Source organism: Lactuca sativa, chromosome 3, assembly GCF_002870075.4.
Source record: "Lactuca sativa cultivar Salinas chromosome 3, Lsat_Salinas_v11, whole genome shotgun sequence".
NCBI classification, from domain to species: domain Eukaryota; kingdom Viridiplantae; phylum Streptophyta; class Magnoliopsida; order Asterales; family Asteraceae; genus Lactuca; species Lactuca sativa.
In genome coordinates, this window is record NC_056625.2 from 308285662 (window position 1) to 308357750 (window position 72089).

At 40.2% G+C, this 72089-nt stretch overlaps 2 protein-coding genes and 1 long non-coding RNA gene across 6 annotated transcripts in view; 1 reads left to right on the top strand and 2 right to left on the bottom strand.

The window, feature by feature from the left end:
• Positions 1–19312: 19312 nt before the first annotated feature.
• Positions 19313–23563, bottom strand: LOC111880944 (UDP-galactose/UDP-glucose transporter 2). The gene is made up of 7 exons (XM_023877361.3): positions 23172–23563; positions 22552–22580; positions 22261–22462; positions 21584–21826; positions 21377–21478; positions 20494–20601; positions 19313–19686 (listed from the first exon to the last, which is right to left on the bottom strand). Exons 1-7 carry the CDS (start codon positions 23298–23300, stop codon positions 19441–19443), a joined length of 1059 nt encoding a protein of 352 aa, XP_023733129.1. The 5' UTR covers positions 23301–23563; the 3' UTR covers positions 19313–19440.
• Positions 23564–64258: 40695 nt separating this feature from the next.
• LOC111880807 (flap endonuclease GEN-like 1) lies at positions 64259–68499 on the top strand. 2 transcript variants are annotated; one of them, XM_023877246.3, is made up of 8 exons: positions 64259–64603; positions 64854–65027; positions 65306–65476; positions 65726–65907; positions 66232–66472; positions 66785–66920; positions 67414–67880; positions 68108–68499. In XM_023877246.3, the coding sequence occupies exons 1-8, from the start codon at positions 64409–64411 to the stop codon at positions 68342–68344; spliced, it is 1803 nt and encodes a 600-aa protein (XP_023733014.1). In that variant the 5' UTR covers positions 64259–64408; the 3' UTR covers positions 68345–68499. The 2 variants fall into 2 exon arrangements, with proteins under 2 accessions (XP_023733014.1, XP_023733007.1); XM_023877239.3 differs by having other exon boundaries at positions 64261–64603; positions 67408–67880.
• A 2325-nt stretch (positions 68500–70824) lies between these two features.
• LOC111880835 (uncharacterized) overlaps positions 70825–72089 on the bottom strand; it is a 2461-nt gene continuing 1196 nt past the window's right edge. Inside the window, exons 2-4 of one of the 3 annotated variants that reach the window (XR_006189961.2) lie at positions 71927–72055; positions 71726–71786; positions 70825–71012 (exon numbers count right to left, since the gene is read on the bottom strand). This is a non-coding gene — a long non-coding RNA (uncharacterized LOC111880835). Of the gene's footprint in view, positions 71013–71725; positions 71787–71921; positions 72056–72089 lie in introns of all 3 variants that reach the window. The other 2 variants (XR_006189959.2, XR_006189960.2) reach the window with 2 other exon arrangements.

Here is a 72089-nt window from a genome sequence, read left to right on the forward strand (position 1 = left end):
TGAAGACTTTGTATGTGTTAGTGAATCTGTATGCGTAGAATGGGTGATTATGTCGCCATGAAATGGTAATTGATATGGTCTGGCCCCAAGTATTGATCATGATGATGGACTTCGCTGGAGGCTGTGCGTGGGCCTTGTTAGTTATGTGATCAGATTCGGGGTATATGGGAGTTCGAGAAAAGCAGTTGCTCTACATGGATAGTGTAGAGTGGAGTTAACTCAGTGACACTTATAGGTGTGGTAAGGGTTGTTGAGTAGACTTCCTGAAAAGGAAGGTATACAGCTCTGGACAGAGTGTGGGTCCTCTGAAAGGAAGGCGTTAGAGTAAATGGATGATCGAAAGTGCTTCAGTTATTGGTAGTAAGCACTAGGATTGTACCAGATATATGGAAGCACCTACGGGTTGGATACCCGTTGAGGTTGTGGCAGTGTTGGACGATGCGCAGGCATGTTTTCAGTCTCCTTGGAAGAGGAGGAGGATAGTGGTTCCAAATTGGTGATTTGGACAGAGGAAAGTGAGACAGCAGGTTAACAGACTCGGGAGTACCCTAGACCGACGAGGAGGACTGTATAAGGATGTTACAATTGGAGGTCGAGGACCTAAAGATTGTGACGAGGAGGAGTGAGTGGGTTACACTCAGTTCTACCAAACCGAAGGGTTCGAGGGTGATACAAGGACAAGATCCTTGGTTTCGAGTGCGGTTGTAGGCTTGAGTTATGTATAGGTATTCCAATCTGGGGTATTCCATCATGAAGATGACCGGACCCTATGATTGATTGGACCTGGTGTGTTTGGCATTCCAACCCGAGGGATGATTGGGCCGAACATACATGAAGATGTGAGGGTATACCATCCTAGGGATGACCGGACCCGTTATAAGCATGCCTGGTATTCCAACCCGAGGCTAATTGGGCCAGGTGCGAGTGGTTACGCGATATGGTTGGTTGATGGGTTATGGGTGCTGAAGGATGCAGCATCCTGTCAGCGCGTAAGGGATAGAACCAGAGGGTGGAACAGGATTCGTTCCAGGTTGCAAGTTATCAGGGTTATCGCCAATTTTTGGGCGTAGTAAGATGGACCAGTGTCTTGGCGGAGCTCAGTGGGTGTTTGTGGTATCCAGCGTTCGCATGGCGTAAAGGTGTGTTCCTGATTTGAAGGGATGGTATCATCGGGTGATACGTGGTTAATATGTGGTGCTATTGAGTTAAAGGCCAATGGTCGGCTTGGAGTAGTGGTGAGGATGCCACGCGAGAATAAGCCATTTTATGAGAGATGCAAAAGTAGGTTTTGTAAGAAGCTGAGTTGATTGAGAAATCGGAGCCTGCAGTGCAAAGGGGTCAGTTCTGAAGCGTATGTTGTCGTAGGCTTTGAGGATGAAGCCTAATTTTAGTGGGGGAGAGTTGAAACATCCCGAAATTTCAGAAGTTCAAGGAAGGGAAAAAGTGTAAATAAAAGAAGGGACTCGACGAGTAGGTCCGCTTACTCGCCGAGTCGGAGCAGGATTATGTCGCGGTTTAAGTGGCCAACTCGCCGAGTCGGCGACTTGGACTCGACAAGTTGGTGCTGAAGAGAGAAACTCTAATTTCAGGGGTTGTGCCCTATATAAAGCACATTATAACCCACCCTCAGCCTCTTCGCTACCCTTTTGAGATCCAGAAACCCTAGAATCTAGTGAGCCTCCATTGATAGAGAGAATAGAGCTTTGGAGGAGAAAATATTGGAAAGGGACTTGAAGATCAAGAGGCTTGCTGCAAAGGAGTGGTGTAGATCCGGGATCTACTTCAGTTGGAGCAAATATTGGAGGTAATAATCTGTTGCTTGGGCTCTTTTGTATCTAGATCTATTATCATTTGAGATTTGGGGCATTTTGGTATAATTGAGAGCCATTTCGAGTTAGAGGCTTAGATCTGAGGTTGCCACTCCAGATCTAGGATTGTGATGGTCCATAATGTCATAAAGTTTTTGTTTAAGAGTTGTTGGTGAAGCCCCTTAGTCCTTAAACCTATCCATAGTGTGTTTTGGGCCTATATCTCCTTGGTTTCACGTAAAGTCAACTTTATGTGAGGGTTAGATTGTAGAGGGGTGGATCTATGGATTGGAGCCCCTACATGGCTCTAAAATCCACTGTATGGATTGAGAACTAGAGAGACTCCGCGAGTCACATGGGTGTACTCGACGAGTTGTATGATCATGTGCATGGACTTGGCGAGTTGTAAGAACAACTCGGTAAGTCTGTTAAAGATTGCCTTGGATTCGGCGAGTCTGTTCTTGGACTCGGCGATTCAGGACGCAGAACCCCAACCTCTTTTGGTTAAAGCCTTGGATTAAGTGAGTTGGTTGGCGACTCAGTGAGTTGGGCAGAATGGGACTCAGAGATCGTTGGACTCGGCGAGTCTTGGGGCGACTCGGCAAGTTAAGTTGTGCTATGAGAGTTTTCTGGGTATGGGAACTTGGCGACTCGACGGGTTGACTCGGCGAGTAGAGTCAACCAGGAAGGTTGACTTTGACTTTGATTTTGACTTTGACCAAGAGTTAACCAATTTGATTTCCAAGGGTACTTTGGTAATATTGGTATTTATGGAATTGGTTCTTTGGTAGTGTTCTGTGGTAAATATCGTGTCGGTGGTCGGAGCAGCTGTTGGATAAGGTGTCTAAGTCCATAAGTTATTTGGTATATATTTGACCCGACCCGGCATGGTCCATTTGGGTTGCACTTCACCCGAACAATTTATGGATAATTTTATGAGAGTTATACACATATGTTTATTGATATATTATAAGTTATAATATATTAATATGAAGTCATGTTATTTAATTAGTCTTAGTCTTAAATTAATTATGAATTAATTTAGAGATTAAAAGGAAGACTAATTAGATTATGGGCTATTGGTTTTATATAGTGTGGGCTAACACTCATTTGTTAATGGGCTAGGCTTGTATGGAAGTCCATGGATTATCCATGGATCTTTTAACCCATGGATCCTTGGAAAAGGAAAGGTCATGGGTTATTAGGGTTTCACCCTAACCATGTACACTATATAAGCATGCTTATGTTGCATGAAATAGCCACTAGTGTGTGTGCTTGTGTGTGGCCGAAAATTACAATTGTGTATACTCTCTCAAAGTTTTCCAAGAGTTTGTGGTGATTTGTGATTCCATTTGAGGCATTCACATTATTGGTGCTTGGCCCTCAAACTCCTCAAGAATCAAACTCATCAAAAAGGTATGTAATCTCTTCTAACTCTTTTATGTTTAAAAGTACCCCATGCCATGTTAGATAGGTTATGAACCTTGGAAAATTATTATTTTGCATGTATTTAGACAAACATAGATCCAAGGTTTATTAGGGTTGCATGCACACTTAGGAAGTGTTAGATTGCTAAAAACCCAACAGTGGTATCAAAGTCTAGGCTTGCTTGTTTGATACTTGATGCAAAATAGTGAAAAAAGCTGAAATTGTTGTCGTCTAGCTGATGGACTCGCCGAGTCCATGGGGGGACTCGCCGAGTACAAGGCAAAATTTATCCTACTCGCCGAGTAGGTCCGTGCACTCGGCGAGTAGAATGATCAGAATGCAGAATTTCGACTTTTGCTGCTGGAAATGGACTAGAAACATTACCCTAAACTGTTTTGGTGTTTTAAAACTTGTTTTAGTTGGTGTAATGGTTGTTTTAATCCATTTACAATAGCATATATCAAAATTCCATGATTTTATGTGTTCATATAACTCTTGAAATTTTGATGATCATGTTCATGTTCTTATGAATTTAGAAGATGATAGGAATTATTTGCTGAATTGTTTAAAATTAATTTTTGATCATTTATATGTTTTAATGGAGTCCATAATTTGTCCTCAAGTTATGGATATCCAAAGGTCACTTTCTTTAACACACACATTTAAACACATAAGTTACATGAAAATGAAGAGTCTTCATTTTTATGATCCTTTAATTCATAAGTTATGAAATGAAAAGTTTTGGATAGTTACAAAACTTGCCCTCAAGTTTTGGAATTTGTAAAGTTTCACACACTTTAATAAACTTTAATTCCAACCCTTGGAGTTTTAATAGTTAAAATTCAACCCTTATACTATTTATAACATTAATGGTTAATTATATATATATATATATATATATATATATATATATATATATATATATATATATATATATATATATATATATATATATATATATGTATAAGAATAAGTCGTTCTACTGTTAGTAGGCCTCATTCACGAAGTCGATCTATAAGGTGGGTATAAGGTTGTTGCCTATAAAATGGCAACTTAATGGGTGTCCACTCTCACCCACCGCTTGCTTGACTGGTGGAGGGTCGTTAGCCGAACGGGTAGGACAATGACTTTAAATCCTCATTAAAAGTATAATGATTATTATAAAGTAACTAAACCTTTTTAATTCTCAATCTTAGTTATTTTAGGAAAAATGTGAACATGGTGCTAGTCCATGGAATTCACACTTTGTACCTTACCAAGTCGTTGGTGGAGCGTGTGTGGTTAACCGGCACACTAACTTGGACTAGTAAGGATCACGAAGGGTGACTTAATGTTTGTCATATATCAATGGAGCGTGTGTGGTTAACCGGCACATTGATTAGGTGATAATATTAAGGGTACCAAGTGAATTAGCATGGTTATTCACACCTTGTTTTGTGATCCTCGGCATCCCAGTCACAAAACTTGAAGGGCACAATCGAGATTGAAACATGTCATTGAAAAGTTCAATGAATCTCAAAAGAATCTAGGAGTTTCAAATCCAATTAAAACCTAATAATTCATTTTGTTTTTCATGGTGGAAATTGGTGTATCGTCATTCACCTACCTTTCAAATATATTATTACTTAGATTACGGCATCCCTCTTCTAAGTATAATATATTGTGATTGGATCCTAGCCTTAATATTACATTTGGGTGTCTTATTAAGGATTCTATATATCTAATCTAAAATTGCCTTTTTCTTTCAGATGTCTTCCAACACTAATGCTTCGGGCTCTAACCCAACTGGTTCTTTCTCTCTCATGAATCTTTGTGGGAGAGTCATCTTTGATGGTTCCAACTTCATGGATTGGATTAGGAACATCAGGATGGTTACTCGTTATGAGGACAAGGAATATGTCCTCGATAAGGAGTTAAAAGAGCTTGATGAGTCTACTGCTACTCCTGAGGAGATCGCTGAATTCAGGACTCATGAGAGAGATGCTACTAAGGTGGCATGTATCATGATGGCCACGATGACAGCCGAGCTCCAAAAGTCATATGAAGATTTCTACCCTTTTGAGATGCACCAAGACCTGATGGAAAGGTACCATCAGAGTGCTCGTCAGGAGTGGTATGAAATAATCTCCTCCATAATAACTACCCGCATGAAGGACGGTGAATCCGTCACGGCCCACATGCAAAAGATGTAAAGGTATGTGGACCGTTTGCTGAAGCTGAATGTAAACTTCCCTGAGGAGTTGGCAATTGACATCATTTTGCACTCCTTACCTTCTTGTTATGACCATTTTCGTATGACATATCATATGAACAAGGAGGAAGTTCCCCTCAGCAAGCTTCAAGGACTCTTGAAGACTGCTGAAACCGGTCTTAAGGGAAAGGCGGTTGTTACCTCTACTACTCCTACTCCAACATTTACCCCTATTTTGGCTATCGGGCAAGGCAAAGGGAAAAAGAGGAAGCGCCCTTCGAAGGTTACCAAGGGAAAGTCTCTTGAAGGCTCCTCATCAAAGACCAATAGCGGTTCTGTCACTCCTTCTGCCATTCCCAAGGATGTTGATTGCTACTATTGCCTGGACAAGGGGCACTAGAAGCGAAACTGCCCTAACTACTTGCAGGATCTAAAGGATGGGAAAGTGAAACCCACCCATGCAAGTATTTACACAATATTGTCTAATTACTCAACATATTCTAACTCTTGGGTGCTTGATACAGGATGTGGTATTCACATATGTTCTGATTTGCAGGGCCTAAGAAGAAGTGAGGATGTGGAGCACGGGAAGATAAACTTGATCATGGGGAATAGGAAGGCTTCACCTGTTTCCAAGATTGGGGTTTATACTTTGTTGCTTAATAATGGGTTAAAATTAGATTTGAATAAATGTGTGTACTCGTCTGAAATGGAAAGGAATATTATTTCTTTTCATGCTTTGTACAAACAAGGTTTTACCTTTTCGTTTGATAATGAATGTGGTGGTATTAATGCTTTCTTTAAAAATGTGTTTTATTTTAAAGCATTACCTTGTGATGGTGTGTATGAAACTGTGTCGATTGTAGACAACTTAGGAAATAATGTGTTGTATATTGATTCTTCTACTAGCCTAGATAAAGCATCATTGTGGCATTGTCGTCTTGGACATGTAAACAAGAAACGCATAGGCCAACTCCAAAAGAGTGGAGTCTTGGAGTCATTCGACCTTAAATCGGATGATAGTTGTGAATCTTGTCTACTTGGAAAGATGACAAAATCACCCTTCACTGGAACTTGTGAAAGGGGTGAGGTTTTGTTGGACCTAATACATACTGATGTATGTGGGCCATTCAAAACCGCCACAAGGGATGCTAATCGGTATTATGTGACTTTTATTGATGATTTTAGTAGATATGGGTATGTCTACTTAATCAAAAATAAGTCAGAAACCTTTGAAAGGCTTAAGGAATTCAAACAGGAAGTAGAAAATCAATTGGGCAGGAACATTAAGATGCTTCGATCCGATCGAGGTGGTGAGTATCTTAGTACCGAGTTCCTTGACTATCTTAAGGAGTGTGGGATTGTCTCACAATTGACTCCTCCCAGGACACCACAGCTGAATGGTGTAGCTGAGAGGTGTAATCGAACCTTGTTGGACATGGTTCGCTCTATGATGAGTCGAGCTTCGCTACCAATCTCTTTTTGGGGGTATGCCTTAGAGACTTCCGCCCATATCCTTAATTTAGTCCCTACAAAGAAGGTTACCAAAACACCTCATGAGATGTGGACTGGGAAGGTTCCCAATTTAGACCACATCAAGATTTGGGGTTGCGAGGCTTTCGTGAGGCGTGAAACTCATGATAAGCTCGAACCCCGAAGTAAAAGGTGTATTTTCATCGGCTACCCACAGAAATCCTTCAGTTACCTCTTCTACAGACCTAGTGAGAATGTGGTCTTTGTAGCAAGAAGAGGGGTCTTTCGTGAGAGAGAATTTATAAGCCAAGGAAACAGTGGGAGGCAAATTGATCTTGAGGAAATTCAAGAAGCAATTGGTGAAGGAACCTCAGACACTAGCAATCAACCTGAGGAGGAAACTCCTGTTGAGCAAGCTGACATGTCTGTACCTCCAAGGCGTTCCACACGGGTTAGGAACACACCTTCGTTTTATTATGGCTTTCATATTACTACGGAAGGTGATATGTTTATTAGTGATAGTACACTGGTAAATTTGGATGAACCTAGCAGTGTTAAGGAAGCCATGGCAGGCCCGAAGTCTGCTAAATGGAAGGAGGCTATGGACAGCGAGATACAGTCCATGTATGACAATCAAGTTTGGAACTTGGTTGATAATGTACCAGGCCGTAAAACAGTCGGGTGCAAATGGATCTTCAAGAAGAAGACCGACATGGAAGGAAAAGTGCATACTTATAAGGCTCGACTGGTTGCGAAGGGTTTTACTCAGACTCAAGGTATTGATTATGATGAAACCTTCTCGCCGGTAGCAAAGATTAAGTCTATTAGGGTTATGCTAGCCATTGCTGCATTTCATGATTATGAAATATGGCAAATGGATGTCAAAACCGCTTTCCTTAATGGAAAGTTGGCTGAGGATGTGTACATGAATCAGCCAGAGGGTTTTGTCAGTGCAGAGTACCCTAATAGAGTATGCAAGCTTGAGAAATCCATTTATGGATTAAAACAAGCATCTCGTAGCTGGAATCTTTGTTTCGATGAAAAGGTAAAAGAGTTTGGCTTCTCGAGAAGTGAAGATGAGTCTTGTGTGTATGTCAGAGCTAGTGGGAGTATAGTTAGCTTCTTGGTACTGTATGTGGATGACATACTACTTATAGGAAATGACATCCCAACCTTGCAGGAGGTTAAGTCCTGGCTTGGGAAGTGCTTTGCTATGAAGGACCTAGGGGAGGCTGCCTATATCCTAGGGATAAGGATATTAAGAGAAAGGAGTAAAAGACTAATTGGACTTAGTCAGAGTACCTACTTGGATAAGGTGTTGGAAAGGTTCAACATGTAGAACTCCAAGAAAGGAGATTTACCGATCCAAAGCAATGCCAAACTGAGTAAGACACAGAGTCCGAGTACAGAGGCAGAGATAGTTGAGATGAGCCAATTACCGTATGCTTCCGCTGTTGGCTCGATCATGTATGCTATGACTTGTACCCGCCCTGATGTGGCCTTTGCTTTGAGCATGGTCAGCAGGTATCAGGGGAACCCTGACAAGGCTCATTGGACCGCGGTAAAGAACATTCTCAAGTACCTGCGGAGGACTAAGGATTGGATCCTTACCCTTGGTGGGAGTGATGACTTGAGAGTATTAGGGTATAGTGATGCTAGTTTTCAGACTGATAGGGATAACTTCCACTCTCAGTCGGGCTGGGTCTTTACCCTAAATGGAGGGGCAATTTCTTGGAAGAGTTCCAAGCAGGAGACGGTGGCTGATTCGACTTGTGAATCAGAGTATATAGCAGCGAGTGAAGCAGCGAAGGAGGCGATATGGCTGAAAAACTTCATCGGAGACCTTAGAGTTGTACAAGCTATTAAGGAACCTATGGAGATTTTCTGTGACAGCAATAGTGCGGTTGCCTTAGCCAAGGAACCAAGAGATCATGGCAGATCCCGACACATTGACAGAAAATATCACTTCATAAGACACAAGATTGAAGAAGGACTCCTCGTGGCAAAGATATCGTCGGATGAGAATCCTGCGGATCCCCTTACGAAGGGATTGACGAGGGTTAAGCATTTTCAGCATGCGAGGCGCATCGGGCTGAGGGACGATATTAGTTTTAAAGATTAGATAGTTTTCCTGAAACTTGTAAAATGTAATCGACGTTTGATGATGAATAAAATTTGTGATTTATTTATGAGTAAAGTGTTACTGTCATTGTCAATTATTTACTATTGTTTCAGTTTTGCATGTTTTGACTTCCAGAATAATTAATTTATTCAAACCTCCACAATCGGTCATACGACAGAAGTAGGTATGAATCAATATTGTCATGAATTGGGTTTGTAGATGGCTAAAGGTGTTTAGACATGGCAATGGTTGCTGCAACGTTCATGAGTACTCATAAGTTATGAGTATTGGTATAAACCCCACGCTCACTTGTATCACTTCATGGAATTTATCTCGAGTGATCGTGAGACGATAATATCATATAAATCTTCAAACCTAGAGATATGAGTTGTTACCTATGAGTTGGTTGTGCATTGATTGCACGTAAACGCATCAGTAACTTGACGTTATAAAACGTGCATTTGTGTACAATTCAACAAGTAGTAGAACAAGCATATGAGTCGAAGTTTATCTGTTCCTTCTAGAAATAGAAGCAATATTTGGGCCCCTCGATGATTTTGTGTTGACCCATGTACCGGGCCCGGTCAGAACTAAACTGATGTGTTCAGTGAAGTTCTTTGTCAAACAAATCGGAAATCGAGAAACAACTGCCAGACAATAAGCAAGACATAGTTACATGTGTTTGTCCGGCTGATATCATGAGAACAGAGGATTATATGATCACTTGTCTTAAAATGGCGCTTCATAGTTCAACAGAGTTTTCAAGAGCTACGATTGTTGGTTGGTTCCTGAAGTTATATAGGCAAATACAGTTATTAGACTTATCCAAGTGGGAGTCTGTTGGATAAGGTGTCTAAGTCCATAACTTATTTGGTATATACTTGACCCGACCCGACATGGTCCATTTGGGTTGCACTTCACCCGAACAATTTATGGATAATTTTATGAGAGTTATACACATATGTTTATTAATATATTATAAGTTATAATATATTAATATGAAGTCATGTTATTTAATTAGTCTTAGTCTAAAATTAATTATGAATTAATTTAGAGATTAAAAGGAAGACTAATTAGATTGTGGGCTATTGGTTTTATATAGTGTGGGCTAACACTCATTTGTTAATGGGCTAGGCTTGTATGGAAGTCCATGGATTATCCATGGAGCTTTTAACCCATGGATCCTTGGAAAAGGAAAGGTCATGGGTTATTAAGGTTTCACCCTAACCATGTACACTATATAAGCATGCTTATGTTGCATGAAATAGCCACTAGTGTGTGTGCTTGTGTGTGGCCGAAAATTACAAGTGTGTATACTCTCTCAAAGTTTTCCAAGAGTTTGTGGTGATTTGTGATTCCATTTGAGGCATTCACATTATTGGTGCTTGGCCCTCAAACTCCTCAAGAATCAAACTCATCAAAAAGGTATGTAATCTCTTCTAACTCTTTTATGTTTAAAAGTCCCCCATGCCATGTTAGATAGGTTATGAACCTTGGAGAATTATTATTTTGCATGTATTTAGACAAACATAGATCCAAGGTTTATTAGGGTTGCATGCACACTTAGGAAGTGTTAGATTGCTCAAAACCCAACAGCAGCTTGGTCTTATCTTTTCAGTCGGCAATTGCAGGTGAGTTATCTTCACTATACTAAGGGTCTAAGGCACCAAGGCTGGCCCATTGGATATGTTATCCTAGTAGTGTTAAATGTTGAGTATGAGTTAGTGTTGCTTGCTAGTGGTTATACCAGTTAGGTAGACCTGTAGGACTACCTGTGATGTTATATGGTTATTGCATGCTCAGTAGTTATGTTACATGTTATGTGGGTTGGGTTGAGGTTGTACTGCTCCATGCGGTAGCCAACAAACCCTAGAGTATGAGCTGAGGGCTCGGTAGGCATTCCAGACTCGTACTGAGGGCTCGATGGCATTCCAGATACGAGCTGAGGGCCCGATAGGCATTCCAGACTCGTACTGAGGGCTCGGTGGCAATCCAGATGTGAGCTGAGGGCTCGGTAGGCATTCCAGACTCACACTATGGGCCTAGGGGTATTCCAGTCTATAAAGCTATGGACCCGTTACGTGTTGTTCTGTTCAGTTTTTTATGATATGTTATTGTTGACATGTGTAACATCCGAATTTCCAGGTACATTATTTATTCATTTATTTTGTAGATTTTGAGAGGGACTCGGCGAGTTGATGCTTAGACTCGCCGAGTAGAGTCGCGATTTTCCATCCGGGTTAATGACCGGACTCGACGAGTCGACTAGTGGACTCGGTGAGTCCGCACTGTTTAATGAAGCCCTAATTCCCCGGGTCTGAGCCCTATTTAAAGGGCTTTATAGCCTCCATTTGCGGCTACCTGTCCAGAGAGAGTACCCCTTTCGATCTTGAGCGTGTTGTGAGAGAATATAGCTCCTTTGTTCATTTTTGGGGTGAATTAGCTAAGGAAGAAAGGGTTTCCAACAAGAAGGGGGTAAGAGGACTTCATTCCAGAGAGCTTTCAGCTTGAATCTTCATCTTTGAGGTATAAACTCGAGTCCATTCTCGTATTTTGTTGTTATAGTTGAATTTAGGGTTTCTTCATGCTTTATTTAGCTTAGATCTAGAGAAAGAGAGGTCCTATGGTGAAATGATACATAGATCTGGACCCTAAGAGGTCCAGAGGGTCCCTTCCATTTGGCTTTATGCTTTCTCCTTGGAGTAATGAACTAGGGTTGTCATGAAATGAGGGATTCCACTTAAATGAGCATAGAGAACCTTGCATGAGTACCCAAGATTCGACCTTTACGAGATTATGATCTATATGGAAGCTAGATCTATGGATTGGAGGAGTAGATCTGACCTCAGAAGGTCAGATGAATGTCGTCATGGGAGAAAATCGCCGAGTCCATAAGTAGACTCGACGAGTCGAGTCGGGGTTGCCCCGTGATTCGTTGCCGAGTAACTCGACGAGTGAAGAGGGAACTCGTCATGTCTGAGAGGTTTAAAAGTATTCAGAGAACTCGCATGGACTCGCCGAGTTACTCGTATGAACTCGACGAGTCGGCTCAAAGTTTGACCGTTGATTTTTGTTGACTTTTAGGGTTTGGTCAACAATGGGGCCTTTGTGTCAAGAGAGGGGTAAAATGGTCTTTTACCCTTCTGAGGGTGCCAAGAGAGGGTTGAGTCTAGTCTCGAGGATTATATTTATGAGAGTATTTACTTTATGTGATTAGGCGGAGGCTAGACCATATTTCTACCGAGTCAGAGATTTACCGAGACATCCGATGTGAGTCTTCTCACTATACGTTACCTAGAGTGGTATTATGAGTTGACTGGAGGGTCTTATGTGCTATTTATGAGATTATGTGCTATGAATGAGTTTATGTGCTATGTGATATATGTATGTTATATGATTGTATAGACCAGGCCGGAGGGTCCAACGATACAGACCGGTCCGAAGGGTCCAACGATACAGACCGGACTGGAGGGTCCAACGATTCAGACCGGGCCAGAGGGCCCAACGAGCTATGACCAGACCAGAGGGTCCAACGAGCTACGGGACTGGAGGGTCCCGCTGAGACACATCGACCGGAGGGTCGTGCTATAGCCTCGAGTGGCGTATGTGTTGTATGCGGTATTTTGAGGAACTCACTAAGCATTTATGCTTACAGTTGTTGTGTTATGTGTTTCAGGTACTAGCGAGGACTGTGGGAAGGCACCGACGTGAACCGTACACACAGAGTGGATATTTGTCTATGATCTTGGGAATATGTTTTGAGTAATAACAATTGTGAAATAATCTTTTGAGAATGTTTTTAAATGTAATTTTGGTTGTTGAAAAATGAAAATTTTGTTTTGAAAATTACGTTGTTACAACATGGTTGTGTGGACTGTATGTATATCGGTATTTTGGCGGTAACTCACTATGCTTTCGGGCTTACAGTTCAGTGTTTTGTTTCAGGTACTTCAGGAGATCGTGGCAAGGCAAAGGTGTGATCGTACCGCTCCTCATGTTTTATGATTTATGTGATATGGTTCTGGGAAAAACTCTGATGTTTAAACTATTTTGAAAACAAATATATGAACTTAATGGTTTTTGAATGAATTAAAATGTTTTAATTTGGCTCAAATTTTATGGTCGTTACACAAATTCTCATCTATCAACTCTAAGATACCCTCCTTGATCGAACCAAAGATCACCGGAGTCTGCTCAAGTATGATGCGGGTAACCTCTGAAGTGAAAAACTCCCTAGTCTGCTCATCCAACTGCTCGGCCCCCGATCCTGATCCTGATCCCTCCCCAGCACTTGAACTGCTGCTTGCTGGTCTAGGGCGTAAAACCACCATTCTGAAAACACATTATGATAAACGTCAGAAACGCTGATATATCTCGAGGGATCACTACTACTACAGGTTTCCCGGTCTCATCTCCGCCTTGCTTGATTCGAGTACAAATCCTATGCTTCCAGTAGTATGGGCCCCTACTACCTTCCACATCTATCTGTACCTTCCTCAATAACTGCCTCGACTCCACCAAGTCACTACTACTGCTACTGATCTCTGCTACTCTCATCCTAGGCTTGCCCTAGGAAAATCTCAGACTCAACCAAAACCAGTCCTCAGCCACCGAAGGCCTCCTTGTAATGCCAATTAGTCATCACCTGAATACCATCACATGTGACGAGGCTCGGATAATCCTTCGAGTAAAAGACTGATCCCTACAACGGTTAGACTCAAACAAGAGCTGCGTAGTAGGGCCAAATCTAGCACTCTGATATTATTCAACCTTGATCACATGCGATATGACGTATTCACCTAATGGCTAACTCCCATTATTCGGAGTCCCACAAAGCACAAAGCAAGCAGCATTCGGACACAGGAAACTACTCTAGCAATTCTATCCTCATAATGAGGAACTGTACTAGCATACAATGCTAAGCTCATACTATCAGGCATAACCTAAACAGGCTATCCTACTGCTGTCTACTCAATACTAGCATGCAATTCTAATAAAGCTGAAACACATATAGCAGACACATAAGGCATCTTCCTAGATCCTTAGTCCTATTCTAGCATGTTGTTCTACTGAAACTGAAACATATAATCATAATATAAACTTGTATGGGTAATTTGGGAGTACTTACTTGAGCTCGGCTGATCGCATGCACCACACCTTTTTTATGTTTTCAAAACTCTTTTCCTTTTTAAATCTCTTTCTCAAAAATTCTTTTGAAAACATTTCTCTTTCGAAAATCTTTTTACTATTTCCATAGTTTGAGTTCAGTCACACCCGTAAGTGTGCCGGAATCCCTCAAACCAAGGCTCTGATACCAACTTGTAACGACCCAAAAATTTTTGTTTTAATATTACTAAAAACCATATCATCGGATATCATAAATAATAAATCCATAAAATGAGTAACTCAAATGTCATAGTGACTGTGTCTAGACAAAAACTGTATCAATCATAACATTATCCAAATAAAACTCCCAGGATAAAACTAAGGTTGTGGTGTGTGCGATGCCATCATCCCGAGCTCTTCCCTTTGCTTGCGGAAGTACCTGAAACCAAAAATGAAATTGTAAGCACAAAGCTTAGTGAGCTCCCACATACTACCACATACCATACAATAACATACAAAGCACATAATGGGCCTTGCCCACTGCATCGGACTGAAGTTCGGAAACTGTATCGGACCGAAGTCCAGAAACAAACCACGACCTTGCCCTCTGCATCGGACCGAAGTCCGGAACTGATTGAACATAGCATAGCATAAACACATATTAACTAGCATAAACATATATACCGCATACTGCATCGGATCGAAGTCCAGAACACATAACACATAGACATGCTTGAATCACAAAGACACCAAGCACCCTTAACTACTGCATCGGACTGAAGTTCGGAACTGACTGCAAACTAGACAGGCCGACATTGTAGCCGTAGACCCGTTCCAACTGAAAGGAAAACTCACCTCGTAGTGTTGGCTGCTGAGATGCTAACTCTAAAAGTGGCTGACTGCTACTCTGGAACTGTCCAGCTACAAATTCCAAAAACACTAGATCAGTTACTTGTAAATGCTCTCAAGGTAAAATGACTATTTTACCCCTAATCAAGGTCAACTCCCTAGTCAAAGTCAACTCTCAAGTCAACTCTCTGGTCAAAGTCAACTTCCAGTTGACCGGACTCGCCGAGTCAGGGCGTAGACTCGTCGAGTCCCTCCTTTACTAACTATGACTTTAACTCGCTAAGTCCCTTTCCCACTCACTGATTCACCCTGAACTCACAACTCGAAGAAAAACGGGGACTCGCGACTCGACTCGTCGAGTCCTATCGCAGATTCCATACAATCGAATTCTAATCCATTCCAGAGCATCTAACTCGTAGATCTGAGTCCTTGGGACCATCTGAACACGTAAAGTTGCTAACTTTACGTGTAACTAAGAAGGAATGAAGCTATTTCACTTAAACACCACTTTTCTCGGGAAAACTCATCCGACTCGCCGAGTTGTTCAAGCAACTCATCGAGTCTAAGGCAATCTTCATCGGACTCGCCGAGTTGCTCATCCAACTCGTCGAGTCCACGGCTATCTTCATATGACTCGCCGAGTCAAGCTTGCGACTCGCCGAGTCCATTCAGTCCTTTTTCCATACAGACCTGATTTGAGCCATGGAGCGGCTCCAAATCACACATCCAAGCTTCTAGGGCATTCTTATCATGTAAAGTTGCAAACTTTACGTGCATGCATGGCTTTAAAGGCTTCAAATGCCAAAATTAAGCTCTTAATGGGGTTTTAAGCTCAAGGGGGACCTCAATCACGATCATGACTGAAACTTTACACTTCTAGAATGCAATGAGGGTCCAGATCTGAATGAAAAAAAGATGCAAGCTAGCTCCTGGATCTTCCTTCTCTTGTATGGAGCTTCTTTCCTTCCCAAAGCTTCCAAGCACACTCAAACTCAACAATGGGGGCTAGGGTTTACAGGGGAAATGTTCTGAGAGTGATAGAGGCGAGGTTGGGGCGTATAAGTGTGTTTAAATAGGGTGCAAACCCTTAAAATTAGGGCTTCATCCAGACAGGCGAACTCGCCGAGTCTAGCGTATGGACTTGTCGAGTCGCCAGCTTAAATCGCGAGATCATCCCGTCTCTAGTCGACAAATCGGGCCACAGACTCGTCGAGTACCCCTCAAGAAATGAAAAAAAAAACTTTATTTAAATCACATACCAGAAATGGGGCCTTACAGTCCAACCATCCAAACAAGTTAAAACACTATCAAAGCACACTGCCACCTGACACGGCGGCCGGTGGCGGTAAGAGGCGGCAGCCACCACCTCACGGTGGTGGTTTTTAGTTTTCCTTTCGTTCTTCAATTTGTAATCTACACTTTACAATGTTGAAACTCAAAATAAACACACACACACACACACTTAACAACATAAACACACACAGCCACCCTATGGTGCCCGGTGGTGGTAGAAGGTGGCGGTGGCTTTTTCGGGAACCTCGGCTAAACAGAGCACACATGCAATCTCATAACAACCAGAAACAGTAATAACACATGAACACACACCCATAAATACATCCACAGCCACCTCTCACGGTGGCTAGTCACAGCGGAATAAGTAGAAACAGCAGCCACGACGGCGAAGCGGCAGAAAATAGCAGCGACAGCGAGATAACGACCACACACACACACACCATTCTCAAGATCCAGAGGCAGCCACCCACCTGGTGGTGCTCATCAAACGGAAAAACCCCCAACAACAGGGATGACGGCTAGGGCTTGGGATCCCGACTGACGAACGACAGCAACAGTACATCGTGTTCCCCTACAACCCCGATGTCCAGAAACAGCCCCCATCTTCAATGGATTGAGTGTATGGTGGTCCTCAGCTTGACATCGGCAGTAGAGCGGCGACACCCTTGATGAAACAGTCGCATGGCGGACGATACAACACCGAGACCCAACCACAGCCCTTCGATCGGTCCTTCCCAAGAGCAGCGTCGTTCTTAGCATGTCTCAGATTCATCGGTACTCGTCAGGGAACATTTTTGGTGGCTCACGACTTCGACTAGTCTACGAGAGTGGCACTATTGTGGTGTTTGGACGGCGAAGGAGCGGCAACAACGACTATCCTCACTGATCGGAGCAATGAACGAATGGAGGGGCGACTGACTCCACACATGGCGGCTGAACTCTCTCGTTAGGGTTAGGGTTCCCGTAAACGTTATATACCCAGTAACCCTCTAAACTCCTTTCCATAATGACATAATCGGGCCTTCCTTCCCTCTTTTCTTTTAAAATAAGTTCATATTTTACACTTTTAACCCTGCCTTCAGAAATCTTTACAAACTGAATCCAAAACTTACATTTTAAACCCTGATCCCATAAATTTCTTTCATAATAGATCCCTAAATTACCAATAAACCCTTCAGCCTTCAAATCTTTTCAATTTAAGTCCATAAATTACCAAACGTACCCTGACCTCCGAAATTCTATTCAATTTAATCCCAAACTTACTCCTTTAACCCCCGACTTCTAAAACTCTTCACAAATTAGTCTGGGACTCACATTTTACTAATTTATTTAAATAAACGGGGTGTTACATGTATCATGGAACTCGACGAGTTGGTGGACCAACTCGGCGAGTTGACCGAAAGTTGACTTTGACCAGGGTGATTGACTTTGACTTTGACTTTGACCTAAGCTGACCATGAAATAGTAACTAAGGAAGATGATTATGTGTAGGATTTGAGAGGAGTTGATCCCAACAGTGCGGACAGTTCAGACACTTCATGATACTGAGGTAAGTTACCTTCCAGTAGAAGTGGGTCGAAGGCACCAATGTCGGCCCACTAGTAGTTGATTATAGATGAGATAATTGTCTGGTTTGCCACTATTTGTTATGTTTTATGTGCTAGTATGATATGATGCTATTTGTTAGTGGAAGTAGGGGGAATAGTCCCCGTATCCGGTCGATAGAGCCAAGGGGTAGGTTAGGCACCCCGGTATGCCTGACGGTATGATTATGTTATGCTTTTATGTGGAAGTAGTAGGGGGTGAAATAGTCCCCGTAACCGGTTGAGATAAACCGAAGGGGGTAGGTCGGACACCTCGGTATGTCTAACAAGGGTAGGTTAGGCACCCCGATATGCCTTGCAGGGGTAGGTTGAGCACCCCGATATGCTCAGCAGTGTAGGTCGGGCACCCAGATATGCCTGGCAGTATGTGTTATGTATGATATGTGGTATGATGGGGGAACTCACTAAGCTTCGTGCTTACAGTTTTCAGTTTTGTTTCAGGTACCTCTTCAGCAACGGGGAAGGAGCCGGCGTGGTAGCTGCACATCACACGTACACCAAATTTTCGCATTATGAGATTCTTGGGATTGTACTACGACATTATTATTATTCCACGGCATGTTTTATGGTATTTAACTTATGGGATTATGATCGATATAATATTGATGATGTTTTTCAGTAAACTGTTTTACAAGTAACATAATTAAAACAAAATTTTTGACCTTGAAAATTAGGATGTTACAGATGGTTACCTTTTATGTAAATAGGATATAAATTTTAATTTTTACTTTTATACAAGTGCTTTTGAATAAAGATTGGCTTGTTTTTGGGTATCCATTTTCAGACAAGGCAAGAACTGAATCTTATCCGACAGTGATTTATAATTACCTATCATTTGTGTTTAAAAAAAGTACTATTAGATTTTTCTGAGTTTTGTGTTTTTTTATGACAGTGATTTATAATTTCCTATCATTTGTGTTTAAAAAAAGTACTATTAGATTTTTATGAGTTTTGTGTTTTTTTATTACATCACTGTGTATGGGAGTTGTTTAGAATTACCTATTATTTATGTTTAAAAACCTTTTTACTCCTATATTTGTTGGTTTTAAAATGTAGATGTATGTTTTAAAAAATATTCTGTGTTGAATCTTATCCGTCTTGTAGCCGTCGGAAATCCATTACAATCAATTATCGACAAGAATATACTAACAGATTTTGGTCTATTATAATTCCGTCGGTAAAGAGTATAATGATGGTTTTGGCCGTCCGTAATACTCTTTTTTGTAGTAGTGTTGTACTTTGCACATTATTGGTTTGAACTTTAAAAGAACCATTATTCTTTGTAAAAATTGAAACAAAATTTTCATGTTTTGTAAGTACATTTTTTTTTAAATCTTCGAAAACACAATGCCACAACGATCCTTCTTCGATCTTCACAAGTTTTTATTTTTGTTATGTTATTTAAATAATTATTGTGAAACGTTTTCTCATGAATATGCATTAAAAGTTATACCTCTGAACATTTCTACCAAAAAAACAAAGATAATCCTTTAATACATTCATCTGTATTGTCCATACCCACAAAGCAAACAATGATCATATACCCTAAGAAAAATCTATCAATGTTCAAACCAAAGGCCTTTGTTCTTCCTCATTATTTTCCGTTCTAGTTCTTGTGTTCTCTTCACCTGATAAAGAAGAAAGTTCCTTAATCTTTGATGCCCATATTTGCATAGGTTTATTTTCAGGCACCATCTTCAACACAATCCCCATAGACATCAAGATCAAACCAGTGCAATGTTGTTCTGTTAATGGCTTTGTGAATATCAAGTATGAAAGAAGCAAAGTTACCGCCTTTCTAGCTGTTGTGACCTGTCCATAAAGTACAAGTTCAGAAGCACAAAGTACAAGAAATATAGCCCTCAACGGCGTATCACAATTGGTTCTAGGTGGTATACATGTAGATGTTGTGTACCTAATTTATATTTTACATAATCCTTATACTTATAGGACAAAAAAGCGTGAGCCACTTCGGATTCCTAGAAGAATGACCCTTTTGCTTCTATTTTATGATATGCACTAGGCGCAACATATATCTATTTTTTATTTTCTTAAAATTACTACAGCAAAAGTTCTTTAAGATAGGCAAAATAAGTATTTTTTTTACCATATAATCGATTTAACCACTTAAATATTTTTTACTGAGGTTAAACCATTATACTTTTTGACCTGTTAAAAAATACATTTTTCATGCTTATCCTGTCCTAATATCAGGGTAAAATACATAAGACCACAACATACGTCTGCAATATTATTGGTTTAGCCACTAAACTTGTACATTTCATCGATTTAGCCATGAAATTTTTATTATAAAAATAAAAGAAAATAATTTTCAATGGTTAAATCGATAAAATAGTGAAGGTACGGTTTTTTTTTTTTTTTTGTATTTCAACTTTTTTAAAAACCGAGTGACCGGAAAAATGGTTTTAAAAAAAGTATAATATTTAGTTGCTAAAAAAGATAGTCAATTGACTTGATCAATAAAATGCTGAAACTACGTTGTGCTTTTTTGCATTTTTACCCTTCAACATCTAGTAAAAAATATATCATGTTAACCCTAAATAGAAATTACAAAACACCCCTCTCTTTAATTTATGAAGTTGAAGAGAAGCTTGTTACCATTGCAGTGGTGGCTGCTCCAAAGATGGCAATGAGTGAAAGAACCGAAACTTGACCTATAAATGTTGCCATTGCTTCAAAGACCAACACACCATAGACATAAGGATGCTATACACACAAAAAGAAAATATTACAAAAAGTTAGATATGTGATCGGATGTGGAGGTAAAATGAGAGATTCGTTTGGCTTTTTATGTCAAACTAATTAAGATTTGCATTCAATATCGATGACAAATATTGAAAATTACTTTGAATGTTGGATATAATGGTGACTACTTTTTCATATAATATACGTAAACTACATGCAAAAAATTACAACGTACTTTCATTTATTTGTGTATTACTGCATTTTACTTTCATTTTTTTATTATCAAGGCATTGTACAGTATGATAAATTAAACCAATTACAGCATTGTATTTTCTCTTTTTCTTATTGGATACTATACTTAAAAAAAAATTACCCAATTATAGCAGTAAAGATTGCTTTTTATATTGATGGCGTTGCTATAATTGGGTAGAATTTTCGATAAACAATGTTGTAATAGGGAGGATGTGAATGCGATAATAAACAAATCAATACAAGAATATTGGTATAGCTTGCATTTACCTTAATAAACTAAGGATTTGGAGTATAATATGATTAAACTCAACATCCAAGAAAAGTTCGACTTTGAGGTCAACTAATTATATTCAAGTTAAAAAACAAATATGAAATCTTCGAATTAACAAGGAATACCTAATAACCATGTCAAAATATCATAACAAATATTACTAGCAAAAAAAGATTAAGTTGAATTTGTCACTAAAAAACACACAGATTATGAATTCAAAAAATAAAAGGAATAACCTTAAAAATCAAAATCCACAATTCTTTCCAATTTTACCTTAGAACAAGAACTCCAAGCTTTGAACAATTCCCCAGTCAAAATCATTGGTGGAATCAAGAATGGCAATCCGACAACCGTTGAGCAAAAGAGCATCTCCATCTATACAAGAATCCAAGATGAAAAAATGCTTTTTTAAAATTATTAATTTATTAATAATTAATATATGATGAAATATTTTTTTTAATAAATAGACGTTTAAGTCACCTGAGTTGTATCTGGATTCATGGTAAAAATGGCTTCTTGAAAGTTTCCAAGAAATGAGTCCATAACTAAGGCACCAGATACCATCAGAACTCCAATGATGCTAAAATTAGGTGAAGTATTTGCATCGGCTAGAGTGAATAGGATTAGTCCTACTACTAGAAGAAATGCTGAGATATATTCATGAGGAGGGTATTTTCGTCTTAAACCCGGAATAAATGCGCCCATTATCATCACCGGAAGAACCTAAAAATCTCAAGATATCAAGAAATCGAATTTTGAGTTTTGGTAGGGTGGAATACAAATTATCACAAAGTACTTTCATTATTTTATCATTTAGCCACTTAACTATTGTTAAACCATTACACTTTTTTTTACCACTTAATGAAACCATTTTACCTTTTTTTGCATTAAAAAATACTAGAAAAGTACAATGTACTTTCACCATTTTATCAATTTTATTGTTGAACTATTATTTTTTTATGAGATGTAGAAAACAATAGTTTAGTGGCTAAATCAATAAAGTAGTGAAAGTACAGATTTGTTTGTTAAGAAAAGTGTAATGATTTGATCACTAAAAAGAATCATAGTGGCTAAAACATTACAAAATGGTGAAAGTAAAGTGTTATCTTTTTCCTATATTTTGCCCTTTATATACAAGCAAACAATAAACATTGTACCTTGGTAGATTTAAACATAATTTGAGCTGGATAATTAAGGAAAGCCAAAGACCCTTTGGTTAGCCCATGTGAGCCCATAAGAACAACCGAAAGCTTGACATAAGTCTTCCATGGGTTCACAATTTGCTTAATGGTGAACCCTTGCAAGTAAATTAAACCAAGATAAACCCATCCTTGAACGAATGTAAAGTACCACCCATAACTACAATAAACCATTTGCTAATATCAACACTTTGAAAGCTAAATTCAAAAAAAGTTGAGAATTTTTTTAATGAAAAACGAAAAACTTACCTGAATTGAAGCCGATTATATACATATTCCTGGAAAATATCAAGCGTCATACACTGAATCATCATTTTTTGAATGCGCAAAGGTTTTGAGAAGATAATTTATTGAAATTACGTAATATTAATATCAAAATTTTCATATCCATACATGATGCATCCTGCTATTAGATAACTCTTTAGTATTAGAATTATTTTGGTTTATAAAATGGGATTATTGAAATTCACAAATAAACATCGATGATTAAATCTTAATATTTTTTTAGGAGAAAATTAATAAACAAAATGAAATTTTGGGAGGTCTGAAGAAACAGTCAGCAAAACCTAACAGACACTAGAATTTCGCCAGAAAATTGCCAAACTCTTGCATGCAAATGCAAGTCTTAAACATTGTCAGAAACAGTCTTTAATTAAATATTGTTAAATTTTTCCTTTTTTTATTTTTTATTTTTCTTAGGGATTTTGTTCATCTTCAATCAAGATACACGAACTGAAATTAAACAAACATATGAACACCACATTTCTTTGATTTCTTGAACTATTACCTAGAAAGGAGTGAAAGTGTTCAATTAAGTGAAATAAAACCGAAATTCTTCGATTTCATTGCAGGGTTTTTGAAGAAATTACCTCGCAGACGCCATTAACGAGGTACCCGAAGAAAAATCCAGAAGAACAAAGGAGAAATTGTTGCCATTTGGGTCTGGTTGAAAGAGAAACACCAAGCAGAGATCGAGCTTGTTCTTCGTTGTTCTTCATTTTCTCCTCCCTGTTTCTCTGTACTCTGTTTTCTTCGGGAAAAAGGTCGATGATTTTATGATGAATGCACGGATTTCTTCTGAAAAATGGAATCGAACGCTTAATCGATCAGCTGCGTGTTTTGCATTTAAACATTAGAGAGAACGAGATTGATTAAAGAGAGCGTGTGGATGTTCGATCACGTTTACCATGTATCAAGAACACATGAAGAAGGGTTTAAGTATAGCCAGGCTGAGAGGAAAAAAGACAGAGAATTGCGTGCAAGATTTTATATAAAAATGCATTTTGTATTTTAACTTCTTTAAGACAGTATATTGCATGTTTTTAACAAAATAGCAACATATATTAAACCCTTTTATCAATAATAAATTTTATATCTGATTAATATGATATAGCATAACTTGATTGACGATTTATTCATGTTGCTCTCTTACACGACTATTGACAAAATTTGGTTTTAAATCAATAGTTAAAATTATTCATTCTAAAATAACCGGTGATTATTAGTTGATTTCAGCAATATTTTACCAAAATAAACCAAATGGAATTGATTTAAAGATATGATTATGATTCAAATATGCTAAACAAGTTAAGTTTTTTTTTGAACTGCAGGAATTATATTAAACAAAAAAACTAGCCAGGGGCTAGAGATTACAATTGTTTGACAGACAAAAGAGAAGTAAATCAAAATAGGATAGGAAATAGAAATACAAATACAAGAATTATGTAGATTACAGTGGCAATCTAATATTGGGTCGAGCACCTGGATTTCTCCTTTCCTCTTCCGTGCATTTATCCATAATTGGGACAACCTATACTCCAGCAACCAACCCCGATTTAGATGATGACTTTGTTTTTGGTCCGTGAGCCATATCCTTCCATTACGTTTGTACCTCTCTCTCAAGATCCGAATCCATCTTTAGTCCACTGCTTTGTCTATTGGGGTGATAAATCAATTATTTGATAATGTTGCTCTTCCTCTTCAGTTTAGATCATCTAGTACAACAGAAGGTGAGTGAAATGAATTGTCGATCCCACCAAATCAGGGGCAAAATTGTCCAATTTGTCCAATTTGTCCAGAAACCATCCAGAATTTTAGATGCAAGCTTAGCTTTTGACTAGAACTTGCAATAAAAGCATGATCTTGTTGTCTTTGCCGGCTCCAAACAGCAACACATATGTTGTCTTGATCCAATTTCCTTCAATACCTGCAAATTAGGATGCAACACAGAAAAGGAGAAGAAAAAAACGCACACCAAGAATTATTATAATGTCCCCCAACACGCAGCCCTGATTTCACACGAAAGAAACCACCATGAAAAAGAACCTAATCACAGCCATTTCCAGATCACCCACATGTATATCAACATAATTGCTTCCTGAATTTGATGAAGGTTACCCCTGCTCAGCGCTAAGTTTCTACAGTGTAGCATTTCGTTCAATGAGTCAAAAGATGATGGGAACATATACCACCATTTCTGTATACAGCTCCAAACTTCTTGTGAGATAGAGCATTCAGTTAGTAAATGAGATTCGGATTCCTCAGCTATATTGCATAGTGGGCAGGTAGTCACAAGTACAATACCCCTTTTATTTAGATTTACCCTGGTGGGAAGCCGGCTATGACAAATTCGCCACGCTAGGATATTCACTTTACCAGGGACCAGGTTGTTCCATTCCCAAGAACTAGCTGGTGCTTTTGGTAAAGTTGTTTCGTCGATGAATCTCCTGAGGGAGGCCACCGTATATATCCCTCAGGGTTCTAGGTTCCAGGTCATGTTGTTTTCTTGCCTGGCTGTCGATATTGAGAAAAGATTACAGAGGTTCAGATTATCTTTGGACAAGAGGTTATGGAGGTTCACAATGTTTCCCCAGCAGTATCCTTTCCTCTTAGCTCTGGAAGGGGCATTAAATCCCCCATCATTCCCATATATTGATTTTATGACATCTTTCCAGAGCTCATGTTTTTTGGAATAAAAACGCCACCACCATTTACCTAATAGTGCTAGGTTGTGAGCCTTCAGACTGCCTATGTCAAGTCCTCCATATTTTTTCATTGTCAAAATTTTATCCCATGCGATCCATGTTATCCTTTTTTTCTTGGATGACCCGCCCCAGAAGAAGCGGCATCTCAATTTCTCAAGTGTTTTTAATACCTTAACTGGAGCTTTGTAGAGCGAGAATAGGAATGAGCCAAGGCTCCCCAACACTGATTTGCATAATGTTAATCTGCCCCCAAATGACAAATTTTTGGCTTTCCATTTTGACAATTTTGCTTGGAATTTAGATATGAGGGGATTCCAATGAACCACTCTAGACATACTTGCACCCACAGGCATTCCTAGATATATGAAGGGGAGGTTCCCAATTGAGCAGTTAACGCTTCTTGATAGATATTCTAGTTCCACCTCTCTAACTCCAATCTCAAAGAGCTTGCTTTTGGTTATGTTGACTTTCAGACCTGAGGATAATTCAAAGCACCTCAGAATTCTGACTAAATTTTTTGCGTTTTGTATTGACCAGGAACCAAGGAAGATTGCGTCGTCGGCGTATTGAAGATGTGATATGTTAGGTCCATTGTTTGGTAATTGAACTCCTTTAAATATGCCCTATTCTTTGGCCTCTTCCAGCGCTGTGTTAAGACCCTCTGCAGCCAAAATGAATAGAAATGGAGACAGGGGGTCACCCTGTCTTACTCCCCGCCTAAGTGGAAATTCTTTGGAGGCGGATCCGTTAATGATTACCGAAGCACGAGCTGAGGAGAGACAGCCGAAGATCCACTTACGCCATTTCTGGCCAAAGTTCATTTGAGCCATTACCGAATCGAGATATTTCCAATTGAGGCAATCGAATGCCTTCTCGAAATCGACTTTAAAAAGAAACGCCTTCGATTTACTCTTCCGGAGCCAAGATATCACTTCGTTTATAATCAGCGGGCCATCAAGAATATTGCGGTCTTTGATGAACGTCGTTTGTGTATGACTAACAACTTGTGGGATATATCTTTTCAGTCTTTCCGCTAAGACTTTGGCTATGATTTTATATAAACATCCAATTAGACTGATCGGGCGGTATTCATCGAGGGAAATCGGGTCGGATGTTTTGGGGACAAGAATGATGAATGAGGAGTTGCATCCCCTATCAATTACACCTGTAGACTCGAAGTCTTTGATTGCTAGGTATATGTCACCTTCCATTGTGTCCCAATGTTTCTTAATGAAAGCAAAGGTGAATCCATCAGGTCCAGGGGCTCTATCATTTCCGCATAGCCACACCGCCGATTTGATTTCTTCCACTGTAATTGGGTCTTCTAAGCTTTGAGTTTGAATAGGGCTGAGCTTTTTGAATTTTTGACTGTGGAATTGAGGTATGTTGCTGATTTGTTCAGTGAACTTTTTGGAGAAAAATTCAAACGCTTCTTTTTTGATTGTTTCTGGGTTGGATGTCCAGAAACCATTGATGTTAATGCCAAATAATTTTTGAGATCGATAATTTTTATTGATCAGCCCATGGAAAAACGCCGAGTTTTCATCACCTTCTAGAGCCCATTTACAGCGGGATTTCTGTTTTAGGTCAAGTATGCGTTTGGCTTCAAGATCCATCAATTCTCTGTGTAGATTTTTTCTGAGTTCGATCTTCGAATCATCTACTGGATACAGTTCTGCGTTAATATCTATTGAGTCGATTTCCTTTGTTAACTCTTCCACTCTTTTATGTTCCTTCACATTTTTATAGTTCCTCCATTCCTTGATTTTCTCTTTGGTATTTTTTAGTTTGCCAGCCACCACTTGTAACGGGACGAGGGAAGTAAAGGCTCCTATGGCTGTGTTACATACCCATCCTTGTTTAACAACTCCTTCCAGTTCATCATCTAATAGCCAGGAATTGAAGAATCTAAATGGGGGTGCCCCAAAGTCACTATCTGATGATGAGAGGATTAGTGGACAGTGATCAGAGTGAAGTCTCGGAAGGACCGTAACTATCAATTGAGGCCAATCATTAGAGCAGTTATGTGAAATTAGGAATCGGTCAAGTTTGCTATGTTTGGAGCAGTCTGAGCTCATATACGTGAATTTCCGCCCACCGATAGGAAGATCAATTAACCCCGCAGAGGCTATGAATTTATTGAAGTGATATGCAGTGGAAGAGCAAAATGAGGACCCAATTCTCTCTTCCGCTGATCTGACTGCATTGAAGTCTCCGAACACCACCCATCGAGTGTTATCCTCTGCGCATATGACTCTTTCCAGGTTTGACCATAGCATTTTCCTTCGAGATGGGTCATTTGGGGCATAAACGTTTATAAATCCATATGATGACTTCGAGGCGATCCAAGATCCTTTCACTGCTAAGAAATTGTCCCCTTTTATGGTTACAGAGCATTGAAATGTTGATGGATCCCATAGTGTGGCTATCCCCCCTGACAGTCCGATCGAGTCAATTGTTTCGCACAAGAATGATGATGAGCCCCAGATTGCCTTATCTAATTTGCCTTTAAATTCTGAGGTTTTTGTTTCTTGAATTCCAAGTAGCGATATATGATTTTTACTTTTAAGGGTTTTGATCCATTCTCGTTTTACCTTACACCCGACACCTCTGCTGTTGATGGAGAGAATCTTCATTGATTAATAATGGTGACACTCCTTTTCTTGATGATGTTTCTTATTTCCTCTTGAAATTCGTTGATTTGAAATCCAATCCTCTCTCCAGTGGCTATAGTCTGTTCTATTTCCTCATTTGTATTTAGAGAGGTTTCTCTTCTATTCGACTCCATTGTATGGTGGTTTGGGGATTTTGATTTATCGTGTGATTCTGTGGTTTTTGATCTTACTGGAGATAAGTTGAGGTCTATGTATTTATTTATTTGTGCTGTCGGATGGAGGATATGGTGATGTTGGGATTGGGGATTGGTTTGTGATCCGTTAGTATCGGTTGGGATTTGGGATTGGGCTCCATTAAGCTGTTCGGATATGTTGTGTTGGGCTACCGAGTTATAAGATTGGGCTTGCCTGGGGTGGTTTTTATCTTGAGGTGGATTTGGGGATAAAGGGCGAGAAATGTGATTAGCATTAGGTTGCGCCGATTCCAGTATATTGTTTGATCCCCTAGGCGATGGTGAATCGTCGCTTGCTTGGTTATGAGTCGGTGACCTCGGGATCTGTAGTCTTTGTGGTTTACGAGGATGGATAGTGTTTGGGAGTGACTCTTCCACTACCGTTTGTGGCGATAGAGGTATCGATTCCCCTTCTGCCTGGTAAGCATTGAGTTCCGGCGAAGCCGCCGGAATGGGTATACCGTCAATCTCTCCATCCTCGTCGATTTCATAGTCTCCGATATCGTCGATATCTTCGCCGACGGATCCTAAATCATCATCATTAACGTTCCATAGAGTGCTAGGATAGAATTCGAAGTCGTTTCTAGCCAGAACTGGACTTAGTCTGGAAGATTCGAATATGTCCTCCATGATTGTGATTCGGTACGGGAGATTGTCAACTACTATGGTGATGTTCTTATTGATGAGTCCTGGGTGGGATGTAAGGATACCTACTCGTCCAAATGCCATGTTTGGGCAGTCCGTTTGGCATTCATCTGGGATTACCACCGTGCCCCAATTCTTGGCTATTGCTGAAAATGCTTCTTCACACCATGCATGTTGAGGTACCCCAGAGATCATGATGGAAGCAATTCTCTCAATGAAGTTTTCTTCCGGTTTCCAGTGGTATAAATTTTTGAACCATGGTCTCCATATATGTTCTCCTTCTGTTAACATTTTGTTCTTCTCTGCCTCACTCTCAAATTCAACCAGCATCTTAAGGCCCCCTAGATATCTCATAACAATGTTTGGGCATCCTTCGACATCATTGAAAGCTTTCACGTTCATTAGGGCTTGAAAGTTTTCGGTTTCACCTACGAGTGCTCTCTTCAGAAATTCCCTGGTTTCCGGGGTGGATGACATTTTGACCATTGGCACTTTGTTCTGTGGCGCTTCTGGATGGTTTGTGGTAGGTGGTGAGGGTGGGTTGGGAGGGATTCCTTGGACTGCTTCGGCATAGGTTTTGTAAGGTGGAGGATGTTGGTTGGAGTGATTGATTCCTCTGTGGTTTTTTGATATATGGTGGAACGGTTCTGATTGATGATGGTTGTGTTTTTCTTGTCTGACAGCGTTGATAGGGTAGGGTCGTTCTGGGTAGTCATGGGGTTGGTGTCGGGGTGGCGGTTTCCTACGTTGGAATCTTGCTAAGTTTATGTGAAGCTTATGTTGCCCAATCCAAATATCGTTGAGTTTCCTTTCAAAGCCTGTAGGGTCATTTACCCTGATGAATCTTACGAATCCAAACCTCTTGTTTTGGATGTTCTTTTTCTTTGCGATGTATACATCTACTACTAGTCCGTATTCTTGAAAGATCCTCCATAAATCTCTTTCTTCCAACTGATACGGAAAATTCTGGAAGAAATAGGATATTGCTACTCTGTTTATGTCTTCATTGTCTTCTTTTCTCCTCCGACGCCGGACTTCCTGCCACGCTCCTGTTTCTCTCATATCCCTCTCCACACCAGATAAACGTTAAAAAAGTGCTGATGCACTCCCTACAGCTTAAATGTCGTTTAAAGTGTATTCATTACTTCAAGTACCAAGACCAATTCAATGTTTTATTCAATAAAATTATATTACTATTTCAAAATATAATTTAGAAATTATATTTAAAATTATTTATTTAACATTTTAAAAACTATAAAAAACAATTATAAGTGATACAACCCCATTAAATTTCACAAAAAGAAAACTTAATATAACGGCCCAAAATTCATAAGTAACAATTTCATTTTTCAGTTCATCAACCTAAAAAACATATGTCTCGAAAATATCCAAAACACAACTTATCACAAATACAAGAGTAACATAGATCATAAAAGGCAGAAATCATGAGGAAGATGGTGTGCCATCAAGTCGGGCTATTCCCTTTTGTACTGGAAGTACCTGAAACCAAAAATATATCTGTAAGCATAATACTTATTGAGCTTCCCCAAAATATCACATACGCAATACTCATAAAATAACAACACGTGGTTGTGTCAGGTCCGTAACAACCCTTGGATTTGTATCAACCCTATGCAACAACAAATGGTGTGTCAGGTCCGTATCAACCCCGAGTTCATATAACTCCGAGCCCAAATTGGCTTCATGCATATATCATACAGTCTCAAAAATAATAATCGCATAATGGTACACATCCTACACATACAAATCAGTGGTTCGACCTTGGTGCCTTTAACTCACTAGTGTGGTAAGAAGGCTCACCTCTAATTGAAGATAACATAATCACACACTCGAGCTGTTGCTAGCATGTAACACCCTGTTTTCAAATCGTTTCATTATTCGAGATCATGACCTAAAGATTAGTTATCATAGGGTTTCGGGCCTTGAGGGAAAGAGATGTTTAGATCCCTTTGGATGTGGGTAATGTAGAGTAAGGTGATTCGAGAGTTCGGTTTGTGCTTTGGAGCCCAAGGGTATGATAGTAAAGTGGTGGTTCGGTCCTTTCATGAATTCAGGATTTAAGTTCGCAAATTTTAAGTAAAATTATAATTAATAGGATTTTAGAGCTTGTCATTACCTTTCCATAAATATAAGGATCGTCAGAATCAGAGTTAGAACGAAGAAGTTATGGCCTTCGGAAGTTAGGAGGATTTTGGGCTAAGCCGGGTACGTTGGGCATACCAGGCAGGGATGATCGGGGTGTGCCATTGAGTACATTGGGTGTACCTGGAGTACGTTGGGCATACTCAAGTCTGGTTCAAACCCTAATTTAGGGTCTTGGACCCTATTTAAAGTCTTTAACTCATTCTCAAAACCTCTTATCTTCAGCCTTCATCCCATTTAACCCTAGGTTCGAAACTCTAGCCTCTCTTGTGTAAATTACAATACTTGGTGTGATTTTTGGTGTGTCGTGGAGGAGAAGAAGAACTTGTTAGAAGCATTGCTTGGCTTGGAGATTGTGGACCCAAGCTTTAATCATCTTCATCAACTTCCAAGAGGTATAAAGCTTCTAACTTGATGACTTTATGTGTTAGATCTATCCTAGGGCTTGTTTTGGGATTATTATGGTCCCTTAAGTCATCCTTGTGTGTGACAACCCGAAATTTCCATTCTGAACAAACCAATTGAAGCCAATAGAAGTAGAACAGTTACAGTGAAAACTCAGATTTCGAGTATAAGTTTGGCAGTTTTCAGGATTTTACACTTAAGGAGATATTAGGAGAGTGGATGCACTAGGGTTTTGTGCAACACTGTTATTCCAATACTCTAGGATATTAGAGTTCATTCCGAGAATAGAAATATTTTCTGCCAAAAATCCCAGGACTATATATAGAAAACTGAACCAAATAGTTCATTAGTTGAATTCCAGTTAGAGAAAAGCCAAAATTCTCTCTCACGGATCTTCGGGTTTTTATCCCAAATTGTGAGTACTTCGATCTAGTTATGTTATATAGATTAGATTGTGTTTAGAAACACCAATTTCATAACAAAATGACTAGACTCGGGAGTTTACCGCCCAAGAACGTTCTTGGGGAGTAAACTCCAATATGTGGCTTAAATGCTACTTAGTCCTTTCCCCGTGATTTGTAACTACCTTAGACTTGTATGCTAGTGTGTATATGACTAGAAAACATCAAAATCGGATTAAGACCCCAAGATTTGGGAGTTTACCGCCCAAGAACACTTGGGGAGTAAACTCCATTTTAAGGTCCTAAAGGGTTCCAATGACCCTCAAAGCTTTAGAACTCGAACTAGAACCCACCATTGCATGCTTAGGACACCAAAAGCTATTAGAATCATTGATGAAAGTGAGTTCACGGCCAAGGAGCTTCTTGGGCCGTGAACTCCATGTTTAAGGGTCAAAATGCCTTGAAAACCTTCCTTAAGCCAAGAGACAAATTAGGACAAGTACCCTAGTGTGTTTGGGGCTAGCAAACACCACTAAAACACCAAGAAAAGGGAGTTTACGGCCCAAGATATTTTAGGGCCGTGAACTCCAATATATGGTGCCAAATGGTGCCATAATTCCTCCTAAAGCCTTGAACAATTGCCTAGAACATATCCTATGTGAGTATGGGACTTGAAAGCATCATAAACACCCTCCCAAGGGAGTTTACGGCCGTAAACTCCAAGGGTATATGGTCCCTGGGCCGTAAACTCCTTAAAGGAGTTAATATGACACCCAGACACTTGATTTAGCCTTGAAACAATTCACCACATGAGCTGTATAATTGTTAGACTTCATTTAGGGGCTTTGTTGAGAGTTTACGGACAGGAGTTTACTCCCCTGGGCCGTAAACTCCAAGACATATGGTCATTTGACCATAAACTTCCATTAGAGGCATTGCACTCCTTTGTTGCAACCCATTAGCCTCCTAGCACTTGACCAAAAGTGTTTTCCTCGCGTTTAAATGTTTATACTTATATAATTAGTGTTTTAATCACTAATTATTTATATACATATGTCTTCATATGTAATTAGGATCATTGTGTGTGTCTAAAGTCTCCACTTGACACCAAGCACTTGTCTGATCCTTCCTTACGATAACAGTCCGTTCAATTCCAGTCACCTACTGCAGGTGAGTTCATACCCCTTAACTAATGTTTTAAACTATTTTTAAATGTTTTATGGGGGGATACAAGTAGAATCATGCTAGTTATTATATCAATCACATGTGATTAATATACAGCATTCAAATGATTTGGCTACTCATTAGCCGTTTTACCAAACAGTTTCCTTCAAATGATTTTTATAAACATTTTATATGTTTCAAACTCCTTATTACACTGTACATTTTACTCTATATATCACATTTCCAACTTATTTACAATTGTGTTTCAAACAAATGTTTCTTTATACTAAACTGTTTTATCAAACCCATGCCTTCAAACTGTTTTATAGATTGACATCAAGTCGATCTTTTCTTAAGATAATATTTATGTTCAAATGTTTTACAAAACTTATTTATGCTTTTATATTATAAATTGCATGCCTCTATATGTATAGTTATATAAGAAATGTTTAAAAGACTTAGGAAGGCTATCCACCCTATTTCCTTTTCGCGCTTGAGATGTGGTCTGGTGGGATATCGGGTACTCATCCGAAGGTCGTTTAAATATTAGTTATATATCATGTGTACATATATAGTCATAAAAGGTCCTTCCAGTTCATCCCATGCCCTTGGGTAGCAAGGGTATACATCCATGTCCATACGTACCAGTTAGATTACTAGTAAACTACCATATGGGTAGTTTAGGAAGATACTAGAACAATTACTAGAACGCGATATCATACAATGAGTCAGTTCATTCATGAGTCAATACTTTCTAGAACATTATAGTACATCACATATACAACTATACTAGGAAAAGAACATATACAACGATACTAGAACGAGTACATTACTATACTTGCTAGATAGAGAGAGAACACACATTACAGCTAGCACACGTCGAACATTTCCGTACATTACACTTACATTAATATGTTCATAAAATTGTGATCCACTATATCGGAGCATGCCTTAAATGTCATGGCCCGAGTTGTAGCCAGAGTCTCTTGAAGGGAGAGCGTGAGTTTGCATATAGATCTATACTGGACTGACTATCCTACACCTTGTTGCTAGCTACAGCGGGACTTGCAGGTCTGCGGGTGCCAAACGTTATACCTTTTTACGACTATACCTTGTCGTTGTTACCAGTCGATAGTATGGTGCAATTAATCACATGATGCCTTAATATAAATCCGGTTTAAGGTAGTTAGTACAGCAGTAGTTCTTATAGCGCTACGTTTTAGTACTACATTAATTTTCCCTGTACACATATTTAGTGATCTTTTCACTTAAACGATAAATGTAAAAACTATATTTTGTTAATAAAGTTACACTTGGGAAAATTACACACTTTTACATGACACGAACATTTAGAACAGTTAAGTCTTGGTAGAAGACTACATTGAGAACAGTTAGGTCTTGGTAGAAGACACCCTTATATAATAGTAGGAAATCATAGGGATTTCTAGAGTTTTTCAAACGTTTACAGTTGTTTTACAAACATTTTCATACTTACAGTTCATATACAAATTCTTACATACAAATACTTACATACAAATTAAGACACTAAAATACTTATGATCTCAACAGCTCCAAAGCTGATACTCGCTTTCAAAATTACTTGTATCCTCAGGTCATCATAGACAGGTACCGATGCAAGGAGAAAGGAAGATGGAGCTTGTTCAAGACTCATCTTTCATTTTGATTTATGCTTTAGTGTTTATCAAAATTTGACAGAACACATTTGTATAATAATTATATTATTAATGCAATGGATGATGTTGTTGCTTGTTTACTACTTTACATTGTTGTGATATTATACATGACGTCCTTCGCCCCAGAAAGTTTCCGCCGTTCTTGGTTTTGGGGTGTGACATTGTGAGTATAAGCTACTCCAGGAGCTTAAAATGTTAGATCTTAGCATTTTATGAGGTTGTGGGTGCATAAAAATGCCATCTTGATGGGTTTTGGTGAATCATGTTATAGTTGGTTTCGGGACCCAAAAATATGTTGGATTAGGTGTCTAAGCCCATAACTATAATTTATATGTATTTGACCTGATAGTAGCATGTCCTTTTGGGTTGCCTTCACCATAGCAATTTAATATGATGAATTATGGAGATTAAGGTTAATTGTGAATTATTAATATATTATAAGAATGATATATTAATTGAGAAATCATATTATTTAATTAGTATTGATCAGAAATTAATTTGGTGATCAAAAGAGACTGGTTAAATTACGGGGACTGGTATTGCAATTATGTGATAGTTGCAAGTTGGGCTTATGGATCCCTAGGAAGGGATGGACGAAATTCTATGTGTAGCCCAAAGTGATTTCATCCTAAGGAAGCTTCTGGAAGGATCTAATAGGTTGCTTAAGGCCTAAGCAGAGAATTAGAGTTCCAGTCAGAAACCTTAGAAGCTCAACTGTATAAGAAACCCCTAGGATCCCTAAAATCGACCACTGCATCCTAAGAGGAAGCCCTAGCAGATTTTTAGAGCCTTCCCACCTCTTTCATATTCTTCTGATTGCTACTTGGTGTTTGTGACTCACTAGAGGTGCAACAATTGAGGCACTAAGCTCTTGAAGGTCAAAATCTACAAGCTACAAGGAAAATGTATTCTTCCAACTATGTTTTATGTTACAAATCTCTAAAATTGTATGCTAGTTAGGATTCATGCTTCAGATGATTAGATGAGTACAAATCATACCACTCTTGCCTAGTACGCCCATCGTACCCCCAAGTATGCCTGTAACAGCCTGGAATTCCAGGTATCTTTATTGTTTTGATTTTTGGTGTTTTGAGAGGGGACTCGGCGAGTTGGAGCTCAGACTCGCCGAGTAGGGTCGCGATTCTGGACGCGGGATTCGTCTGGACTCGGCGAGTCCAGGATATGGACTCGGCGAGTCCGTGCTGTTTAATGAAACCCTAATTTCTCGGGTTTGGGACCTATTTAAAGGGGCCTTATGGCCGTCATTTGTACCCAACAGTCCATAGAGAGAAACCCTAGAGTGCTTTAGCAATTTGAGAGAGAAAGGAAGCATTTCTTGACCTTTGTGTGTTGTTTAGCAAAGAAGAGGGAGGTTCTAGCCAAGAGGAGGCAAAGGAGGTTGCTATTCTGTGGATTTGAAGCTTAGATCTTCGATCTAAAGGTATGATTTCGGCTCATCTTCTGTTTTGTGAAGTATATTTGGTTTTAGGGTTTCTTGTGACCTTTGTTGGGTTGATTGGATGGCCAAATAGTCCCTTGCTAGTGATGAGGCTTTGGATCTGGATCCATAGAGGTCCAGAGAGCCTCATTCATCAAGCTTTATGGAGAGCAATGGAGGTTATGACCTTGAGTAGTGATATTTGTTGATAATCCTTCATATATGGTCATATAGAGGTTGTATGTGCACCAAGTTTGGGGCTTTACGTGGTGAATCAGTCTAGGAAGGCCAGATCTATGAATTGTTGGAACAGATCTGACCTTAGAAGCGAGTTTGAGTGATTGCATGGCATGGACTCGCCGAGTCCGATGAGCAGACTCGACGAGTAGCTTGAAGATTGCCTTGGACCGGCCAGTGAGTGATCCAGTCGAGTCATGGGTTGACTCAGTGAGTCAGGGCGAGTTAGAGAGGGTTGACAGGTGGACTGAGTCGAGCTGGGATTCGCCGAGTTGTTCTTGAGACTCGGCGAGTTGAGTCGGGTGGCCCCGCAATTCTCCCAGGTGGAACTCGTCGAGTCAGGGGAAGTACTCGACGTGTAAGAAGGGAATCCTAGAGAGTTGGTGAAAACGTCTAGACTCGCCGAGTCGCCCTTGTGCACTCGTCGAGTCCGGTCAAAGTTGACCGTTGACCAGAGTTGACCTGTGTTTGACTTCTTAGGGATAGTCAAACTTAGAAGATAAAAGTGTTAATAAGAGATGTATGATATTATAGGGAGATTGTAGCTCGGAGGATCGAGCACGAGTGATTTCGGGATTTGATAGCTATCGATATTCGCGAGGTGAGTCTTCTCACTATACTGTACCCGGAAGGGTTTGATTGTGTGACCGGAAGGTCGGATATGATATGAGACATATGTGCTAAATGTGATATGTTAATTGTTATACGTGCCATGTATGATATGCTTAATGTGGCCGGAAGGCATTATGTTATGGGCCGGAAGGCGATTATATTATGGGCCGGAAGGCGTTGTAATGTGGACCGAAGGGTCGGCTGGGTAGGACCGGAAGGTTTACCCAGCAGGGACGGAAGTCCCCTGAGACACATGGACCGGAAGGTCAGGGCCTGGAAAGGCGTATGTGCGGAAGTTGTATTTTGGAGAACTCACTAAGCATTTATGCTTACAGTTGTTGTGTATGTGTTTCAGGTACTAGCGAGGACCATGGGAAGGCGTCGGCGTGATCTGTACACACTGATAGATGATTTATGATCTTGGGATTCATATGATTTGTATTATGATATGACACGTTGAATGTTTATGCCTTGTTTTGGATGAAAACACTTTATTTTGAAATGAAAAATTTGTTTAAAAATTTCCGTTGTTACAAATTGGTATCAGAGCCTTGGTTTGAGGGATTCGGGTGCACCTTCGGGCGTAACTGAACTCAAACCGAGGATTTGAGGAGAACTTTTAAAATAAAGGCATAAAATTTTATAATGATTTTGTGGTAAACAAGAACGAAGCAGTGTGTACGATCAGCCAGCGCCCGAACGGTGAAGATCCCCAAAATACCTTACAATGTTATGTTAAGAGATATGATATGATATGAATTGTTATGCATGCTAGGAGACTAGGTATTCATGATAGGACTAGAGTGGCCTGATTTGTGATGCCTTAGTCTAGGGAAGTCTGTTGTTATGAGATGCTTTGATAGCGAGCGGGTAGTTAGTGCATAACAAGAATAAAGTACTCACGATCCGGGGTTCGGGGAGGAAGACTTGGGATGAATGCTGATGCGGTGTGGTCGGTAGTATTGGGCCCGTACTACCGAAGACACCGGGTCAGTGGGAAACCCAAGTAAGAATCCCTAGATATCGGAGACTGAGTGGGGTTGCGTTATCGAGTACGATTATACTCGATAGAGTCTCTGATAGTTCTATGTTGTATTTCAGAGGCATCATGGTTGGACCACGCCACAGACCGAGTACGAGCAGTGTGAGTGACGAGGAGATTCGTCAGATGATTCATGAGGAGGTGGCTGCGGCGATCCGGGACGAGATTCCAGAGATGTTTGGGTCTATTAAGACCACTTTGATGGAGACTTTTGATGAGCGGTACGCCGTGTTGACTGAGGCTGCAGCCGTTGCAGCTACCGCAGCTGTGGCCGCTGCCAGGCCACAGGGAGGTGACTCGTTGTTGTTTCGGGAGTTCAGCAACACGAAGCCACCTGAGTTTGACGGGACATAGGATCCGATTGCTGCAATGAGGTGGATCACTGATATCGAGGGGTGCTTCTACACTTGTTCATGTACGGAGCATCTGAGAGTACGGTTCGCTTTGAACCAGCTCCGTCTGGGAGCGAAGGACTGGTGGAAGTTCGTGACGGCGAACTTCACTTTGGCAGAGATTTCAGCTGTGACGTGGGAGAGGTTTACCTCTATGTTCAGAGACGAGTACGTTCCCCCGGTGGAGAGGGAACGGTTGGTTCAGGAGTTCTTGACCCTCAAGCAGGGTACTGATTCGGTTACGGTGATCACGCGGAAGTTTCATGAGAGGGCGATGTTCTGCCCCGAGCAGGTGTCCACAGAGCAGGCTCGGATGAGCCGGTATTTGGGTGTGTTGAGGAGGGATATCCGGGTGTTCGTGTCGAACTCCACATATCATACCTTTTCTGAGCTTCAGGCGAATGCCAGGAAGCGTGAGATCAAGTTGGAGACCCAAGCTAGGGAGGAGGCTGAGTCTCAACGGGTGGATCGGCGGCCGGCTCAGTCTCAGCCGGCAGCCAAGCGGACTAAGTCCGCCGATTCGAGGACGGGAGGTCCGAAGGGCCGCACTTGCGGAAAGTGCGGCAAGGGTCACGAGGGGACATGTCGATCTGGTGCTTGCTACAAGTGTGGCAAGGAGGGGCACATCGCTAGGGATTGCCCCAAGGGGTTTATGGTTTGCTTTCATTGCAACCAGACCGGCCATCGTAAGGCCGAGTGCCCTCAGCTTCTTCAGGGATCTGCACCTGCTGCCAGGGATACTGAGACTCGACCAGTGAAGGCCGAGGCCCCGAGGGCTCGTGGGAGAGCCTTTCAGCTGACTGCGGAGGAGGTCCGCGTTGCGCCCGATGTTGTGGCAGGTATGCTTTATTTCATGTATTTATTTTGATGTTGAGATGTTATGCTTATGATATGATATGTGTAGGTACTTTCCTTGTGAACTCTGTACCTGCTTTAGTGTTATTTGACTCGGGTGTGAGTCGGTCTTTTGTATCTTTGGCCTTTAGTCAGCAGATCAGTGTTAGTCATGAGTCGTTGAGTCGGCCTCTGAGAGTTTCTATAGCTGATGAGAGAGTGATTTGTGCCACGGAGGTTCTCCGGGGATGTGTGTTAGAGATTTTCGGGGTCGAGTTTCCGATTGATTTGTTTCCTATTGCGATGGGTGATGTCTGTGTCATTGTGGGCATGGACTGGTTGAGCCGTTTCGGCGCGGTTATCGACTGTGAGCGTCAGCTGGTGACTATACGAGACCCTAGTGGGGGAGTTCTTTCAGTGTACGGCGAGGGTACCCGTTCAGGATCAGCTTTTTGTTCGGCCGCTAGGGCGAGACAGTGTCTACAGCAGGGCTGTAAGGGTTTTGTGGCGTATGTGATGGATACGCGGGTGGCTTCCGAGAGACCGAGTTCAGTTGAGGAGGTTCCAGTGGTGCGTGAGTTTCCAGATGTGTTTCCCGAGGAGCTGTCGGGTATACCTCCTGTGAGGCAAGTGGAGTTTGGTATTGATTTGGTTCCGGGGGCCGTGCCTATCGCTAAGGTGCCTTATCGTCTTGCACCTCCAGAGATGCAAGAGTTATCCTCGCAGCTTCAGGAGTTGCTGGGGAAGGGATTCATTCGGACGAGTAGCTCGTCGTGGGGAGCACCTATTCTGTTCGTCAAGAAGAAGGATGGTTCACATCGGATGGGCATTGATTACCGGGAGTTGAACAAGCTGACGGTCAAGAACCGTTACCCGTTACCGAGGATCGACGATTTATTCGATCAGTTGCAGGGAGCATCTTGGTTTTCCAAGATCGATTTGAGGTCGGGATATCATCAGGTGAGAGTGCGGGATGAGGACGTCCAGAAGACAGCGTTCAGGATGCGATATGGGCATTATGAGTTTGTGGTGATGCCTTTTGGGCTCACCAATGCCCCGGCTGTGTTCATGGATCTCATGAACAGGGTATGCAGGCCGATGTTGGATCGGTCGGTGATTGTATTTATCGATGATATTCTGGTGTATTCGAGATCTAGAGAGCAGCATGAGGAGCATTTGAGGGAGGTCCTTGGGGTTTTGAGATCGGAGAAGCTTTATGCAAAGTTCTCCAAGTGTGATTTCTGGTTGCGGGAGGTCCAGTTCCTAGGACATCTCGTTAATCAGGAAGGGATTCTGGTCGATCCGGCCAAGGTTGAGGCGGTGATGAGTTGGGAGGTGCCGAAGTCACCATCTGAGATCAGGAGCTTCCTTGGGTTGGCAGGGTATTATTGGAGATTTATCAAGGATTTCTCCAAGATCGCAGTGCCGCTCACCAGATTGACCCAGAAGGGTGTCGCATTCTCATAGGGTCCCGAGCAGCAGACCTCCTTTGAGACACTTCGCCAAAGGTTGTGCGAAGCCCCGGTATTAGCCCTCCCGGAAGGGATGGAGGATTTTGTGGTATATTGTGATGCATCGATTTTGGGGCTGGGTGCGGTGTTGATGCAGAGGGGTCATGTGATAGCATATGCATCGAGGCAGCTGAAGCCTCATGAGACGAGATATCCCACGCATGATCTAGAGTTGGGGGTAGTAGTGTTCGCTCTCAAGATTTGGCGTCACTACTTGTATGGGGTTCGATGTACGATATACATGGACCATAAGAGTTTGAAGTACTTGATGGATCAGCCCAACCTAAATATGCGTCAGAGGAGGTGGTTGGATGTGGTCAAGGATTATGATTGTGAGATCCTGTACCACCCAGGCAAGGCTAATGTGGTAGCCGATGCGTTGAGCTGCAGGGCGGAGAGCACTCCACTGTGAGATGTATGTTTGAGATTGACCGTGGTAGCTCCGGTATTGGATGCCATTCGTGGGGCACAGGCCGAGGCTGTGCGACCAGAGATGCAGAAGAGGGAACGGGTCGTTGGTTTGGTTTCAGAGTTCGTTACGGATGGTCGAGGGCTTATGACTTTTCAGGGTCGGATTTGGGTACCGTTTGTGGGCGGTACGCGTACTACTTTGATGGAGGAGGCTCATCGGTCGAAATTTTCGATCCATCCGGGGGCCACGAAGATGTATTTGGATTTGAGGAGAGAGTATTGGTGGCCCTGTATGAAGAGGGACGTAGCCTGGTTTGTTGAGAGGTGTTTGACCTGCCGCAGGGTTAAGGCCGAGCACCAGAGACCGCATGGCAAGTTGCAGCCATTGGAGGTTCCCGAATGGAAGTGGGAACAGATCACTATGGATTTCATCACCAAATTGCCGAGGACTGCCAGAGGAGTTGATGCAATTTGGGTGATTGTGGACAGGTTGACGAAGAGCGCTCACTTCCTTGCCATCAGTGAGAGTTCTTTAGCGGAGAAGTTGGCGGAGATATATGTGAGGGAAGTGGTATCTCGGCATGGGGTGCCGATCTCGATTGTTTCAGACCGTGATGTGCTTTCACTTCCAGATCCTGGAAGAAATTTCATGAGGAGTTGGGTACTAGATTGCATTTTAGTACCGCATATCATCCCCAGACAGACGGCCAGAGCGAGCGGACGATTCAGACGCTTGAGGACATGCTTCGAGCATGTGTGTTAGATTTCGGGGGTAGCCGGGATGCGTATTTACCCTTGGCAGAGTTTTCCTACAACAACAGCCATCATTCGAGCATTGGTATGCCACCCTTTGAGTTGTTGTATGATAGGAGGTGTCGGACCCCCATTTGTTGGGGAGAGGTTGGGCAGAGAGTGATGGGCAGTACAGAGATCGTGCTTCAGACGACAGAGCAGATTCAGCAGGTCAGACAGAGGTTATTGACCGCCCAGAGCCGACAGAAGAGTTACGCAGACAGACGCCGGTCCGAGCTTGAGTTTCAGGTCGGCGACTTCGTTCTCCTGAAGGTCTCTCCTTGGAAAGGAGTGATTCGATTCAGGAAGAGGGGCAAGTTGGGATCCCGGTATATTGGGCCATTTCGTGTGATTGCAAGGGTAGGTCGGGTAGCCTATCGTTTGGAGTTGCCAGCAGAGTTGGGGCAGATCCACGACACTTTTCATGTGTCGCAATTGAGGAAGTGTATAGCCGATGAGTCGGCAGTGGTTCCATTAGAGGATATTCAGGTGGATGCGAGCCTGAATTATGCCGAGAGGCTAGTGGCCATCAGGGATCGGAAGATCAAGGTTCTGAGGAACAAGGAGGTACCTCTGGTGTTGGTTCAGTGGCAACACCGGAAGGGATCGGAGATGACCGGGGAGCCGGAGCGCGAGATGCGGGAGCAGCATCCGGAGCTATTTTCAGAGCGAGACTTCGAGGGCGAAGTCTAGTTCTAGTGGGGGAGAATTGTAACAGCCCGGAATTCCAGGTATCTTTATTGTTTTGATTTTTGGTGTTTTGAGAGGGGAATCGGCGAGTTGGAGCTCAGACTCGCCGAGTAGGGTCGCGATTCTGGACGCGGGATTCGTCTGGACTCGGCGAGTCCAGGATATGGACTCGGCGAGTCCGCGCTGTTTAATGAAACCCTAATTTCTCGGGTTTGGGACCTATTTAAAGGGGCCTTATGGCCGTCATTTGTACCCAACAGTCCATAGAGAGAAACCCTAGAGTGCTTTAGCGATTTAAGAGAGAAAGGAAGCATTTCTTGACCTTTGTGTGTTGTTTAGCAAAGAAGAGGGAGGTTCTAGCCAAGAGGAGGCAAAGGAGGTTGCTATTCTGTGGATTTGAAGCTTAGATCTTCGATCTAAAGGTATGATTTCGGCTCATCTTCTGTTTTGTGAAGTATATTTGGTTTTAGGGTTTCTTGTGACCTTTGTTGGGTTGATTGGATGGCCAAATAGTCCCTTGCTAGTGATGAGGCTTTGGATCTGGATCCATAGAGGTCCAGAGAGCCTCATTCATCAAGCTTTATGGAGAGCAATGGAGGTTATGACCTTGAGTAGTGATATTTGTTGATAATCCTTCATATATGGTCATATAGAGGTTGTATGTGCACCAAGTTTGGGGCTTTACGTGGTGAATCAGTCTAGGAAGGCCAGATCTATGAATTGTTGGAACAGATCTGACCTTAGAAGCGAGTTTGAGTGATTGCATGGCATGGACTCGCCGAGTCCGATGAGCAGACTCGGCGAGTAGCTTGAAGATTGCCTTGGACCGGCCAGTGAGTAATCCAGTCGAGTCATGGGTTGACTCAGTGAGTCAGGGCGAGTTAGAGAGGGTTGACAGGTGGACTGAGTCGAGCTGGGATTCGCCGAGTTGTTCTTGAGACTCGGCGAGTTGAGTCGGGTGGCCCCGCAATTCTCCCAGGTGGAACTCGTCGAGTCAGGGGAAGTACTCGACGTGTAAGAAGGGAATCCTAGAGAGTTGGTGAAAACGTCTAGACTCGCCGAGTCGCCCTTGTGCACTCGCCGAGTCCGGTCAAAGTTGACCGTTGACCAGAGTTGACCTGTGTTTGACTTCTTAGGGATAGTCAAACTTAGAAGATAAAAGTGTTAATAAGAGATGTATGATATTATAGGGAGATTGTAGCTCGGAGGATCGAGCACGAGTGATTTCGGGATTTGATAGCTATCGATATTCGCGAGGTGAGTCTTCTCACTATACTGTACCCGGAAGGGTTTGATTGTGTGACCGGAAGGTCGGATATGATATGAGACATATGTGCTAAATGTGATATGTTAATTGTTATACGTGCCATGTATGATATGCTTAATGTGGCCGGAAGGCATTATGTTATGGGCCGGAAGGCGATTATATTATGGGCCGGAAGGCGTTGTAATGTGGACCGAAGGGTCGGCTGGGTAGGACCGGAAGGTTTACCCAGCAGGGACGGAAGTCCCCTGAGACACATGGACCGGAAGGTCAGGGCCTGGAAAGGCGTATGTGCGGAAGTTGTATTTTGGAGAACTCACTAAGCATTTATGCTTACAGTTGTTGTGTATGTGTTTCAGGTACTAGCGAGGACCATGGGAAGGCGTCGGCGTGATCTGTACACACTGATAGATGATTTATGATCTTGGGATTCATATGATTTGTATTATGATATGACACGTTGAATGTTTATGCCTTGTTTTGGATGAAAACACTTTATTTTGAAATGAAAAATTTGTTTAAAAATTTCCGTTGTTACAAATTGGTATCAGAGCCTTGGTTTGAGGGATTCGGGTGCACCTTCGGGCGTAACTGAACTCAAACCGAGGATTTGAGGAGAACTTTTAAAATAAAGGCATAAAATTTTATAATGATTTTGTGGTAAACAAGAACGAAGCAGTGTGTACGATCAGCCAGCGCCCGAACGGTGAAGATCCCCAAAATACCTTACAATGTTATGTTAAGAGATATGATATGATATGAATTGTTATGCATGCTAGGAGACTAGGTATTCATGATAGGACTAGAGTGGCCTGATTTGTGATGCCTTAGTCTAGGGAAGTCTGTTGTTATGAGATGCTTTGATAGCGAGCGGGTAGTTAGTGCATAACAAGAATAAAGTACTCACGATCCGGGGTTCGGGGAGGAAGACTTGGGATGAATGCTGATGCGGTGTGGTCGGTAGTATTGGGCCCGTACTACCGAAGACACCGGGTCAGTGGGAAACCCAAGTAAGAATCCCTAGATATCGGAGACTGAGTGGGGTTGCGTTATCGAGTACGATTATACTCGATAGAGTCTCTGATAGTTCTATGTTGTATTTCAGAGGCATCATGGTTGGACCACGCCACAGACCGAGTACGAGCAGTGTGAGTGACGAGGAGATTCGTCAGATGATTCATGAGGAGGTGGCTGCGGCGATCCGGGACGAGATTCCAGAGATGTTTGGGTCTATTAAGACCACTTTGATGGAGACTTTTGATGAGCGGTACGCCGTGTTGACTGAGGCTGCAGCCGTTGCAGCTACCGCAGCTGTGGCCGCTGCCAGGCCACAGGGAGGTGACTCGTTGTTGTTTCGGGAGTTCAGCAACACGAAGCCACCTGAGTTTGACGGGACATAGGATCCGATTGCTGCAATGAGGTGGATCACTGATATCGAGGGGTGCTTCTACACTTGTTCATGTCCGGAGCATCTGAGAGTACGGTTCGCTTTGAACCAGCTCCGTCTGGGAGCGAAGGACTGGTGGAAGTTCGTGACGGCGAACTTCACTTTGGCAGAGATTTCAGCTGTGACGTGGGAGAGGTTTACCTCTATGTTCAGAGACGAGTACGTTCCCCCGGTGGAGAGGGAACGGTTGGTTCAGGAGTTCTTGACCCTCAAGCAGGGTACTGATTCGGTTACGGTGATCACGCGGAAGTTTCATGAGAGGGCGATGTTCTGCCCCGAGCAGGTGTCCACAGAGCAGGCTCGGATGAGCCGGTATTTGGGTGTGTTGAGGAGGGATATCCGGGTGTTCGTGTCGAACTCCACATATCATACCTTTTCTGAGCTTCAGGCGAATGCCAGGAAGCGTGAGATCAAGTTGGAGACCCAAGCTAGGGAGGAGGCTGAGTCTCAACGGGTGGATCGGCGGCCGGCTCAGTCTCAGCCGGCAGCCAAGCGGACTAAGTCCGCCGATTCGAGGACGGGAGGTCCGAAGGGCCGCACTTGCGGAAAGTGCGGCAAGGGTCACGAGGGGACATGTCGATCTGGTGCTTGCTACAAGTGTGGCAAGGAGGGGCACATCGCTAGGGATTGCCCCAAGGGGTTTATGGTTTGCTTTCATTGCAACCAGACCGGCCATCGTAAGGCCGAGTGCCCTCAGCTTCTTCAGGGATCTGCACCTGCTGCCAGGGATACTGAGACTCGACCAGTGAAGGCCGAGGCCCCGAGGGCTCGTGGGAGAGCCTTTCAGCTGACTGCGGAGGAGGTCCGCGCTGCGCCCGATGTTGTGGCAGGTATGCTTTATTTCATGTATTTATTTTGATGTTGAGATGTTATGCTTATGATATGATATGTGTAGGTACTTTCCTTGTGAACTCTGTACCTGCTTTAGTGTTATTTGACTCGGGTGTGAGTCGGTCTTTTGTATCTTTGGCCTTTAGTCAGCAGATCAGTGTTAGTCATGAGTCGTTGAGTCGGCCTCTGAGAGTTTCTATAGCTGATGAGAGAGTGATTTGTGCCACGGAGGTTCTCCGGGGATGTGTGTTAGAGATTTTCGGGGTCGAGTTTCCGATTGATTTGTTTCCTATTGCGATGGGTGATGTCTGTGTCATTGTGGGCATGGACTGGTTGAGCCGTTTCGGCGCGGTTATCGACTGTGAGCGTCAGCTGGTGACTATACGAGACCCTAGTGGGGGAGTTCTTTCAGTGTACGGCGAGGGTACCCGTTCAGGATCAGCTTTTTGTTCGGCCGCTAGGGCGAGACAGTGTCTACAGCAGGGCTGTAAGGGTTTTGTGGCGTATGTGATGGATACGCGGGTGGCTTCCGAGAGACCGAGTTCAGTTGAGGAGGTTCCAGTGGTGCGTGAGTTTCCAGATGTGTTTCCCGAGGAGCTGTCGGGTATACCTCCTGTGAGGCAAGTGGAGTTTGGTATTGATTTGGTTCCGGGGGCCGTGCCTATCGCTAAGGTGCCTTATCGTCTTGCACCTCCAGAGATGCAAGAGTTATCCTCGCAGCTTCAGGAGTTGCTGGGGAAGGGATTCATTCGGCCGAGTAGCTCGCCGTGGGGAGCACCTATTCTGTTCGTCAAGAAGAAGGATGGTTCACATCGGATGGGCATTGATTACCGGGAGTTGAACAAGCTGACGGTCAAGAACCGTTACCCGTTACCGAGGATCGACGATTTATTCGATCAGTTGCAGGGAGCATCTTGGTTTTCCAAGATCGATTTGAGGTCGGGATATCATCAGGTGAGAGTGCGGGATGAGGACGTCTAGAAGACAGCGTTCAGGATGCGATATGGGCATTATGAGTTTGTGGTGATGCCTTTTGGGCTCACCAATGCCCCGGCTGTGTTCATGGATCTCATGAACAGGGTATGCAGGCCGATGTTGGATCGGTCGGTGATTGTATTTATCGATGATATTCTGGTGTATTCGAGATCTAGAGAGCAGCATGAGGAGCATTTGAGGGAGGTCCTTGGGGTTTTGAGATCGGAGAAGCTTTATGCAAAGTTCTCCAAGTGTGATTTCTGGTTGCGGGAGGTCCAGTTCCTAGGACATCTCGTTAATCAGGAAGGGATTCTGGTCGATCCGGCCAAGGTTGAGGCGGTGATGAGTTGGGAGGTGCCGAAGTCACCATCTGAGATCAGGAGCTTCCTTGGGTTGGCAGGGTATTATTGGAGATTTATCAAGGATTTCTCCAAGATCGCAGTGCCGCTCACCAGATTGACCCAGAAGGGTGTCGCATTCTCATAGGGTCCCGAGCAGCAGACCTCCTTTGAGACACTTCGCCAAAGGTTGTGCGAAGCCCCGGTATTAGCCCTCCCGGAAGGGATGGAGGATTTTGTGGTATATTGTGATGCATCGATTTTGGGGCTGGGTGCGGTGTTGATGCAGAGGGGTCATGTGATAGCATATGCATCGAGGCAGCTGAAGCCTCATGAGACGAGATATCCCACGCATGATCTAGAGTTGGGGGTAGTAGTGTTCGCTCTCAAGATTTGGCGTCACTACTTGTATGGGGTTCGATGTACGATATACATGGACCATAAGAGTTTGAAGTACTTGATGGATCAGCCCAACCTAAATATGCGTCAGAGGAGGTGGTTGGATGTGGTCAAGGATTATGATTGTGAGATCCTGTACCACCCAGGCAAGGCTAATGTGGTAGCCGATGCGTTGAGCTGCAGGGCGGAGAGCACTCCACTGTGAGATGTATGTTTGAGATTGACCGTGGTAGCTCCGGTATTGGATGCCATTCGTGGGGCACAGGCCGAGGCTGTGCGACCAGAGATGCAGAAGAGGGAACGGGTCGTTGGTTTGGTTTCAGAGTTCGTTACGGATGGTCGAGGGCTTATGACTTTTCAGGGTCGGATTTGGGTACCGTTTGTGGGCGGTACGCGTACTACTTTGATGGAGGAGGCTCATCGGTCGAAATTTTCGATCCATCCGGGGGCCACGAAGATGTATTTGGATTTGAGGAGAGAGTATTGGTGGCCCTGTATGAAGAGGGACGTAGCCTGGTTTGTTGAGAGGTGTTTGACCTGCCGCAGGGTTAAGGCCGAGCACCAGAGACCGCATGGCAAGTTGCAGCCATTGGAGGTTCCCGAATGGAAGTGGGAACAGATCACTATGGATTTCATCACCAAATTGCCGAGGACTGCCAGAGGAGTTGATGCAATTTGGGTGATTGTGGACAGGTTGACGAAGAGCGCTCACTTCCTTGCCATCAGTGAGAGTTCTTTAGCGGAGAAGTTGGCGGAGATATATGTGAGGGAAGTGGTATCTCGGCATGGGGTGCCGATCTCGATTGTTTCAGACCGTGATGTGCTTTCACTTCCAGATCCTGGAAGAAATTTCATGAGGAGTTGGGTACTAGATTGCATTTTAGTACCGCATATCATCCCCAGACAGACGGCCAGAGCGAGCGGACGATTCAGACGCTTGAGGACATGCTTCGAGCATGTGTGTTAGATTTCGGGGGTAGCCGGGATGCGTATTTACCCTTGGCAGAGTTTTCCTACAACAACAGCCATCATTCGAGCATTGGTATGCCACCCTTTGAGTTGTTGTATGATAGGAGGTGTCGGACCCCCATTTGTTGGGGAGAGGTTGGGCAGAGAGTGATGGGCAGTACAGAGATCGTGCTTCAGACGACAGAGCAGATTCAGCAGGTCAGACAGAGGTTATTGACCGCCCAGAGCCGACAGAAGAGTTACGCAGACAGACGCCGGTCCGAGCTTGAGTTTCAGGTCGGCGACTTCGTTCTCCTGAAGGTCTCTCCTTGGAAAGGAGTGATTCGATTCAGGAAGAGGGGCAAGTTGGGATCCCGGTATATTGGGCCATTTCGTGTGATTGCAAGGGTAGGTCGGGTAGCCTATCGTTTGGAGTTGCCAGCAGAGTTGGGGCAGATCCACGACACTTTTCATGTGTCGCAATTGAGGAAGTGTATAGCCGATGAGTCGGCAGTGGTTCCATTAGAGGATATTCAGGTGGATGCGAGCCTGAATTATGCCGAGAGGCTAGTGGCCATCAGGGATCGGAAGATCAAGGTTCTGAGGAACAAGGAGGTACCTCTGGTGTTGGTTCAGTGGCAACACCGGAAGGGATCGGAGATGACCGGGGAGCCGGAGCGCGAGATGCGGGAGCAGCATCCGGAGCTATTTTCAGAGCGAGACTTCGAGGGCGAAGTCTAGTTCTAGTGGGGGAGAATTGTAACAGCCCGGAATTCCAGGTATCTTTATTGTTTTGATTTTTGGTGTTTTGAGAGGGGAATCGGCGAGTTGGAGCTCAGACTCGCCGAGTAGGGTCGCGATTCTGGACGCGGGATTCGTCTGGACTCGGCGAGTCCAGGATATGGACTCGGCGAGTCCGCGCTGTTTAATGAAACCCTAATTTCTCGGGTTTGGGACCTATTTAAAGGGGCCTTATGGCCGTCATTTGTACCCAACAGTCCATAGAGAGAAACCCTAGAGTGCTTTAGCGATTTAAGAGAGAAAGGAAGCATTTCTTGACCTTTGTGTGTTGTTTAGCAAAGAAGAGGGAGGTTCTAGCCAAGAGGAGGCAAAGGAGGTTGCTATTCTGTGGATTTGAAGCTTAGATCTTCGATCTAAAGGTATGATTTCGGCTCATCTTCTGTTTTGTGAAGTATATTTGGTTTTAGGGTTTCTTGTGACCTTTGTTGGGTTGATTGGATGGCCAAATAGTCCCTTGCTAGTGATGAGGCTTTGGATCTGGATCCATAGAGGTCCAGAGAGCCTCATTCATCAAGCTTTATGGAGAGCAATGGAGGTTATGACCTTGAGTAGTGATATTTGTTGATAATCCTTCATATATGGTCATATAGAGGTTGTATGTGCACCAAGTTTGGGGCTTTACGTGGTGAATCAGTCTAGGAAGGCCAGATCTATGAATTGTTGGAACAGATCTGACCTTAGAAGCGAGTTTGAGTGATTGCATGGCATGGACTCGCCGAGTCCGATGAGCAGACTCGGCGAGTAGCTTGAAGATTGCCTTGGACCGGCCAGTGAGTGATCCAGTCGAGTCATGGGTTGACTCAGTGAGTCAGGGCGAGTTAGAGAGGGTTGACAGGTGGACTGAGTCGAGCTGGGATTCGCCGAGTTGTTCTTGAGACTCGGCGAGTTGAGTCGGGTGGCCCCGCAATTCTCCCAGGTGGAACTCGTCGAGTCAGGGGAAGTACTCGACGTGTAAGAAGGGAATCCTAGAGAGTTGGTGAAAACGTCTAGACTCGCCGAGTCGCCCTTGTGCACTCGTCGAGTCCGGTCAAAGTTGACCGTTGACCAGAGTTGACCTGTGTTTGACTTCTTAGGGATAGTCAAACTTAGAAGATAAAAGTGTTAATAAGAGATGTATGATATTATAGGGAGATTGTAGCTCGGAGGATCGAGCACGAGTGATTTCGGGATTTGATAGCTATCGATATTCGCGAGGTGAGTCTTCTCACTATACTGTACCCGGAAGGGTTTGATTGTGTGACCGGAAGGTCGGATATGATATGAGACATATGTGCTAAATGTGATATGTTAATTGTTATACGTGCCATGTATGATATGCTTAATGTGGCCGGAAGGCATTATGTTATGGGCCGGAAGGCGATTATATTATGGGCCGGAAGGCGTTGTAATGTGGACCGAAGGGTCGGCTGGGTAGGACCGGAAGGTTTACCCAGCAGGGACGGAAGTCCCCTGAGACACATGGACCGGAAGGTCAGGGCCTGGAAAGGCGTATGTGCGGAAGTTGTATTTTGGAGAACTCACTAAGCATTTATGCTTACAGTTGTTGTGTATGTGTTTCAGGTACTAGCGAGGACCATGGGAAGGCGTCGGCGTGATCTGTACACACTGATAGATGATTTATGATCTTGGGATTCATATGATTTGTATTATGATATGACACGTTGAATGTTTATGCCTTGTTTTGGATGAAAACACTTTATTTTGAAATGAAAAATTTGTTTAAAAATTTCCGTTGTTACAATGCCCCACGTACTAGGTTGGCTCTTAATCCTTCAAACTTCCAAATAACATATTTTCTTCATTTTAAATCCGATTTTGACGATCCTTATATCCACAGAAAGGTAACAAGAAGTTCTACACTTCTATTAACTTATCCTTGCCTTAATACTTCCCGAACTAAAATCCAAAATCCAACAAAATCCCGGACTGACACTTTACTGATATACCCCTTGGCTCCAAAACACAAACCGAATTTTCGGATCATATAAAATACATTACCCACACCCAAATAGGTATAAATCTCTCTTTCCCAAAGGCCCTAAGCCTTATGATAACCGATATTCGAATCACAGCCCCGAATCAGGAAATGATTTGGAACATTACAAAGTGATTCCCAGAATACCCATACATGTTGATATGCTATATGATGTGAATGTTTACATGCTAGGATTAGGCTAGGGATACTTTCAGGAATTGCATGATAGACTGTCATTCTTTGTGATGCCTTGTAGCCTAGGAAGCATTAGATGCTATGCTAGATTGGGAATATGTATTGGTATCTGTAATTACATAACACGACTCCTCACACTAACACATAACCCAATTGCAATCCTAATTAATAATCATGGTTTTAATCTAAAGTCAGTGGTCTAATTATCCTTTAACATATCAAGGGAAAAAATACCATTTTTCCCTTCCATATATCACCCATATAATCCAAGCCCAAAACTCCAAATAGCCCAATGCCCAAAAACAACCCAACGACATTCTAGGAGTATGCCAGATGTTCCCACACTACGCCCAACATACATCGTGTCCTTGCAAAGGGGTTTACTGGGTCTTAGCCCACTACGCTCAACATACGCCAGAGTACTCCTCGTGTACTGACCTGAAACCCAAACCCTCTCTTGATGACTTAATGCCTTAAGATATAATGTCTGAATTTCGGATATAAGTCTATTAAGATGTCTAAAGCCATAAAGTTGCAACCTTTATGCTTTTGCATGGCTACAACGAGCCCAACACCAAAACCCGAACTCCTTTAACCATATAAGACTCCATAACTCTTGCATGGAAGAATACCAAGGTATAAGCTTGCATTTTTATGACCTAACACACCCTAAAACGTCTAACGTACATCTTAAAAGCTCTGGAGTATTCCATACTCACAAAGATCAAGGTCTTAGGACCAAAAGAACACAAAACTAAGCTTAAACAAGATCTAACAAGGAAGGCACCAAGGTATGAACTTTATACCTTCATAAGATGCACCAAGATGAGAAGATTTTGGATCCAACAAGTTTGAGAGCAATACCACAACTCCCAGGGTCTTCCTTCACCACCAAAAACACCAAAAGTTACTCTAAAGCTTCAAACCTTCACACACAAGGATTAGGGTTCGAAATGCAGGCTAAGAGAGATGGAGGTTGAGGGGTAAGAAAGGTTAGAGGCCATAATGTTCTTTAAATAGGGTTCAAACCCTAAAAATTAGGGTTTTCCCTCTGAAGCAGTACGCCTAACGTACCTATGCATACGCCTAACGTGCGTAATGTGTGTGAAATGCACTAGTTTTAATCATATTAATTTAAACACAAATTAAACACACGAAAGACAGTGTACCTATCGATTATCAATATAGTTCAAGCAAGTAGGGTATCGAACACAAGGAACGGTAACAATTAAGATTAACTACTAGAGTTACCTAAATAGAAAGAAGTAATAAAAGATGGTTTCTCTAGTTTTGCAAGACTAGAAACTTAAATAAGAAAATAACACTTAAACAAAACAATTAACAACTAAAGAGAATAGAAGGTAACTAGATTCAATGATAAAAGAGATTTTTGTTCAGATTCAACTCATTTATTCCTATGGTTGATTTCATGGCAAGTGCAATGGATTAATATATCATTGGCTAGTGATTCCTAATGTGATTAGGTTCATGTCCACTATTACTAATCCTTAGCAACCATGTTAATTCAAACAGTGGCCAATTGATTAAACTAACAAGTGTCCTAATGTTGAGTTCGGATCAAGTAAGACTTGTAACATTAGCTAACTAAATTTGTCAATTCAGTTAATGTACTTATTTTCTAGTACTAATCCTTAGCAACCATATATCATCACTTACACATTAATATACTTATTTTCTAGTTAACCCTAGGTTCATATTCACTATACTAGGCATACAATATTGTGTTCACAAAATTATATGATTCAAGCAATTAAGAATATGTTCATGCAACTCAACAACTTGATTATTAACAAAAAATAATTAGTATCAACACATAAGGGTCTCTAACTGTAACAACGTAAATTTCCAAAACAATTTTTCATTTCTTTAAAACATAATTTCATTCAAGACAAAACCATAAAATCCAATGTAACATGGTCATTATACAAAACATATCAAATCCCAAGATCAAACATATCCAAATCCGCCTGTGTGTGTACGAGTCACGTCGGCGCCTTCCCACGGTCCTTACTAGTACCTGAAACACATTACACATAAACACTGTAAGCAAAAAGCTTAATGAGTTCCCCAATATACCACTTACACATATACGCCTTTCCAGGCCATACTCCACACGACCTTCCCGTCCATGTGTCTCAGGGGACTTCCGTCCCAACCCGGTAAACCTTCCGGTCCTACCCATGTCGACCTTCCGGTCCATAACTCCCTGACCTTCCGGTCCACATCATAATGCCTTCCGGCCCATATCAAGCATAGCATACATATCACATACATAACGCATACAATACATGCAACTCATAGCATACAATGCATATATCTCATAGCATACCAGACCTTCCGGTCACACATAGGTACCCTTCCAGGTAGGGGTGAGCAAAAACTGCACCGCAACAAAAATTAACCGCAAAAACCGCATAAACCACAACCGCAATAAAAACCGATAGTGAGGTTTACTTTTTTTCAAAAACCGCAAAAAAAAAAAACCGCACCCCACCGTATATATTATATACAATTTTTTTTATTAATTATTAACATATTAAATATTAAAAATAAGACATGTTTCATAGATGAAAGATGGATAAATACCATAAGACAAAAGTATTTTATGTTTAACTTTAAAAAATGGTGAAATTAGACAATTTTAAGATATTTATTGTTACTTACTATTGGTTTGATGTTTTTAAGATATTAGTTGTTTGTAATTTAAGTTAATTTTCTTATACCTTAAGGTTTTTTATATTATTACAAGTAATATGTTTGAACTCTTAAAACCGTTTAAGCTCTAAACTGTGGTTAAAAACCACACAAAATAACGACACCAAATTCATGCGGTTAATAACCGCAACACAAAAAAAAAACAAAACCGCACCGCAAAAATAACCGCACCATGTGGTTTTGAAAATGGATTAACCGCATTTGCGGTTAATGGTGAGGTTTTAGCTAATAACCGCACCGAACTGCACCACGCTCACCCCTACTTCCAGGTACAGTATAGTGAGAAGACTCACCTCGGGTAAATCTCGGAAATCTCGGACTCTGTGAGATAAGATCTAACCTCCGCCTAATCATAACAAACACTTCTCATTAATACATTTCCCCAAGGCTAGACTCTTTCCTTTCCTATCATTCTCAAAAGGGTAAAAGACCATTTTACCCCTCTCATGGCTCAAATACCCAAAAGTTGACCAAACCCTAAAAGTCAACAAAAGTCAACCTTCTGAGGTACGCAACGCGTACCAGATCTGTACGCTGAGCGTACTCGGAGGCTTCACAGAATCGGGGTACGCGGCCCCTTACGCCGCGCGTACTGGGATTACGCCTAGCGTAACTCCCAGCTTTCTCCTCCTTTTCATTCAGGTCTTAATCGGTTAAGACTTGCGTCCAAAATCCAGATTTGACTTCTCTAATATGACTTAATCCATAAAGTTGGTGACTTTAAGCCTTTGCATGGCTGTGGAAGTCACCAACACCCAAAACACTCCATTTCCAACCTTAAAAGGTCCATATCTCATGCATGAACAACCTTTAACAACCAAGACTGGATTTTTATCACATAGCAACACTAAATGAGCTAGTATGGGACAAATCTCGGCTTCTATGAGCTCAACCACTCAAAAAGCTATGAACTTGGGGACCAAAAACCCTAAAACTTCTCTCTACAAAGCATGAACAGAAAAGATGCAAAGCTTGAAGCTTTTTACCTTAAAATGAAACTTCTTTCACTGCTAAACTCGGATCCAAAAGCTTGAGCTCCAACCCTTCCTCTTCCAAGGCTAACACTTTGCTCCAAATGGCCAAGAACACAATACAAGGCCCTCCTAGACACTCCCTTGCTATAAGAACGAGATTTAGGGTTTTGAAATGTTAAAGCTCTGGAAAAGGTGGCCAACAAAAGGGCCTTAAGGTTGCTTTAATAGGGAGGCTCAACATATTAGGGTTTTTCTTCTGGGCCGGGTACGCCCTGCGTACCTGGCGACCCTTCCCGCTCAAGACGCGGATGAGTACGCTGAGCGTACACCCCAGTACATCATGCGTACTCGCCAACCATGCATTTCCTTAACAAGGGCCAAAAGGGCACATTGCTCAAAGATGAAGGTTCACAAGGTATACCTGATTTTTGGGATGTTACACTAACAAGCTTAACAAGACAATTCACTAAATCAAATTAATCAAATCCATAAAATCACACCATATTCATAAACTCATCTACTTTAGACAAAAGTTAAAAGTTTTTAGCTCATATCTATAACAATTAACAACCTAAACACGAAATCTAATGATTGAAACATGGTTTATGTGAAAGATTAAGAAAAAGAATAGTGTTTATTGCCTTTGATCTCTTCTAACTTGACTTCCAAGTTGAATTCTCAAAAACCAGAGCTTCAAGAACCCTTCTGATTGCCAAAAGTATACAACATCCTTTGGGTTTCTGGAATAACCGATATATATATATATATATATATATATATATATATATATATATATATATATATATATATATATATGAATTTTCAAAATTTATGCACCGACTCGTCGAGTTATTAGACTGAACTCGAGTTCTTTACTTAAAACATGTGTACAACGTGTACGGTAAGGCATTGCTAGTTCGCGAATATTCCATACTACTCGTCGAGTTGATGGCCAACTCGACGAGTTTCTCATCTTTTAAGCTTTATTTCTTCAAACTTTAATTCCCAAGCTTCCAATTGTTAGTTCTGTTTCTTTTTTCACTTGAGCATGTCTTTAAGGGTGAAAATATAATTTTAATATAATTAAGCACATTTTGTTCATAAATCGAGACAAAATAGCCAAAAAGTATTAAGATATTATATGAAATATATGATGAAATATGCACATATCAGTGCGCAAGGAATCCGTGATCATCACTTAAACACATACGCTCGACATACCTATCTCGTACCCCTAACGTAGGGACCAAATTTGCAATTTCTTTTGGAAAAGAGCCACAAATAAAAATACCTAGAACACTAGTGTTACACTTATATTATTAAATTTTCATGTGACTAATTTTTACTCATTGCCTAATTCACAAGTATTGCTTATTTTATCATCTCAAATCTCGAGGTATATAAATATTTGAGTTGAATTCGTATGATAATGTGTTTTTCGATATTTTATAACGTTAGTTTACCTATAAGACTTTGTATAACTTAAATGTATAATGATGGTTTCAAACGCCATATATTTAAGTAGTTAAATTTAAAATATATTAAATTTATAATTAGAAGATCACTTCTAATTAAACGAGAGTACTTGAGCTTGTGTATGGTCCCATTTTACCACCCACACTTTATGGTAATCGATAATTATTTCTTCTTCTTGATGATGATTATACTTGTAATATGTGGTTGTATATGCTAAAAACGAAGGATGAGGCATTCTGTCTTCAAAAAAAAAATGTTTACTTGTTGATTATTAAACAAACCTGAAACTCAAACGTTTAGATCAAATTGTGGGGCAACTCATCTCGAAGTAATTTACCACATACTATGAGGAAACGAGTCTAAATCGTTACTTCATGACACCATATTCCCAACAACAAAATGGTGTCATGAAACAAAACCATGTTTGAGATGGCAATGAGCATTTTAAAATGCATGCAGGCACCCCATAACTTAGTGACATGAAGCTACATGACATGATGTCTATATACTCAATCGATGGTCATAGAGACAAAGTGAAAAGTTCAAGACTAAGGAGCAAATTTTGTTTTTAAAGGGTACAATTGAGCTACAATGTTGAACCCGAAAGTCAACCTTCCATATCATTTGCACCCCAAGAGTGAAAGAGTGCATCTGAAGACTAAACCTAAAACTGCTCAGGTTAATTGGACTATCCAATAAACACCCCAAATTATCTTTCTACACCTATGATGACATCAAGTAGTATGATTGGTTCGAGTGTTACTTCATCAAGGTAGTTATTAACTAACGATTATGATGAGTTACTACTTTTGCAAGATGTTTGACAAAACCACATCATACTCCATGGCTACAAATAATGAAAGTTGGGTTAAGGCGATGAAAAGTAAGCTTGATACAATTGAAAGAAACCAAACCTAGATGTCACGGGACAACACAATCACCGTGTGCCACTTAGTGTAACTTCGACTAAGTCAGGCTACGACGCTTCCTTTGGATGTATAAACGACTAAGTAAGCAAGAGAATAAAGGCTTCGAAGTTTCTACAAACGAAAGAAGACTTCTATTAGAGAGCACAAGAGAATACAAGAGAACTTCCAATGGTTTGGAGCAAATGAGCTCCTCCCTATTTATACTTGTCCTTCCCCCTCTTGGGAAGTTTCTAGATATTACTACATTAGTCCTATATCCTTGACTAATCTAGAATATTCTACCAAGTTACATATATTTAAAAGTCTTCATGAAATGTTCTAAATCATTCTTTGATGTCCTAGAGAAATCTAGGGCGTTCCAGGCTCTAATGTGTTATACTTGTAAGTTCTCCCATTTTCTTGAGTACTCCGGAAGAGTCTAGAATCTTGATCGTGACACCCTCCCCCACTTAAGTTCTTGACGACCTCGTCAAGTCTTAGATATGTACTCCTCGATCTTGCTTCGAAACTGCCACAAATCTTGTTCTCATTCCCAACTGGACTCGCTATCGGGTAGTCCCTTCCATTGAACATAATATTCTGTCCAATTGGGTACGCCTCGTTTACGAACTGTTCTATCTGCTAGGATTTCATCCACCTCCTTGTCATATGAGACCACGTTTGCTACTGGGGCTCGATGTGATTTGCTCCTTGATGGATCTTCTTCATCGCGGTTGTAAGTTTTGAGAAGACTTACATGGAATACGGGATGGATCTTTAAGTAGGATGGCAATTCAAGCTTGTATGATCGGGTCCCAACCTTTTCGAGAACTTTGTATGGCCCCTCGTATCTTCGTGTTAAGCCTTTTTGTACCTTTCGGGTGGATTTGAACATCCTTTGTGGGAGTTTTACCATCACCTCGTCCCCTACTATGAACTCTCTTGGCTGCCTCTTTTCGTCCGCCCATTTCTTCATTCGCTCAGCTGCCTTGTGTAAGTAAGACTTTGCTATGTCGAGTTGCTCGTCCCATCCTTTGACGAACTTGTATGCAGGTGGGCTTGATCCTCTGTAACCGTTTGTTAGCTCTTGGGGCGTCAATGGTTGTTGGCCTGTTACAATCTCGAAAGGACTCTTCCCCGTAGCCTCACTCTGTTGTAAGTTATATGAAAATTGGGCCACATCAATTAGCTTGGCCCAATCCCGTTGGTTTGCACTGACAAAGTGCCTCAAATAAATCTCGAGCAAGTGATTCACCCTTTCAGTTTGGCCATCGGTTTGAGGGTGGAAACTAGTCGAGAAGTGGAGTTCTGATCCCATTAGCTTAAATAGCTCCCTCCAAAACTTCCCTGTAAAGAGGGGATCTCTATCACTTATAATGCTTCGAGGAAGTCCCCAATACTTCACGACATGCTTGAAGAATAGTCACCCTACTTCTTCAGTTGTGCAATCCCGAGGGGCTAAAATAAACGTTCCATATTTGGAGAATCGATCTACAATCACCATTATTGATCCGCACCCTTCGGACGTTGGTAATGCTGAAATAAAATCCATCGATATGCTTTCCCATGGTCTTTCGGGGATCGGTAGTGGTTCCAATAATCCCGCCGGTTTGGCCTGTTCGACCTTATCTTGTTGACAAATAAGGCAAGTCCTCACATAGGCATCTATGTCACTTCGCATATTGGGCCAATAATAGGATCGTTCTATAATTGCTTTCGTACGATGAGTACCTGGATGTCCAGACCATTTGGAATCATGACATTCCTTTAGGATTTCTCTTCTCAAGTTGTTCCATCTTGGGACATACATTCGATTGCCGACCGTGAATAATAATCCGCCTTCGACCCAAAATTTTCTGGTCTTGCCTTCTCTTGCCATTTCCATTAAGTTCTTCATTAACGGATCGTGATTTAGCCCTTCCTTGATCCGGTCAGCAAAATCACATGTTACTCGAGAGAGGGTTACTAGTTCGGCCTTTCGACTGAGGGCATCCGCAATTAAATTGGTTTTTCCCGGCTTATATTCCATGATATAATCGAATTTTGCTAAGAAATCTTGCCAACGAGCTTGCTTAGGACTTATCTTCTTCTGATTTTGGAAGTAACTAGTCACCACATTGTCGGTTTGGATAACGAACCGGCTCCCAAGCAAATAGTGTCTCCATACTCAAAGGCAATGTACGATTGCTGTCATTTCTTTGTCGTGTACCGGGTATCTTCGTTCTGTCTCGTTTAGTTTTCGACTTTCATACGCCATAGGGTGGTCGTCCTGTATTAATACTCCTCCAATGGAAAAGTCAGAAGCATCAGTTTGTACCTGGAATTGTTTGGAATAATCTGGTAGCTTCAAGCTTGGTTCTTCCATGACAACGTTCTTCAGATCATCGAAGGTCTTTTGGCACTTTTCCGTCCACTGCCAAGTCGCTTTTTTCTTTAGGAGCTCCGTCAGCGGTGTAGCTCTGGCCGAGTAGCTGGGTATGAACCTTCGATAATAATTAATTAAGCCTAGGAACGAGCGTAGTTCTGACACGTTCTTTGGTGCCTCCCATTCTTTGATAGCACGTACTTTATCTTTGTCCATATGGATCTTTCCACCCATAATTTTATGCCCTAGAAACGATACTTCAGTTTGGGCAAAGGAACACTTCTCTGCTTTCACATATAGTTGGTTTTCTTTAAGTACTTTGAAAACCGATCGTAGGTGTTCGACGTGTTCTTTGAGTGACTCTGAGTACACTACGATATCGTCCAAATATACCACCACAAATTTGTCCAAGAACGGGTGGAATCTTTTATTCATCAAGGTGCAAAATGTGGCAGGTGCGTTGGTTAACCCAAAGGGCATTACTAAAAACTCAAAAGAGCCATACCTCGTTACGCACGTTGTCTTTGGTTCGTCTCCTGCTGCTATACGCACTTGCCAATATCCCGATCGCAAATCCAGCTTTGAAAACCATCGTGCCTTTACCAGTCGATCAAACAGATCAGCGACCAAGGGTATAGGGTACTTGTTCTTCACCGTCACTTTATTTAGTGCTCGATAGTCGATGCACATTCTCAAGCTACCATCGTGTTTCTTTTGGAATAGTACTGGTGCACCAAACGGGGCTTTGGAAGGTCTAATGAACCCAGCGTCCAGTAACTCTTTCAACTGTCGCCTTAGTTCTTCCAACTCCGGTGGAGCCATTCTATACGGACACATTGCTGGTGGCTTGGCTCCGGGTTCAAGCTCTATTTCGTGATCTACCTCCCTTCTTGGTGGTAACTTCTTTGGCAACTCTGGTGGCATTACGTCTTTGAATTCTTCTAGTACCTTCTTGATTTCTTTAGGAACTTCTGACTTGGAGAGTTCGATTTCTTCTTTTAATGTAGCTAAGTATGTCACCTCTTTCTTCTTTAGTCCCTTGTTGAGTTGTATGGATGATAAGATCCGGGACTCTGTTTTGCTTCTTTCCACGGGTACGATGTGTATCGTTGAATCTTTGGTGATACGCATGGTTTGATTTTTGAACGAGAAAGGGCATACCTGGTCAAAGAACTCCATCCCCAAGACCATGTGATAATCATCCATGGGAACTATGGTTAGATCGATAGGGCCCTTCCATCCTCCGATCTCAACAATTATTCCATAAGCGACTCCAAGGATAGGTTCGGAAGGAGAGTTGACAACTTTCAACCAGCCTATTTCTTTTGTGTATTGAACGTTCATCTTTTCAGCTTCATTTTTAGAAAGGAAATTATGGGACGCACCTGTGTCTATTAGGGCTTTAGTGACTTGGTTGTTTATGTCAACTTTCACAAACATGAGTCCTTTTTCTTTCATCGTGCGGCCATCTTCTTTTGCCACCGAATTAAGGAGTCGCATGGAGCCTAGTTGTGCCTCGTCTCTTCCTTCCTTTTCTTCTTCGAAAACCATCGCGTTGAAACTTTTCTTTTTGGGAAAATCTCTGATTAGATGAGGGCCGTCACATAAATAGCACTTGACTTCCTTTCGAGGACCTACTTCAATCGCCTTCCCTTTGAAGGTTGTCGATCTTGCAGCGGGTTTATCGTCCTTTTGTAACGGCCTTGTCGTTGGTCTTTCTCCCCCACTAGGTTTCCTAGCCGGGGTATCTCTTCAGAAGTCCATAAGGTCTTCCGCTACTGCTATAGCTTCGTCCACGTCTTGGACATTTCTCCTCTGGAGCTCGTTATAAGCCCAAGATTGTAGTCCGTCTTGGAAATAAAATAACTTATCTTTTTCTTGTAAATCGGGCAACTCCAACATCAAGGCGGTAAATTCTGCCATGTAATCTTTAATAGACCCGACATGTTTCAATCCTCGTAGTTTCTTCATGGCCACGTCTTCAGCATTATGGGGACATAATTGTTTCTCGAGTTGTCTCTTAAACTCGTCCCACGTGTCTATGACATACAAGCCCTTTTCAATGTCACCATGCTTCCGCCTCCACCATAGTGCCGCATTTTCACTCAAGTATAGAACAACCGTGTCTATTTTGTACTTGTCTTCCTTTACTCTGAAGACATTGAAATAACATTCTAGGGACCAGAAAAATTCTTCGAGTAGTTTAGGATCACGCTTACCTCTATATTTCGAGGGCTTAGGTGCTTCTATGTGTGGCGTCATCTTCGTGACAGATCCTCCGGCTATCGCTGCTTTGCATAGCTTCACTTCATCTTCTAAAGAGCTTATCTTTTCGCGAAATTCATTCCGCAAGGTTTTGACAAGTCCAAGGACTTCTTCCTTGATGACACCGATGGTCTCCTTCAATCCATCGCTTGTGTCACTTATCTCCGCAACGAACTGATCTACGGTATCCTTCCATTCAAGGATCTCCCCGACGTTGATCTCCGTCCTTGTAAGCTTGGTTTCTAAGCTTGCCAAGGCATCTATCGATTGGTCCCTCTTCTTGGACTTTCTTCCTCTTTCTTCGACAAAAGGGGGTAGGTTTGCTACTTCGCTACTTCCTGCTTCTGTAGTCATGATCTCTTGCTTGTACGAACCTAGCTCTGATACCACGTGTCACGGGACAACACAATCACCGTGTGCCACTTAGTGTAACTTCGACTAAGTCAGGCTACGACGCTTCCTTTGGATGTATAAACGACTAAGTAAGCAAGAGAATAAAGGCTTCGAAGTTTCTACAAACGAAAGAAGACTTCTATTAGAGAGCACAAGAGAATACAAGAGAACTTCCAATGGTTTGGAGCAAATGAGCTCCTCCCTATTTATACTTGTCCTTCCCCCTCTTGGGAAGTTTCTAGATATTACTACATTAGTCCTATATCCTTGACTAATCTAGAATATTCTACCAAGTTACATATATTTACAAGTCTTCATGAAATGTTCTAAATCATTCTTTGATGTCCTAGAGAAATCTAGGACGTTCCAGGCTCTAATGTGTTATACTTGTAAGTTCTCCCATTTTCTTGAGTACTCCGGAAGAGTCTAGAATCTTGATCGTGACATAGAGCCTCGTTGATCTACAGTGAGTTGTAAACCTATTGGAATTATATGGGTTTATAAATTAAAAGGAATTCCAAACATCAAAATGACAAAGTAACTAGTAGTGAATCCTCCATAATATATAAAAATGATTTTGTCACTTGTCATATTCTAATGCATTATGAGACATGATTTTTTCTTATTATTTTTATTTTATTTTTTCCACATGTCATTTTATAGTTTTTCCATTTTATTAAATTTAATATAGTATTTTTAATGTAAAAATAAATGCATATCAATTTAACTAATGTATTTTCTTTATAATTTCAAAATTAATAAATTAAAAATCATTAGTTTTTTTTTTATTTATCTAAATTATTTGCTTAAATTTAAAAGAGAAAAAACACTTTCATTTTAACAATTCAATAGTTTTTTTTTTTAACTTTTCTTATAAATTTAAACTTTTCAAATGTTTAGAATTTCATAATTAAATTTTCTTTTAAATAAACTCATATAATGCATGAGTCTCACACCTAGTGATTATGTATATGACATCGTTGGATGCATGTTGCTACGTTGACCTTAACAAAGAAGATGACAAGGTTGAAGAAGCTCGAGGCCTGATCGAGAGGAAGAAAAAAATATTGTTTCATAGTAAAAAAATCTAGTCATGAAAAAACTGAAGAATTAATTGAGAGAAACAAGTATTATTAATTTTATCTTTATATTTATTTGTATTACTAGTCCAAAATGTTTAAAAAGTTAATAAAGATTATATATATTAAAAATACTAATTTGATGCAAGATTTGAAATAATGTGAGTATTTTTGTAAACAAGGATGTGGAAAGTTCCAAATGTGAATGCTTGTGGTCTTATATGGACTTCCGTAACCCACAACTGAAAGTCCGAAACACCCAATTGTTGGGTCCTTTAGAATGCAAATCAGCCCAGACCCTAACAAACAAAATCATCAAAGATCAAATCAAAGTGAAGAAATAGCAAAACGATTGTTTTGTTCCGTTCAATGTCTCCTCATCTGTTCTTCCTCAACTCGCTTCAAAAAACCCCCACCAAAATGTCAACTAAATCACAAATAATCTTACTTTCGTTTTGTTAATTTCAAGAAAAAATGGGTGTTGGCGGGAATTTCTGGGATATACTTAAACCCTACGCGCGAACAGAAGGGTTCGATTTTCTAAGAAACAAAAGGGTAGCCATTGATCTATCGTATTGGATTGTTCAACATGAAACAGCAATTAAAGTACACACTCGAAACCCTCATCTCAGACTCACATTCTTCCGAACTATCAATCTGCTTTCCAAGGTAATACAAGTAATCCCTCACATTCTCATTCAAGTCATTTCTTTTTTCTGAAATATTCTGATTGAAACTTAAAATTTACCGATTTGTTTGATCACATTGGTTCAAGAGGGTGTTTGAATGTGAGTTTTGGAAGTGAAAATGTGATATGAAGATGGAATGATGGTTTTTGATGGGTTGAGGGTTTGAGAGTTCTGATTTCGATAAAGCAAGGGTATTTATGTAATATTTTAATTGGGTTTTTACTTTGCAGTTTGGTGCTTTTCCGGTGTTTGTGGCAGATGGAACCCCATCACCATTGAAGTCTCATGCAAGAATTATGAGATTCTTTCAAGCATCTGGTATTGATCCTGCAAGCTTACCAATATCAAATGGTACTTCTGTTGAGAGAAATAAAAAGTTCTCAAAATGCGTTCAAGAATGTGTGGTTAGTATCTTTATTTGATTACATGTCTATAAAATTCCAAGTGAGGGAACACTCAAAATAATAAACATGTCTTATATCATCAATATATAAATTATGTGCAACAAATGGTTACTTATCATTGTTTCCAAGTTTTTATGGGTGCAAAATGACTAAAAGGTCCTTGTCTATTTCACATATTTACAAAACTAACATCAAGCCCAAAAAGTTCCCTCACCCTCTATACTTTACATATGCTTTGATTCTAAATATATTTATAAAAACTCAAATATCTGTAATAGGAGTTGCTTGAACTTTTTGGAATCCCTGTTTTGAAAGCAAGTGGTGAAGCTGAAGGACTTTGTGCACAATTAAATAGAGAAGGTCGTGTTGATGCTTGTATTACTTCTGATAGTGATGCTTTTCTATTTGGCGCCAAATGTGTTATTAAGCACATCAACCCCAATTCACAGGTACCTATATATATACATACATACATATATATATATATATATATATATATATATATATATATATATATATATATTGTATATCTTTTTGGTTTTTAATCAAATCTGGAGATATTTGGTAAAAAGTCAAAGAAATCCTTTGATTTATTTAGAAGAAGAAAAACTTGTTTTGAATTAGATTTATAATATGACATATGGATATATATATATATATATATATATATATATATATATATATATATATTTATGCAGGAGCCATTTGAGTGTTATGAGATGTCAGATATTGAAGGTGGATTAGGATTAAAGAGAAAACATTTAATAGCAATTGGTCTTTTGGTTGGAAATGATCATGATTCCAAAGGAGTCCAAGGGATTGGAATCGAAACTGCACTTTCATTTGTCAAATCTTTCAATGAAGATGAGGTTTTAGATAGGTTTGAATCATTTTTTCTTCATCATTTCACATATTTTTAAAACCAAATTACAAAAAAAAAACATTAATCATATTTTAGGTAGTTTTGTGGTTTATTCAATATTGTTTTTATCCTTTCAATCAAACCATAAAAGTTTCAGACGTTTTTCCAAATTAACCATTTTGATATAAGTGGTTAAACTACAAAATTGCCCAAAATATAATGTTTTTTTTTCTGTAATTATCCTTATTTGTAACACCAAAAGCCCAAACAACTCAATAAGATCAACTTGCATATATGGTGCATGTTATTTGACTATTTTACCCATGATGGATGTTTACGTAGGTTATGTGCATTAGGAAGTGGAGACATGCTTTCTATGATGGGGTACAAGGGCGATTCCGTCATTAATTTAGATGAAAACTCAACGAAAATAAAGTTATCTCATTGTTCATTATGTGGGCATCCTGGAAGCAAGAGATCTCATCTTAAAGATTCTTGTGAAGTTTGCAGTTCAAGTAATAATCACAAAGGTTGTGTGCAAAAACCGATTGGATTTAAATGTGATTGCTTATCATGTCATCAGGTATTTATTTTGAAAATCATTCCATTTATAGTAGTAAAACTAAAGTTATTTTCAGTATCTAGCATCCTACTTTCAATTCTTTCTATTTTTAATGTTTTTCTTATTAGAGCATTAAACTTTGAAAAATCTATCCATTTATAGCAGTGAAATGTTGAGAAATGAAAGTAGGATGCCAAAATAAACAAATCAGAAAAATAAAAAGTATATTGCTCTCTAATATTTCTTGCATTATGTAAAAGTTACATAACAATGAATAACTTTAATCAACTGATTATCTGATTCTGATTTTTTTTTGAGTGATATATTATATAGGATAAGAAAGAAAAGGAACAAAAGAAGAATGAAGCTTGGAAAATGAGAGTATGCAATAAAATCGCCTCAGAGCCAAACTTTCCAAATAATGCAATCATTCAAATGTATTTAAGCAACAACCACACCAATTTCACTGGTAACTTCCAAAACATCAATATTTTTTCAATGTCATTTTTTCTGTTTATTGTAACATTTTACTTTGTAAAATCTACTTAATTATTGCAATGTCGTTTGAATAAAAAACAATTTTTGATGCTATAATTAGGTAGGTTTTTCAAAGTACAATGTGTTGATAAGTAAAAAGATGAAAGTACATGAAAGATAGTTCCTACACTTTGAGAAGTAGGGATCTCCATTAACAAAATGTGCTTGCTTCTAACTTTTACCTTAATTCCCTATAAATACTTTGTTAAGATTTGTAAGGGGAAAATTACAAAAAAAAAACATTAATGATTTGGCTATATTGGGTATAGAATTTATTAATTAGAATCTTTTGATAGGAAAAGAAAAATAAAAGTATGATGCTATAATAAACAAATCGATCGAAGTACGTTGCTATTTCTTGCATTTAACATTTCTTTATACTTTATATCCACTCCTAACACTTTTTTTTTTTTGGATAGATGCAGAACCATTTATATCATGGAAAAATCCAAACACGGAAATGCTGATTGATTATATAGGTTATAAGCTAAATTGGGAACCCTCTTTTACACGACAAAAACTCTTTCCACTTTTGTCCACCATTTTCTTGAGAAATAAAGCCAAAAATCAAGAAACCGGATTATTACATGGACAATACGAGTTTGACTTCATTCAAAGAACAAAGACAAGATTGGGTCATATGTTGTATGTGGTCACTTGGACAAAACATGGTCAAATAGTCAACACTCATATCCCTACAACACCTTTGGAAGATTCTCAAGTTCAAGAATATGATGATGATGATGATGATGATGATGATGATGATGACATTGATGAATCGGTTAATAATGTTTGTGTTGATATTGATAATGAGTGTGTGATGACTGATGAAAATATGGATCTTGTTATGGCTGCATATCCGCAAAAGGTTAATCAATTTATACAACAAAAGGTGAGAATTTTTCCTTTTCTATTTAGTATATTTGTCTTCAAATTTAATGAAGATTGTGGGAAATAGCAATGTACTTTTACCATTACATGTAAGTAAATTGCTATTATGAGTAGAAAAAGAAAAAAAAAAAAATTTTTTTGCTTATATTTGTAAAAAGTGCAAACTACATTACCATTTTGTACAATTTTCTCTAACATTTACTTATTTATTGTTGGAAAAACTTTCAGGAGTTAAAAGAATCAAAATCGAAGAAAAAAGGTAGAGCAAAATCTACATCAACACCCGAGAAATCATTATCACCATCATCAAGAAGTGTTCAACTTAGTATAAAAGAATTTTATCGTTCATCTAAAGGTGAATCTATGGAGAAGTTGAAAGACAATGATTCTTCTACTACAGTGAAAAGGAATGTTACAAGGGGTAATTTCTCAAAATCTGCAAGGCGTCGCTTGCTTTTTGACTAGTTTTGTGAAAATGTAGGTGGATTTGTATGTGCATAGTTTGTTTTGTGTTACTCGGTAGTGAAATTCCTAGTTTACCCTTTATGGTTTAGTATCGTGTGTTTCATCTTGTAAAGCTTAAATGTTTGTTTATGCAAAAGATGTTTCATTTTATTTTACTCAATTTATGCAACAAAATGTGTTTTTTTAGATTCCTTTTGGCAAAAATTGCTTGAAGCTGGTAGTTGAATGTTGTAGCTTTTATTTGTATAGAATCGTTTGTTAGAAGTAAGAGTTTGAAAGGTGTAAAATTACTAAAAAAGACATCCGAAGAAAAACTCAAAATTGAAATATAAAAGCTTGTTGACTAACTCACTAACACGCCCGAAATTGTGGTAACCAATTACTCAATAATGTGACAATGACATTGGTTAAATGTTTATTTATATAACAGTGTTTTATTTTATTACAAATATTTGATTGATTGTTGATAAGATACCTAAAATACCCCTTTATAGTGACAATAGGAAATTTTTGTGGACATAATTGGATATGACAAAAGAGGCCACCTTACAAAATTAGAAAGGATCAAAACTAGTGACGAAAAACAATAGTGAAACAACTATTTATCATATTCTTACAAAATTGAAGGGCAAATTAGGAATATCGTTTTCATGTTCATATTGAAATCTGAAACAAGATATAAAGAAGTATCACAACTACGAACTGTTTGACTAACAGTCAAATGTTTTTGTATGAGCAAAATGGTCATTTAGGCTACTATAATGATTTAGATTTGTTGTTGATGAAAAGTTTGTTAAGGCGTAAGGGCTAAATGGTTGTTTAGGTGGTGGTTGTATGAGAAGTGTAAATGAGTACCTTTTAAATGGTTAATCATAAATGAAGATACTATCCTTACCTTTTATCCTTATAAATAAAAAAAAGGTATTTTTTTTAACTTTTTTCTTTTAATTGATTTAATTGATCAAGTACCGATATAAATGGTTGAGTGAAATAAATTTGTGGTCTCAATTTTATATTATTGTATGTTTGTTTTGTCACTTTTGCATGTCATGCAATCGTCAATTTCGCAACATCATCTTCCCATTTTCTACGAATGCCAACTATTTCTTCTATTTTTCTATAAAATACTATTAATACACCGGTATTTTTCTGAATACAACGTCCATGTTCCGAATACAAAGTCCATGTTGCTTATAGTTTAGATGATGTATTTTTTTAAACAATAGTATTTTGTTAAAATATTATAATTCGTCGACCATTTATGACATTAACCTAAAATATATAGAAAGGACATAAATTTAAAAGAAACTCGTGTTACAAAATGTATGGTACTAGATTATGTTTGACAGACTGGATGATAGATGAAAGTAGCTAGTTGATAAAAATATGACGGTCGGTAAACTAGCTGATAAGCTAGTTAAAATATATAAATGACATAAAAGTACTTATAGACGATTGCGTATTTTTTTATTAACTAATAAAGTATATTTGAAAGAAATAAATAAAAAACTCAAAACAGTCATAATAATAGATTTTTTAAAAAGTTAACTTATAAATTAATTTTTAATTTGTTACCTATAACAAACTAAAAAACCATGAAAGTTATTTGTATACGCCAACATAACCTAATTGTGGCTTGGAGGGCTTTCCATAAAGTACAAAATAAAGCTTTTAATATTATAGTTTTTGTTATAGAGTTTAATGTATTAATTAATTATTCACGTACATAAAAAAAATTATTGACGTAGGAAATACACCTAATTGACTAATATTAATTAATTTTCTTTTATTCGTAGTATACTTCAATTCAAATTTTGTGTTTAATAACAAAAAATAAATAATCAATTTCAAATTTAGATCTTCCATTAATATATATATATATATATATATATATATATATATATATATATATATATATATATATATATATATATATATATATATATATATATATATATAGGGTTGAGATCGGTTGAGAACTCAAAGTTTCCCGAGAACTCGAAAACTAAAAGTAGAGCGTTGGATCAATATTAATTCGTTAAGGACATGATCGTCATCTTACCAATCTCATTTAATGTTTAATTTTTTGTGTTATTTAATATATTTATATAAATGTCTAAAAATTAACAAAATACCTCAAATTTTCGGATTTATTTTTAAAAAAAAATAATTTTTGATTTTTTTAAAAAAATTGAGATCTTTTAATTTTTTTTCAAAAAACATGAATTTCTAAAAAGATGATTTTTTTTTTAAAAAACTATATTTTTTTTTTCCAAAAAAACTGCATTTTTTTTTTCAGAAAAACTGCATTTTTTCAAAAAAAAAAAAAAAAAAAACTACAATTTTTATAAAAATGTGCAATTTTTTTTTTCAAAACTGCATTTTTTTTTAACAAAAAAATCAATGTTTTAGGTGCATATATGCATATTTTTTCAAATGCATATATGCATTTTTCTTATACTATAATATTTGTAAGTAAATTATAAAAAATCTCATTTTTATTAATCAATCTATAAACATAATACAATTATTTTATTCGATACAAAATAAAATATAAAAAAAAATTCAAAGATTCACAGTGTTATCATTTCTTCATATCAACATTTCCATATTTTCTTCAATTTATCACTTTTCACCTCTTCAATATTTTCCAAAAATTCTTCAAAATCTATAGGAAAATAAAAATTTTTTTTGATTAATGCAAGAATACGCATATGTATATATCATGTAAGATTCACATGTAATTATATAATGTGATATTCACATGTGATTGTATCTTTTAAGATTTAAATGTGAAATTCATAAGAAAATTTTAAAAAATAATTAACGAAGAACACTTACACAAAATACATGTGTGCATATAGACATAATTCATATGTGATTCACTTATGATTTACATGTGAATCACATGTAATTGATATGTGATTCACTTGTGAATTACGTGTGATTAATATATGAATTACATGTGAATCACATATAATACATATGTGATTTACATGTGAATCACATGTAATTCATATGTGATTTACATATGAATCACATGTAATTCATATGTGAATTACATGTGAATCAAATCTAATTCATATATGAATTACATGTGATTCATATGTGAATAACATGTGAATCACATCTAATTCATTTATGATTTACATATGATTCATATGTGAATAAAATGTGATTTACATGTGAATATTATGTGATTTACATGTGAATCACATGTAATTCATATGTGAATAACATGTGATTTACATGTGAATCACATGATTCACATGTAATTCATATGTGAATTACATGTGTATCACATGTGATTTACATGTGAATCACATGTAATTTACTTAATAAGGTTCGAAAAAAAATCAAGAAGAGAAGAAAAAAAGTTACACAAGGGATTTTCTAGAAGGTTTTAATTGTTGGTTCCAACATTAATCATGATAGGAAGAACCTATTACAATGAAAAAAAGGAAAAAGATATATGTTTGCAAGTGCGAAATTATATATATATATATATATATATATATATATATATATATATATATATATATATATATATATTTTGTGAGATGGATAATGTGCAAACATTACTCTCTGAGGATTTATTCCAGCTGCAGCAACATATAAATCCAACTTCCCAATTGCAATTCCAATACCCTGAACTCCTAGATCACCAAGACCCATTATTCTCCTTCCATCTATAACAACAATCATATCAACCTACAAAATGTGCAAAAAGGTTTTGAAATTTGAG

What these genes read in the sequence shown, in the direction of transcription:
- LOC111880944 (XM_023877361.3), bottom strand. Translation starts at nt 23,300, where the DNA reads ATGAAGAACAACGAAGAACAAGCTCGATCTCTGCTTGGTGTTTCTCTT. An exon ending in TCGTTAATGGCGTCTGCGAG is followed by an intron (nt 22,581 to 23,171) that starts GTAATTTCTTCA and finishes GATATTTTCCAG; the next exon opens with GAATATGTATATAATCGGCT. An exon ending in GAGCAGCCACCACTGCAATG is followed by an intron (nt 19,687 to 20,493) that starts GTAACAAGCTTC and finishes CTTTATGGACAG; the next exon opens with GTCACAACAGCTAGAAAGGC.
- LOC111880807 (XM_023877239.3), top strand. Translation starts at nt 64,409, where the DNA reads ATGGGTGTTGGCGGGAATTTCTGGGATATACTTAAACCCTACGCGCGA. An exon ending in ACATCAACCCCAATTCACAG is followed by an intron (nt 65,477 to 65,725) that starts GTACCTATATAT and finishes ATATTTATGCAG; the next exon opens with GAGCCATTTGAGTGTTATGA. An exon ending in GAAGATGAGGTTTTAGATAG is followed by an intron (nt 65,908 to 66,231) that starts GTTTGAATCATT and finishes ATGTTTACGTAG; the next exon opens with GTTATGTGCATTAGGAAGTG.